A 72,089-nucleotide genomic window follows, 5' to 3' on the forward strand; every position below is an offset into this window, starting at 1 on the left:
GAATACCGTCGGAGTTACTAAAAAAATTCGTCATTAACCTATTTACTATCGAATTTAGCAGCGGAATAAATCTAACGGTATAAACCTCACCAGTAACTGTTTACCAACAGATTTTTTCGTCTGCTGCTAATTATCGGCAGATTTAACAGCGGATATAAACTTTTAAATGGCAAAATTCTGGAGCTTGTTACGGTCGGATTTTTTTCGATAAATATGACGATAATATATTATTTATTATTAATAATTAAATTAATAGTTACCGGCGGATTTAACTGATGGTAAATCCGACAATAAACTTAAATTTTAATTTTTTAAAAAAATTTATTTAAAAATTTAATATATAATTTTAAATATTTAAATTTAATAATATCTAAACTAACAAAATTCAAAATTTTATATTTCTTATAATAATTTGTCTATAATTTTTAGTTGAAAGTTCACAAACAAATTTAAATATCAAAGTTTATCAATAAAAAAAAAGAAAATTCAATTAAGCAGAAAAATCAAATTTAAAATGCACCAAACCCTCATTACAAAAATTGAACAAAATGGTATAAAACTATAGTCAACAACTTATCATGAATCTACAAAAAAAAGATATCAATTGTTATGAAAAATGATACTAACCGATCAGATTCCACTATCAAATTGGACAAATAGACAATGACAAAAAAGTTACTACGATTATTTGACATGAGAAATATTACCTTGTCATCATAGGATAGAGTGTGGTCCAGACTTAAAATGGGTCATATTCAATCTTAAGTGATGACGCGATAAGACTAAGCGAGTATACAAAAAATTAGTCATCAAATCTCTTTCTTTTACCTATTTCTACTATTCAATACTCAAGAAAATTAAGGCTTGCAAAATTGTCAGCATATTAAAGAAATGACTGTGCATTATCAATAGTATATGACTTACCTAGAGCGCATATATGAGTGCTATAACCACACATTTAATGTATATGCTGTTGTAAAAACACAAGCAGTATCAAACATCATTTCAAGTTGTTGTGTAGCTCCAAGAAGAAAGGCTGTGCTGTCACATATACAAAACAAAAAATAGGAAGTGCATTGAATTGAATCCAATCTAAGAAAAAAAATTAACTCTAAAACAACCAGAAGTTTGAAAAAAAAATCGAATCTATCTTTCCACTGCTAATACATTTCCAAAGGTAAATAATAATGCAAATTTGATGAGTTTGGAAAAAATAATTATTTACTGCAAAATAGAAAGAAAAAATAAAAGATAAATAAAAAATGAAATATCATGTGTTTAGTTTTCAACATTTGACTTGAGGTTTATATTGTACAGAAATTAAAGAAAAAAAAAGCTAAAAATAATTGACAATACAGAAATAGAAAAATTTATCACTTAAAAAATATCATTATTTTTTACATTATGTACAAGCTTTAATGAAAAGTAAATATTTCATTGATTCTTGGCTTTGGTTCGTGATGTTTCTAAATCAATTAATGTATCTTCATTGCTATAAAGTCCTGAGTTAGAGTAACACAAAAATAAGAAGAAAAACATTACTTGAGGGTGGTCAAAAGATCCTTATTTTTAGATACATGTGCTATCTGATCGATAAACGAAAAATACCACAAAAATAATTAGAATAGTAATAAAATAACAAAATATAATATCAAAAGCCGTTTTGCTTCCAATAGTTTGAAAAGGCTTTGTACTTTAACTATTTTGTTTTTAATATCCTAAATTAGATAAATGTTATTTATATACTTTCTTTCTCAGTAAATGTATACTTACTGAAATAAAAGCATATAAACAAGGCAAGTAAAATACATAAATACCGCAAACACAAATATAAAAGTAGCACACAGTTTCTCTTATGGTCTTACCAGTAATATGCAAGCAAGACCAGCAGTTAAACAAGATGCAAATTTATAAATTCTTTGCTTTGTCAAGACATAAAAATAGAAAATACGTTAGAGCCAAAAGATCAAAATAAGTTTAGCCAGTAACTAAAGTAGCCGTGGGCAGAGAAACCAGAGGCAGAGGTGGAACTGAATGGTAGTTCAAAGAAAGGGTTAGGACAAAAGTGGGTTAGGATTTTTTTATTTAAAAAAATGAAAATAAGATGGAATAGAAAGATGGATGAGGACAACCTACCTGGACGATGGAGGAGAGACACAACTCTGGAGACAGAGGGAGTGGCAGCGGCAGCTCTTCCAACAGTGGCGGAGACAGAGGGAGCAACTCCGTTTGAGGCAACGAAACATGATACAGGCGACTTAACACAGACTTTGGAGGAGAATGGAGGTGGACAGCACTGGCGGAGGGGCTGTCAGAGGTAGTTGCAGGGGAGAGAGAAAAGAGAGGAGATTGGGGAGAGAGAAGAGTGTTCTCGAAAGTGAGGGGAGAGGGCTGTGCATTTTGAATTTAGATCAGGTTTACCGTCGGATTTATCGGTGGATAAATTCGACGGTAATGCATTGCATATAACCAAAATACAGCATTCCATTAATTGAACTTTACAGACGGATTTATTCGCCGGTAATTCTGACAGTAATGCTCGCGCTAATTTTTCTTTTTTTTTCTCCAAATATTACCAGCGGATTTATCGTCGGAAAATCTAATCCGACGGTAACTTTTTTATCCTTCGAATTTATTGCCATATCCGCCGGTAAATCCTCCGATAAATTCACCACTAATGTCTAATGCTAATTCCGATGGTATTCAGCGTTTTTCTTGTAGTGGACGGTGTTACTACCTATCGGTCGGCAACACATTCTGAATCCCAAGACACATAAAAAGCTTAATCTTTTTTGGAACTCGCAGACGCCAAAGCCAGAGGTAATTGTCATTCTGATTCTAGTGAGTAAGCTTTTGCAAAAGCCAATCATAACGACTTTTAGCTGAGTAAATCTTTGTGCTTTGTTAAGAGAAGAGATTAGTGATGTGTGTAATAAGTTAACTAGAATTAGTTAGCATCAGTTTGAATTAGTTATAACTCTGTTAAAAAGAATTTAGAATCAATTAGTTATGCTAATGCATTCTTGGAATATGTATATATAAAAGTATGCTATATTGTAATAGGTGTGAATTACATATCAAATATAGAAGTATATTCAGTTTCTAAATCTCTCTGCGTGTTTTCTGCATAAAGTGCAGTTCTTTATTCTTGGGTATACCACAAAAATAACTAGAATGGTAATGAAATAACAAAATATAATATCAAAAGCCGTTATGCTTCCAATAGTTTGAAAAAGCTCTGCACTTTAACTATTTTGTTTCTAATATCCTAAATTGGACAAACGTTATTTATATACTTTCTTTCTCAATAAATTTATACTTGGTGAAATAAAAACATACAAACAAGGCAAGTAAAATATATAAATACTGCAAAACAAATATAAAAGTAGCACATAGTTTCTCTTATAGTCTTACTAGTAATATGCAAGCAAGACCAGCAATCAAACAAGCTGCAAATCTGTAAATTCTTTGCTTTCTCAAGACATAAAAACATAAAAAATATTACAGCCAAAAGATCAAAATAAGTTTAGCCAGTAACTGAAGTAGCCGCAGACAGAAGAACTAGAAGTAGAGGTGGAACTGAATGGTGGTTCAAAAAAGAGGTTAGAACAAAAATGGGTTAGGATTTTTTATTTTAAAAAAATGAAAACAAGATGGAATAAGAAGATGGATGAGGGCAACCTACCTGGACGACGGAGGAGAGACACAACTCCGGTGACAGAGGGAGTGGCAACGGCAGCTCTTCCAACGGTGGCGGAGACAGAGGGAGCAACTCCGTTTGAGGCAACGAAACACGATACAGGCGACTTTACACAGACTTTGGAGGAGAATGAAGGTAGACAACGCTGGCGGAGGGTGGCCGGAGGGGTTACCAGAGGTAGTTGTAGGGGAGAGAGAAGAGAGAAGAGAATGGGGAGAGAAAAGAGTGTTCTCGAAAGTAAGGGGAGAGGGCTGCGCATTTTGAATTTATATCATGTTTACCGTCAGATTTATCGGTGGATAAATCCGACGGTAATGCATTGCATATGACCAAAATGCAGTATTCCATTAATTGAACTTTACTGGCGGATTTATTCGCCGGTAATTCTGACAGTAATGCTCGCGCTAATTTTTCTTTTTTTCCTCCAAATATTACCAGCGAATTTATCGTCCAAAAATCTAATCCAACGATAACTTTTTCATCCTTCGAATTTATTGCCATATCCACTGGTAAATCTTCTGGTAAATCCACCACTAATATCTGATGCTAATTTCGATGGTATTCAACGTTTTTCTTGTAGTGGACGGTGTTGCTACCAATGGGTCGGCAATACATTCTGAATCCCAAGACACAGAAAAAGTTTAATCTTTTCTGGAACTCGTAGAAGCCAAAGCCAAAGGTAATTGTCATTAGGATTCTAGTGAGTAAGCTTTTGCAAAAGCCAATCATAACCACTTTTAGCCGAGTAAACCTTTGTGCTTGAGTTTTTCCACACCCATCTAGGACCGAAATCACCATGCAAGGCTGGTTGGATGAAAGACAACCTAGCTTTAAATTCATTGTCGATAAGAATGCATAAAACATTCCAATCCCAATGGTTTCGAGACTATACATCCTCCATCTTCAGGTTGTATCAGAGATGTGAACAAAAGAATAAGCTCAGCTAGACAGCCATTCGGGTGCCATAAACCGACCATAAGGATTGAGAAAGAGACCCGGTGCTCTAAGATAATCCCTCTTGCATCTTTTCTTCACGATGTTGCGTCAAATACCCGAAGCATTACTAGTAGCCACAGTATCCACCATCAAAGCATTGGGAATATATTTAGCTTACTCACCCAAAGTTTATGGAGATTATACAGAAACTACCACAAAAGTTTTTCCATCAAAGTCAAGTTCACACACTTCGTGTCTTTAACACCTAAGCCATTAAACTTACGGAGATTAATTAATAACTTTCTTCCACTTAACTAAGTGAAGACACCACTCATCAATTTTTTCTTTCCAAAAAAAATTCTCATAATAACATCAATTTTGTTGCAGAAAGAAGTAGGAAAGAGAAAAATTTGCATATGATATAAATAGGTAAAGTAGATGCAACTGATTTAATTAAACAAAGTCTGTCTGTTCTATTGAAGAGTTTTTCCTTCCAATTTGTCAATCTAGACTTGATTCGGTTCAAAATATCCGAAAAAGATGTTCTTAAAGTTCTAGGATGCCCAATGTTGACATCTAATTATTTTTCCAAGTCATTAGTCAACTTAATATGAGAAACTCTCATTAGAACCTATCTTCTACAATTAGAAATATTCTTGGAACAAACTGCTTTAGATTTTTTAAAGTTAACCTCCACATCGAATGTCTTGCAAAAAAGTTGCATAATCTTTATGACATTCTGAACTTAAATTTTGCTAGCATTACAGAACAAGAAAAGATCATCCACAAACAGAAGGTAAGACACGCGACTCTTTTCAAAAAATCACCACACTCTCCCATCTACCATAGTCAACTTGAGCTTCAATAAAAGTGACTAACCACTTCATACAAAAAATAAAAAAATAAGGTGACATAGAATCCCCAGTCTCACCCCTTCTAAAGCTGAAACCTCTTCAACTTAGTCCCATTCCACGTAATGAAATTCAAACTCTAAATCTCTTAATTAAGAGATTAAATAATAAAACACCAGATTATATTCATGTAATAGAAACTTTGAAAAATAACTATCAATTAAAATCACATTTTCTTATCATTTTTACTCACATGAATTATGATTATCATTTTTGCAATCCCCTTATTTTCCTCTCATCAATAATAATAATAATAATAATAATAATAATAATAATAATAATAATAATAATAGTGAAGCCAAGGAAACGACTTTTGTGTTCGAGGCAATTATTAATGAGAGAGCTCTATCTTGTGATAAAGATTATCTATCTAGGGTCCTCCATCTATATCTATCCTAAATTCAGAGCAGAAAAATGATTGGTATTTAATTTCATGGTGTTAATGTCAGGTCAAACATATAAGACATTGTACCTCAAAAAAAAAAAAAGATAATTGAAATTAGAATTTGCATTATTTAGTTCCAAGCAAAGTAAATCAATAAATAAAATAGAAGTTGTGTTGATTGTGATGAAAGATAGGCCACAATGTTAGAGCATATTGGAGACATGCACAATTTAAAACTAATTTTATAAAAGGGCCTTTACTATTATTATTATTATTATGATAAAGTATATTTTTTATAAATATTTATAATTTCTTTTTAATTTTTATAATATTTAATTTTATTTAATTTTATCTCTAATATTTTGATTTGTGTCAAAATTATTCTTAGATATTAATTCTATAAAAAACGTTAAGAACAAAATAAAAAATATCCAAAACTAATTTTGATACAAATTAAAATTGTTAGAAATAAAATTAAATGAATAAAAAATATTTAAAAAACTGAATAAAATTAAATATTAGAAATATTTTTTATAAAAATCACAAATATTAAAGATAAAAAAACATTTTTATTTTTATTAATTATGATCGTTATTTATTATTATTAGAAAGGGGTTAGTAGTAGTAGTAGTGGAGTAAGGTTTGGCAACTAAATTAAGTGTGCCCCCAGTTTGACAAACTCATAGATTCTCTAGGTTGAGACAGTGCATATTGTTCTGATTGACAATCTCACCCTGTCCACATGAAAAAATCATATAAATATATAAAAGTTTAAAATATCTTAGCTTTAAAGCCTTTGGTGGGACATTAGGCAGAATCTAAAACATAATGTCATATTGTGCTGGTAATTAAACAATTCTAAAGAAGAAACAAACAGGAAAGTTATGTTAATCATTCACAAATTTATCATTTTTTTTTGGTTAGGCTCAACAAACATGGTAATCAAGTTATATTAGTTATTTTGATTTTGAGCAAGATTCCTTTATTGTAGCTATTAGGTTAAAAGTTAAAAGTTAAAACAACAAACATTGGCATCATGTCAATAATTAACTTAAAAGCCTATGAATTGTTCTTATTCATATATTTGAAGACAATTTTATGTCTTGGTGATTTTCCAGTATTATCCATTTTATTTATCTTTTTTACATCAACTTATTAGGTTAAGCAAAAAAAAAAAAAAAAAAAAATTTGACATGTACTATTGAACATGATGATCATTTAGTCATCAGTGATTCATATATTTTCTTTGTTCATGTCACTATTTATTTATTTTTCATGTTATTAATTTGATCATCTAAAGTATTATTGTTTATTATATGTGTTAGAATTTATGATAATAACTCAAGAATAATAAATATTAAATATCATTGTGTTGTATCTATGTGTACAATGAAGAGTGTTTGGATACAATTATTTAATCATAACAACAAAATCAATCTAATACCAAATTAAATAAACATAAAATTAATCAGAAATATATATTAATGTATAATACCTTAAATATATTTAAATAATATGAATCAAGAAATTCCTTCAAATGTACTACAATATATATATATATATATATATATAGACATATATAGTACAAATCCAGATAAAGAAAAACAGAAAAAAGAGAATAAGGTGCAACAAAACAAAGTGTATATTTCAGTTTCTGATCATAAAAACCAGGGGAGGGGCAGGAAAAGAGAGAGATTAATCATTTCAACCATAATTTTACAAAAATGATTAGATACCGACATTGCATTAAGTACCCTTTTTTCCCCTCTTTCTTAGAAAGGAAGTGATATGAACCTAAATCATTGAATATTATAAAAAAGATGCTAAAGGGTTTTTATAGAAATTTGCAAGCCAGAAAGCCCAATATTCTGGGTTTGTGGTTGCTTGAAAATTGAAACATGAAATGAATCAATAGATTGATGCAAGATCTCTATAAGATTACTGGGTCCAAAAATTATACATATTTGGAATCTTATAACAGTAATGAGACCCCCCCAAAAGAAGGGGTAGTACACAATGAGATTAATTAGGACCATTTTTTTTCTCTAATCATATTAATAAAGGTTACCATACCTTATATCAAATTAATTGATGGCCCAAAAACGAATCCAAACACTTTCCTTTCTTGTGTAAATGAGAATCATTTTGACATGAACAATTAAGAATTTGGAAAATAATCAACCAAAGTCTAGCTTTTGGATAGCAATGAACTTGAACTACTTCTCTATTATGAAGGAAGACCAAAAAAAGTACCCTTTATGGGACATGGTTGATGCTCCCATAACTAATATTGTCACATCAAATTGAAACACTTTTTCTACGTAAAGGCCAAGATAGTTGAGATTCCAAATGCAATGTTCTTGCTAAAAATAATCAAAATTTTATATTCATATGGGTTTATTCGTGATGTAATAATAGTGTAAAAAATTTTATACAATCATTTAATTAGATTTTTTCGCGTGACAAATTCTTAACAGAATGACAATATAAAACTCTTTCATAGAGTAAAAATTTGTTTGCAATCTCTGTACTCTAATTAAACCCATTTGAATTAGTTAAGTGGTTAGCACACTTGTCTACTTAAATTAGTGTCAAAAGTTTGAAGTTAGCGTTATATATGTAACAACTCATTGATTAAGAACAAACCCTAATTGAATTTAAATCCGTAACAGATTAATCATTAACCTGTCGAGTTAAAGATATTGTGAGAAGTCATATTCACATAAGAATGATGAGACCGTAACAATTTATATGGTTGTGTGACAAATATGGCATAATTTGGTAGGGTACGTAAATCAAATCATGATAAAAAAATAAATAATATTCATGATAATTAGAGCTCTAGCAACAAATGGTTAATTAGCGGTCTATCCTTTTCCCTTTTTTTTTTTTTTTTTGTTAAATATAAAGCATTTTGCTGATTAACCACTGTTCTCTTATTCCAAGCTGTGCATTGAGATAAGAACAAATTTTCAGATCATATGCATGAATCATGGAATGTCATAGAATTTTGCATAGAAGTAAAGGTAACTGCTATACACAATAAGCACTTTATGGTTGATCATATGATAGACACAGATGCCTTAATTATTTTTTACCATTTCACTGTTTTTGAAAACAAGCAACTTTTGTTAAAAGGGAATGATAATTATTGATTGCCAATAGTTCTTGAATTATCTTTTTTTCTTTCTTGCTTTCTCTCATCACAAACATTCTGGTGTCTTCTATAGTCTCCTCATCAATGTCTTAGGAACCAAACCTAATCAAACCAGTTTTTATCATTAACTGAGGTCAACCATTAAGAAAGACAAAGTTGAACCAGAAACAATGATTAATAGTTCTATCATTATTGGGTATAACAAATAACTTGCATTCAGATACTTAAATTTGTTAAACTTTTAAAATAGTTAAATATTTCTGCTATTGGAATAATGTGTACAACTTATATATAGTAGATTGGTATTAGTACATGTTGTTAGAGAACAAAATTAATTAGGATCTGATTTAGCATTAGCTTAATTTTAGGGTTAGTTTTAGTTTATGCTCTGCAGTAAATCAATTACTATGATAAACACTTTCAGTTACAATTATAGTTTTTATCTGTCTTTTATAATAAATTTTGGTGTAATTCAGACTTAGATTCAACTAATACAATATATTCCGGACTTTACCATGTGTCAACTCTCTCGGCTCATTTGCTTCACATTTTGCAAAATATGTTAGTTAGAATAAAGTATCATTGAAAACCAATTTGGGTAATTACTCCAACTTTTTTAATATCAATCTTAGTAGATCCTCAGTTATCAATGGTTTCTGCTTCTTCCTGCCAGCATTGGTTTTCATTGCTCAACCAAAACTTAATGCTCTTAATTGAGCATATGTAACAAGAATGAAGTACAGATCATGATGCCTAAATTACAAAGATGGAATTCTTTGATCTTTCACATAATCATGTATAACCTCTTCATTCTGTGTTCTTGTGCTTTACCCTATGAATATCAATGGAAGTAAATACGAGAATCCATGGTCATATTTTCAAGGACAAAACAAGATGGACCTTACTTGCCTTTTAGCTCATAACCACCATTGCTATGTCACCTCATAAAGACAAACAAGGGCCCTTAATTTGCTTTCTGGCCTGCTGTTCAAAATTATTAAAGTTCTAAGCAAACTATGATCAGTAAAGTGGTAGTACAACATTGGATAAGATGACCCTTGATGCTTCTGCTCACCCTTATGGCAAAGGGATCGGCGGGCAGTGGCGGCGATAAAATTATCTGCTGCTGTACCATATCCAACTAACTTCTCAACAGAGAAACTATTCTCCCAAAAAAAATCAAACTTCAAAATATACAAGTTGTATACACTTCCTTGTCACCATATTAAACAAGGTAGCTAGACAGAGGAATCTGGAACAGCTGCCAAGCGATGTAGGACCAAGCGCTGATTCAAACAGTAAATTACTGTCATTCGCCAGAGTAAATTGCCAGAATTGTTGGTTATACATTAATATGCAACTCAAGGTTGGAGCAGTCTCAACTTTTAGTGCACAACTCAGATACATAATTGCCAGAAAGAACTAAAAGAAAATGAAGATCTTCAACTATAAAAAGTTCTTACTGATCAAATTATTATAAGAGGCCCAAAAATACAGTTATTATTTACTGAGACATGGTCCTAAAGATCATAAAAAACAAAAGACATAACCCTTTTTCCATATGAATGCTGACGGGGATTGTCCTATAGTTTGGTCCATGCACTCAAATAGGTCCTTGTCCTAGTTTGGACTAGATTCTAATTCATTATAAAACATGTTAGACACCAAGGTAACCACTTTTTACAAAGCCTCAAAGCCTTTTTTAGGCTTTTGCATGCCAACTTGTATAACTAAATAATGCATATTATAGGAAGAGTTTCAAGTGTACCAGAAACATTGGTGTTCCAGTTGTTTTGACCGTTGATCTGAATTATAAAAAATATATAAAATATATATTAATTGAAATCAACGGTTAAAACAACTGGAACATCGGTATTCCTGGTACACTTAAAATTTTTCCCATATTATATTAGTATTCTTATACTCATATATAATGCATTATTTATTTGATTTAGAAAGTTAAATGTTGAAATTGTAAATTTGTTTGAAGGTCTTAGATCTTTTAATAGACTTTTAGGTCAATACCTGATCTTAAAAATGATCACTCTAGGCTTTAAAAAAGGCCCTATATTAAGCATATAGGCAAGGCCTAAGCCATCTATTTGAAATCAAGAGGCCTGTTTAACACAACCTAGCTTATTTTCACCCCTTGGATAGAATTCCCTTTTTTTTTGGGTTCGGTAATAAAAAGTGAGGTGTAAACAAAAAAAAGAGAGAAAACTATAAGAAAGATTGAAGATAAAAGGATGCAACCTTTTAAAAACACATTTACTTTTGCAGGAGAGACCTTGATTTCATAAACACTGAAAAGAAAAAGCCATATGAAAGATGGAGAGAGACAATGCATCTCTTTAACCATACATAATACATTACTTTTGGAGGAAGGACCAAATTTTGATATCCCCATATCAGAGACTCAGAGTATACTTGAAAAAAAAACGAAAGTGATTAAGGGTGATTTTTCCCCCTACCCCCCAGCCCCCCAGCCCCTACCGAAGAAGGAAAAAAACACAAATGATGTTTGGTTCTAATCACCAAGCAACAAGCGAAAAAAAAAATCATGTGAACTAACCCGACAGATGTTGACGGAGTTGTCCACAGTATTGCATAAAAGTCATGCAGATTCATTGTAGGCAACCCAAACCTGTTATCCTACAAATAAATGAAAGAATTAGGATCCTCGAATAAAAAATACACTTTAACATGCTTATTCACTAATTAAGTAATTAAGAGTTTTTTTTTTTTTGGTTGAGTTTTTTTTTCCTTGAACATTTTGACTTTAATCATCTTAAGATCACTTAATGGCATGAATCCAAACAGATCATTTTCAAAACTTCTGACACTAACAATGCTACAGTTCCTGACATGGTGAAAACCTAGGAAGTCTATTAGCCAGAGATTCAAAATGTAATTGTGAAGGCAAATTTATCTTATATTTTTATATTGACAGTAATCTAATCCATTTAGAAGCTTCGCATTTTAATTTGGAGAGGAGGAAAAGGGGGAGAAGGGGGGGGGGGATATAATCTTATTGTATTGACAATCAGTGAGAAAGTCTCCAATAAGACACCCTTTTTCCTCCTAAATCTAAATCCACTATCACATTTCTCTCCAAAACTCTGAACTATCTTCCAATAAACAGTTCAGGGTATTAATACATTTGAACAAATCTCTCTCTTTTCTGTTCTGTTACAAATTCATATGCAATCTGCCGATTAGAGTGCCACCATTAGTCCACAAAGAAGGAAGTTGGCCCTAATTTAGACATCTGGTAAATCCAGTGGTACTGGTGCAACCACAACATCGATGTAGGAATCAAGTAGTGTATTTTTTTCGGAGCTCATGACAATCACAGAGAAGACGAATAGGATGATATTCTAAGAATGAGAAAGTTCACGGTAAAATAATTACTTTCGCTCAAATTAGAGGCACCCTAAATCCTACCACAAGGAGAAGCAAGATTTAATGAAAAAACAAAAAGTAAAACTTTGACAGACGCGATGTTAAAAATAGAAAAATTAAGTCAACCATATAGAAGACAGCTAAAATAAAATGATCCAGTCGAACATGAAAAGCAGAATACAGTATTTTTGTGGCTACACAAAATAAAATCAGACGGACTGACGATTGTATTTATGAACAAACAAGGTGAAATTCAGTACACGGACCATGCTGGGTAGGCAACAGATTGGATAAGAACCAAGGACCTTCTGATCCTTCAAGAAATCCTGCTAAAACAGAACGCACCTTATTCCAAATGGTAGTTTGCTCTTATTATCATTTAAAACAATAAAAAACAAGTGGACTCTGTTCAGATCCCCTAACATGTCTTTTCCATAATGGATTGCAGTGTGAGAATAGATCTATAATTTTTATTAAAGCAACACTCTAGTTACTTTAACTACAAGATTTGATATCTCATGAAAAAATAAACATGAAATTAGAAAGTTATTTTGAGCAATGGTTGAGTCATCTCCCTGTGATCTTAATATGGTCATGAATTCAACTTGTGAAAAAAACAACTTATGCACTTATCAGGTTATGCTGCTTACATAACTAGTCTTTTCTCGGACCCTGCATAAAGTATGATACTTTTGAGTATCCATGATTCAGATTTCATCACTAACCTCTAAATTTGTGAAACATATTGTTCCGGTCGCCGGCCAGTTGCTCGGCAGCCTGCTGTCCTAAATGACAAGTGATGCCTCACTTGCTATATTTCTGTATTGCAGAATTCTTTCAACTGAGATCATCTTGTTTTCAGCATTGCATATGTTCCATATAACTTGAGCTTGCAACACATTCAAATTGATCCCATATGTTACTGCCAACCCTGCAATACCTGTAATAGATCCAATGCAGAAAAGAAAAGGAAAATATTAGTGTGTGATTTAATAAATATCTGAGAAAAATTACTTGATAACATGATATAGAACATGAATTACATTATTAGAGTTGTACTCACTTGGATTGATTATTCCTTCAGGGAGGCTCACAAGCATAACAAGTGAGAAGGCAAAAACAAAATTTGAAAGTATGTTCAATCTGAAAGAAAGCCATTCCATTGCAGACACATTATGAAACCATGGCCTTGCATGGCCATCCACAAGATCAAGATTTGTATGTATGAATCTGCCTTCTTGATCGAAAGCTCGTATCGACGCCGCTCCGGCTAAAGATTCTGCAAAATGGTGGAGGATTGGTGCAATTTGTATCTGTGCTAAGCGAGCCAGTTCTCTTGCTGTTGGTGTGTAATATCTCTGAGATAAACAAGATTCAACTTCAATTAGTATATCAAAGATAATTGGTAACTTACATTCATAACTATAGCCTATTTGATTATTGGTTTAATTATTCTTGAAATTATAATAGTTTTACTAAATTTTCATTGTAATCAAGTCCTTTTATTGTATAAAAATTTCAATTAGGTTCTTATATTGTAAATTAAGGTATAGAGAATCTAATTGCAAATTAAGCAATAGAGACTGAATTGAAAATTGAGTGAACTATAGACTTTCATAATAACTAAACCTTGATAATGTGCTTCACAAAAATTGCAACAATCAATGTTGTTTTAACTAGTAATGATGATGACATAGGAACATGAAGAAGGAGAGAAAGGATGACATACTTGATACCATATGCAGACTGCAGTTACCGGAATGAAAATGGCGAAAACTTGCCATGCCACCTGAGACATCACTGCAATAGTTCCCAGAATTTGTATTACAGAGAAAGCACGCCATCCTAATTTGGTTGCCATCTCCAAATCTAGAATACTTTGATCTGTAGAGACCTGAAAATGGAAAAGAAAATAGTTGTTATTAACCTTCCATTTCACTTAACTCTAATTAGTCCTTAGATACTTCTTCAAATAGTTTGGTGTATCTATATTTCTATCCTGAGACAGTTAAAGAAATGTGATTGTGCTAAAATAAAAACACAAATAGATTGCTATGAATGTTTACCCTGTCCAAGATTCTTCCAGTTGGTGTTGAATCAAAGAATGACATTGGAGCTCTAAGCACACTATGCAGCATGCTTGTGAAAAATGTCTGTGCTGTCCAAAGGCCGGTGTATGCAACCAACAAGGCTCGCACCAGAACACATAGCACGCCAGAAACAGAAAGAACCGTGTAAATAAGAAGTATGAAATTCATGTCAAATATAGGCTTAGCATCACTACTTGTAGGACAAACCCAAGCCATCCAATAGTTACTTGCAATCTGAAGTATCTGGAATGAAGATTGTGCTAAGATTATAACCGGAACCAATGCTCCTCCTTCGCAGTTGTCAAATAAGTCCAGTATACTTCTTTTGATATGCTTCCTGTTTCTCTTTCTTCATCTTGAACCAATTTTCCTTCATTTCCTTTTCTCTCTGGTGGATTATCTTCCACTGTGTCATGCTGTTCTTTGTGCATGAGTTTCGCATTTGAGTTGGATTCTGCTTCAGCTATGGGATTTTGAGCTGTTCTGCTTGAGTTTTCGACAGTGAGAATCGACTCGAGAGCTTTACTATGAGCACCAACTAAGACTTCAAATCCTATGTTTTGCTTTAGAAGCTCTTCAAATTTTCCAGCTTGTGTAATTTTTCCATTTTGCATCACCTACATTGGATTGTGATCAGTTACTAATATATAAGATTAGTTTCCATCTTACAAAACAAAAATACTGAAAGAATATTCGCACTGAATCTGAATTTACCAGGATGAGATCTGCTGCTGGAAGAAATTCAACTCTGTTCGTGCAGATAATAAAGCATATAAAACATCTCGAGGACATGAATAACTTTCTCTAACCTTTAACTATGGATACCATCCATAATAATTACCAGGGAAAAAAATATTGATTACACAGTCACAGTTTACAAATGCCACAAAATCTAATATAATCTTGGAAAATTGGATACTTACATGAAATAATGGATCGTCATCACAGCAAAACCACCAATAAAATGGGTTCAACATGATGAACATCAGGAATCTAAATGCCAATTTGAATTTATTGTGTCAATCTGATAAGGAGGCCTTCGATATGCTTTTTCGCCTCTTCAATAGCCCATCCATTAATTTGAAATACGCAGATTTATGCAAACTAACTCCTTTCTGCTCTGATTCTTGAAATAGTTTCATTGCCTCTTTGTACTTCCCTTGAGTACAAAAATTAGTTATCTGTTCTGAGTAATCCATGTCGCCTGAACCAAGCATTTGTGAAGTGTCTTCACTTATCATATTTGGACTTGTCTCTAGGAGTTTTGACATGAATTTCTTTGCTTCCTCAGTTCTCCCAGCATGAGTAAGTGCACCAATGATGGCAGTATAAGTATATCGGTCCGGCCCCAATTTTTTCATCACCATCTCAGTCATGAGGTCAAATGCTTCATCAAGTTTCCCTTCTTTGCAAAGGACGGAAATCAACGTGTTGTACGTAACTGCATCAACGGGCTTACCTTTAATGATCCATGTGTTAAATAAATTAAAGGCCTTCTCGAACATACCATGTTTGCAAAGCCCTCGAAGAAGAATGTTACATGTAATAACATCTGGCTTGAATGAGTTCTCAACCATTCTGTTATAGAACAAGAATGCTTTCTCCACTGCTCCCTCCCAGCAGTAACCATGAATAATTATGTTACACGTAGCTTCATCGGGGGCCAAACCTTTATCTAAAAGCTCATTCAATTTATCTACAGCCTGATCAGTTTTTAAAGAATGGCACAACCCCCTAATTATAGTGTTATAAGTGACAACACTAGGAATGATCCCCTTCTCCTTCATCTCATCCCAAAGCTTCAGAGCTTTGTTTGTTTGTTCATTTTTAAAGTATCCCATGATTAGAGTTCCATAGGTTACCTCATCGAGAATATAACCTCGCTTTGCAGCCTTCACAGTCAACTCGTATGCCTCTTTGAGCAGCTTCTCCACGCACAATCTGTGCACTATAGTGTTCAGAGTAAAAGTATCCATCTTTAAACCTTTCCTCCCCATTTCATCCATCATCTTAAAAGCTTCTCCCAGATTTCCTGCTTTACAATAACCATTGATGATAGTATTATAAGTAAAACAGTCCGGTGAAAACCCACTCTCCACCATCTTTGCCACGACACAGCCGGCTTCATCCATCTTACCTTCCTTACAATACCACTTCACCATTATATTGTGAGTCACCGTGTTCGGCTTGACTCCCTTTCCCTTCATTTCCTCAACCAACTTGAATGCCTCCACACTCCCCCGCCATTGAAAACACCCGTCAATCAGAGTATTGTAGGTAACCTCATCCGGCATCACCCTCAGGCTCTCCATCTCATCCCTTAGGCTAATTGCCTCCTTGACCTTCCCCTCGTCGCACAAACCCCTCATGATTGTATTATAAGTCCAAATATCCGGTACCATGTTGTTCGCTCTCATCAACTCGACAACCTCGGCAGCCTCCTTCAACCACCTCAACTTACAATAGCCATGAACCAAGATATTATATGTGTTCCTATTTGGGGAAACCCCGCTACCTTTCATCTCTAGCAAAACCTCCCTAACCTTACTCAATTGGCCCTTCCTACACAATGCATCAAGAATAGTATTGTAAGTGATGTTATCAGGAGAACAAGCAAAATCAGTCATTTGGTTCATGAAGCTAAGAGCATCATTAAAATTATTATCAAGACAAGAACCATGGATCAAGATGTTGAAGGTGGTGGTGTTTGGGGTTATACCGAGCTTAAGGGAATCGTTAAAGACTTGTTTGGAGAGGTGAATGGAGTGGGAGGAATGAGGGTTGCGGCGGACGAGGGAGGAGAGGAGGGAGTGGCAGGTGAGGAGGTTGGGTTTAATGCGGAGGCGCTTCATCTTGTTGAAGAGCTGGAAGGCGAGGTCGGGGTGGTCGGAGAGGGCATAGGCGGAGAGGGAGGTGTCGAGGAGTGGCTGCGGGAGACGGGGGCGGCGGAGGAGGAGCTGGTGGAGGGAGTGGCGGGGGTGGTCGGAGGAGATGAAGTTGAGGAGGAGGGAACGGGCGGAGGAGTAGCGGCGATGGACGAGGAGGCCGGGGAGGAGGGCGAGGAGGGGCTCAGGGGAGGAGGAGAGAGAAGGGTGGGGAGAGTGGCGGAGGATGTGGAAGAAGGAGAGGAGGGTAGCGGAGTGGGAGCGGTGGAGTTGGGTGGAGGAGAGGACGGAAAGCACCGAGGGGAGGGTGAGATTTTGGATTAAGGGTTTGAGCGCGGTGTGGGGGTCACGGTGGCTGGTGAGGATGGTGGTCAGCAGCTGAGCTTCCGATGAGGCTGCGGCGGCTGCGGCGGTGGTGGTCGTCATTTTTATCGCTTAGGGTTTAGGGTGGTAATCAGCTAAACGAGGAAAGAGCTGCTTCTCTTATTTTATTTATTCAATTTAATTTTTTTTATTACTTTATCCCTTAAATAAAAACAGTGCAATTTAACAATCTACATTTTATCAAGTTTTAATTATTAGATCAATGGTTAACCCAAAAAAATTATTAAATTAATTTATAATTTCTATTTAATTAGACATTAATTTTTTAGCTTAATTTTAATATAAAATTGTCTCGTCATATTCGTTCTTGTCTCTTAACTATTCATGTGACTAATATAAAATATAATTATTTTTGTTAATATGGTATTACATAATTAAATATACATATAAAACTATTTTATACTAACAATTTATTAAAATGACTTTATTTTTATGTTAAATTTTATTAAAAGATTAGCAATAATATTCCAACTCAATTTTCAAATATTTTTTAGTTAGACAACTTAATATTCAACAAATTTTAATTGTCAAATTAATTTTTAATAGTTTATTTTGTTATATATATCGATTTTTTAGTCAAATTTTGATAAAATGATAAATAAATTCTTATTATTATTATTATTATTATTATTATTATTATTATTATTATTATTTAATAAATACATAAAAATTCTAAAATTTTAAAAATTTAAAGTTTATTTTTAGAGTAAATTTTTATAATCATCTCCGAAATTCAAGTTATTACTCAATGTCATATTTGATATCTCAATTTTACCATTATAATCTCTAAGATATAACTTTAAATACTATAGTGGTCTCTACACATCTTTTTGTTAATATCTCAGACATTGTTTAGGTTTATTTAGGAAGATATAATAGAATTTATATTTCTAAATTTTAAGACATATATTTCTATTTCAATTTGTGTATATCAGGTATAATATTTTTATTCATTGTCCGGAATTTCTCTGATTATGATAGAAGATAATGATTCTAATCATATTATGAAAAATTATATAATTTTAACAAAATTAATATATGATGGTAATCACCGTATATGATAAAAAATTACCTTAATAATAAATAATTTACATATTTATTTTTGTTTTACTAAAGTCTATATATAGTGTTTTTCTGTGGTACATGAATCTAAATTTGAGACTCAACTCATAAAATATATTTATTTTTATTTTTTTATCATACTTTTACTTTTTTTTTAATTATTCTAAATGAATATTTTATCAAATACTAATTAAAGTCATCCTTCCATTTGCTTTTACTAATTTATTATCTAACAATTATATAAAATTAAAATCGTATTAATGAATTTAATATTAAAATTAATTTGGCTTTTTATTTAGAGTGTTTTTCGATTTTTTTAGTCTAATCAACCAAAACTATTCAATTATAAATAGTCACTTCTATCTTATTTTATATTATTAACTAATTAAAATTACTAAAATTTAATAATACAATTCTATTTTATATGTTTATATTTAGTTCAATCCATCTAAGCTATATAATAATTATTTTAATTTTTATATTTTATAATGTAATACTACATACATTAATAGTAAAATAACATAGTAAATTTTTATGTTTTAATATTAAATATAAAATTAATACGTACAAAAGCTTTTAAGCTTTTAAATCAATATGAATCATTGTAAATAATACTTATTTATGGCATAAACAAAAAAAATACAAAATCTTAAGTTTTGCATATAAAAATTTAGGAACATGTTATATGTACAAATGTAATTGCATAGTATTATTTTTTTTAATGGTGTAGACCAACAACTCTAATTTTAATTTTATTTCACAGTCTAATTTAAAAAAATTGTAATTTTAAAGGTAGTCAGAAAAAAACAACAAAATTAATCAAAAAATAGTTAACTTATATTATTCTATTAATTTATTTAATATATTAAATTATTTTTATTTATATTAAGATTAATTTTAAATATTTTAAAATAAAAAGTATAATTAATTATAATTTACATTTTAAATTATGTTGAGTATATGATATTCTATTATGCTGCTAAAAGTAAAAATGTGATAACAAATATAATTTTATCTTTTAATTCAGTATATTTATTTATATTTTATACTTTTTTTACGATTAATTTTGTATGGTATTAGTATATTAAATAAAAATTTCTGTTATAATAACAAAAAATAAAATAAAATTTCAATCAATAATTTTATATTCTTTACTTTTTTTTCAGTTTTATTTTGGATTTTAATTTATTACTAAAAGGTAGTGAAATTTTATTGATACTAAAATAAAGTTGCAAAAAGATCCATGGGATAAAATAAGTAAAATAATGTGATAGCCACATTATAACATACAAATGAAACAACACAGGATCTAAAATGTTTATCGTTCTCTTTCTCGCCGTCTATTATATTATCGATTCTATTATATAAAAATCAATTTTTTACATTTAATGATAGAGTCAACGTAGCATGTTTCTCAGAGTGTTTCTTAATTTATTTTGTTTAACTCATTAAATACAATTCATTATGATGCATTAATTATATCAACTAATTGATTTGATTAGATATTTAAGTATCACACAATTTAAAATTATGTATATTGATTTGATTTTTATGATATATAAATTTAAGGAATAAATTAAAATAATATAATTTATTACTTATTTAATTTGAATACAACAAATACAAAATTAATTTAGTCAAAAGTTTATTATTTTCTAATCTTCTATACATAAAAATGACAAAATAAAATTGTAAAAATAATCTTTTTATCGTTTTTGCTATTTTAATTTTATTTTCTATTTTTCTTTGCTTTTTTATGTGTAATTTTATTTTACATTAACTTTGTGTATTTAATAACAAAATATACTCATATTAATTCTATCATATAATAATATATTTTTCTCCTATATGTTAATCAAAGAATTTCAATAGTTATCAACTACATCTAATAGAATGACTGGGAAGTAAGAACTACGATAAGTTAAACCCAAGTTCAAAATGGTGAAACGAAGGAAAAAAAACAATGGATATATGATTATAGAAAAATATATAATAACGAGAAATATATTAAAACTGGATTTTTCCTCCAACTAATAAAGTGAGGTGTCAATTCCTCATTAATTCATTTTTCTCTAAAATAAAATCACCATTTTCTCTTCTAAATTTATTTTAGAAAAATATCTTTGTTATAATTATATTACAATTGACATTTAACGAATAATGCATGATTATACTAATTTAGGAAAATATCTTTATTATAATTATATAAAATTAATATTTAATACATTATCAACTAATAAAAGTGAAGTGTCAATTTCTCATGAATTCATTTTTCCTCCAAAATGAAAGCACTGTTCTCTCTTCTAAATTTATTTTAGGAAAATATCTTTATTATAATTATATTACAATATTACAATTATATTACAAGTAGTATTTAATGAATAATACATAATTATAGTAATTTAGAAAAATAAAATAAAGTCTAGTAATTTATCTTTCGATTGCACACGTATGTAGAATAACTTTTAAGAGTCACGTATAGTAAATACGGTCGATGATTGTAAAATTGTATACTAACATTAATATAATATTATTTCAGATATATGTTTTGCAGATATCAAAGAAAAGTGTTGAGTTATTTTTAGTGGGTTTAAATTATTTATTATTGATTAAAAAATTTTGTGCATTAAAATTCTCTAATAATTTATTATTTATTTTGAGCTGATTTTGATATGTTTTTACTCGACAGTAAAACAATATATAAAAATTTATTGATGAGTCTAAGTATTACTAGATTATTTATGGTCACATTGAGTATATATGTTTAATTTATTGAAAAAAATAAATTACTACAACTAATTAATAACTATTTTAGAGTTAATACATTTAATACTAAATTAAAAAAAACAAATAATATATAATATATTATATTTTTATTAATCAAATTATTATAATTTAAATTAATCTTAACAAAAAAAATTTTAAAATTATAATTTCAATCTTATCACGTGCACGGCTTGTAAGTTACAAGAAATTCCAGTCTTTGACATTTCATTTGTGACGAGGGTGTATGCATTTAGAAAATAATAAATTATTCCCAATTTAGCACAATAAAATTCCTCCAAACTTTCAACTTATTACAGCACCCTTCCCTAACTTTTTATCCTATTTACGTGCAAGTTGCAGCCAGGGGCAGATGGAGGTGGTCCAAAAGCTAAAGATTTGTATCATCACATGTCACATCATACGTATGCTAAGCTAGAATATGACAAATCTTTTATTTTACTTAAAAAAAATGTTGAAAAATAATACCCTATCAATGTAAAAGTTTTATTCTGTCAAAAAAATGTAAAAAGTTTTATTGAAAAGACATATATATATATATATATATATATATATATATATATATAGCATTCATTATATAAAAGACTATAAAACATTCTAACATTCTTAAATTTAAGAATACTAATATCCCCAGTTTGGTTGTTTTCTTATCATAAAAAGCTATCCGTTTCTCCTTTCTTATTATAAAAATATATAAATAATATATAAATATAATAATTATGTTATACACATTTAAAATATATATATATATATACTTGTGGCTAAAATAATTAGAATGCATTCAATTTAACAAATATATTACAGTAAATATATGACCATTTAATAAGTTATTGTTTAAAATATATGTTATGGTTTTAGGGAAAACAAAACGAAAACAGAGAAGGAACCAAAAAAAAAACTTTGAATTATGTGTTAGCACACAGAAGTATATGATAACAAGTAGGCTGAACAAGTGAAGAAATGTTAAATGGTAGAGGGTAACCACATGCTACGGATTGACACTATTGTCTAGTTTGTGTTGCCGTGTTGATTTTTATACATTCAAAAAAATTTTAAATGAATGCAAAGGGAATCCGAAATAATAAGTGACTCTTCCTCTTCTTCTAACAAGCCAACATGTGATCCAACCAAATACATGCCATCTCATGCAATATTAGTTCATTCAATAATGGTAATTAAAAAATTAAAGCAGCAAAGCAAGGTACCTGGGTCTGAACCATTCCAATTCGTTGGGACCTGAATATAGCTATTGTACTTGAGATATCTAAAGCGGACATATCACCAGCAAGTATTCTCTGAATTGTGTTGTGAATTGTGCAGTATGTTCCAGTTCTACCAATGCCTGCACTGGACGATTGAGTTTGTCTCAGACATATATGCATATGATTTATTGCCATTGTCGTCAAAATTACAAATAATTAAAGAAGCAAAGAATGGGATGAACCTGCAGTGCACCACTATTGGGCCAAGGTTTGCCGGTAAATGGTGCAATCTTCTAAAAATCTCACGAACAGCAGATGTATCTCTTGGAACTCCATGGTCTGGCCATTCAGGATACTGAATGTGCAAAACAGATAACGGTGTATCTTCGGCCTGAAACAATATCATCCAAAGTTTAATATGAACCACAATGCTATGCAACTTCATGGTGGAGAGACACTGAGAGACTTCCAAAATTGAGACATTAACTTATGATTTTCTTCTTGAAAATATATTAAGTACAAATATATTATAAGGAAAAAATAGTCTATGTTCCACAAACAAGATTTCATATATCGAGCTTGAGTTGAACGGTATAAGCTGATATTTGTTGATGCAATATGCTTTGCCAGCCTAAAACAAACCAGCCTTTGGTGTTTAGTTTCCTTCAAAGATAGTATATAATCAAAACAATTTACAAAAGTAACAACTAGTTTGAATAGAAAGTAAACATTTGGCCACTATTTTGTTTATGATCTTTTAAAAGGGCATTCCCTCTCAAACATGTTATGAGATTGGAAATTTACAATTCATTGATGGCTTTTTTCTTGAATCATTCTTCACAGAAGAAGAAGAAGATCAACTCACCTCTTTATGGTTTACTTCCAAATGGCGCAACACCAGTGAAGTTTCAGTAGATTTTATCCATTTACTGATAATAGAGATATTACCACATTCTCTAGGTCCATCCTCAGCTTGAAAGTAATCTCCACACTTTATCGTCTATAATAAGAAAATTATACACATCAATTTTCTTTTTTCTTAAAACAAATGTATATAGACAATAGCAAAAAAGTGATCATGACCATTACGGAATCAAGAACCTTGTAATTGTCGACCAACTTAGTAAGCATCACAATTGCAGGGCAATGATATTGGATTACCATTTCCCAGAAATCCTCATATGTGTGAGGCAACGGCCCTTGTGTGGCTATAAATTGCGACACATTTCCGGGCAAAGAGGCCTGCATTTAAGATGAAAACGAAATGCAATTGTCAGCATCATGAATTTCATCTCCAAAGCTCCTTCCACAGCTTTAATTTTCAGACCATATAATCACAATAAAAGAAATTCAAAATAATAATAATAAGGAAATGCCTACAGATATGCAGCTTGCATTGATATATCCCTGTGCTTCAGGCCTATAATCCGTGCTAGACTTGAGAACAACCATGTTATTGTCAACTGAACCAAACACAAAAAATTAAACAAATAAATTGCAAAACTCCACAAGATCAAGGTTGTAATTTTAAATAGCAAGTTGCAACTTCAATTTTACTCAAATGATGAATTTCAAGCACAAGATTTAATCTAAGTATGCCATGGAAAGAGAAGATTAATATTTTACATGGCAACACATCAGTATATCGATTTTTGTTCAAATTGACAGCATCGAGAGCCACAGTGCATCTTCTCCTCATCTCACTTGCGTTATCCTATTTGCCTGAGAAAGATTCAACATCACAGAATACAAGAATAGCGCCAAAAAAAAGGAAAGAAAACAACGTATGAACAATAATCATAAATTAGAAACAAAAAAAAGTGAAAACAAAAATTGAAAAGAAAAAGTTGTAACCTAACCTGCAAGCGAGCAAACTCTTGAGCTATCCTCTGAGGAGTGTGGAGCTTCTCCTTGAAGAACGAGAGCGCTTCCGTACAGTGTTTCAGCTGATCGGAGGAGAGTACGATTCGCGCGGGAAAATCCGCCGAGAAATTCAATTTCTCGCGAGATAATGCTGCGGATGAGGAAAGGGAGGAGGTCGGCGGATTTCCGGCGGAAGAGGCTGCCATGGCAGACGTCCGACGGGGACGAGAGCGGGCGGAGGCGCGGTTCCCCAGTTGAGTAGAGAGAGCAGCGTGGATTCGATGTTATTGGGAGTCGAATCTTGCGTGCACTCACTATCGCAATGGAGTAATAATAAAACATCATTTGTTTCCGGAATTTATTTTTATTTTTTATTTTTATTTTTAATCCTTATTTGGCGGGCTTGACCTTTCAAATTTAGTTAGTACTTAGCACTTACTAATCACTGGTTTATTATGGAAATGAATATTTATGTAATCACTATAATGAGACACGCTATCGCGCGGGAGTAAATTAATGATAGTATATAATAAATATTAAAAATTGTTATATTTATAGAAATAAATTAAATATGTGTAAATTAAAGTTAAATTTAAAAAGTTTTTTTTTAAATAATTTGTAGTACAAAAGATTTGGATATTGGAATTGTACAAAGTGACATCTTTATTTGGTAGTTTTATTTTTGCATTTGTTTTAGTTGATGGACTTAGTCATCTTATGTGGCGTTCGTCCTCTTTTTTTTGTTAGTTGTTAGAGTTGCTGATTTCTTCTTTTTATCGTAGGTTCTTGCGAAGACATGTTCTTTATGAATTGTTGAGTTTGATACACTTTCTATTGTGTTATTTGGTTCCATCTTTGTATGTATGTTCTTTTTCTGAAGATGTGTCTTGAATTTGTAGGGTTTTCTTTCTTCTTAATCTCTTGATGGGGTGGTGCTTCAATGTCATTATTTTTCTGAAATGTCATTAGATTTGAAGGAGTTGTGCCCAATAAGTTTTTTGCGTCGCCATCAAATAGTACAAAGTTGTTGTAACACTTTGATCTGAAACCTTTAATTGAATTCTGAACCTAAAATAAGTATTGGGTTAGCAACTAATAATTTGATAGATGAGATTATGAAAAGTATATAGAGTTACCTTATTGTTAAATATTGTGGTGTTTGATTACATGTGCCACAAATGTAGTTGTTTCTTTTTTTTATATGCTTTCTTCTGATACTTTTTACATTTAACATAGTTCCATCCTAATTTGTTATCAATTTCGTTTATAGTTGCTAAAATTGTATTCCAATATTCAATTTATGTTATCATTAGGTATATGGTATTTGAGTAAGTATGAATGTATGATGCATGTTGTATTTTTTTTGTCATACCTAATCATCAGATTCTCATTGCATGGCTATTAGATCTTGGATAGTTATTCGATTTCTAATCGTTCTGCTCTGAAAGAATGATACTCTATTGAGTAAGTTTAAGATGTACAGTTTAAAAATAAATTTTTTGTGCTAAATTTGATGTTATGTGAAGGAATAGTGATAAAAAACTTATATATGTAGTTTAAATAATATGGAATTTGAATACTTATAACGTAAAATTTATTATGATTAATAATATTATTATGACATTTGTAATATGTATGTTTGTTATCCTTAGTGAGTTATTTATAAAAATTAATAAATTAATTGTTGCAGTTATAAATTTATTGTATTATTTATAACGATAAGATATAATAAATATAGGAATATGAATTCAATGTATTTGTAGGTTACAAATTTATTGGATTCTATTTTTTAGTTTTTATTTGTGTATTTTATTTTTTTTGTGGATTTGGAAATAATAGTTGATTTGGCAAAAATTGAGTGGTTGATTCTAAAATTGTGTCAAGTAAGCAATATTACTGACATAGCATTAGTAGAAAGAAAGAAATCAAAATAATGTGGTGCATGCTTATATATCTACTTTTATATATTAAAAATAGATCCTAACTTCTCAAATCTTCGAAAAAATTAATTTCATCTTCTTCTCCTTCAATATTTATACTATAACAACTCTATATCACTATCCAAACTTGTTTGTACCAAAATCAATTCACCTTACTCTTCAATACTTCAATTATCCATTTAGAATCTCAGATTTTTATAATACAACACTCCCAAATCCTTTGTCATCATGACACCGCTGCAACCTCCCCATATTCAAGCTACTATAATCTATCCCCAACTCCATCGCTTGCAGATTCGAATTTGGAGTGGCGGCCACGACTACAAGAGCCTCTCCTACGTCTCTCAAGTTTCATTTGTTATCATTGATTTCATAAACTCTAGAAAGATCTAAGTGGACGTAGAGTACAGAGTATCATGGATTCAAGTTAGTGCAACTGTTGGTGAACTTTACTATAGCATTGGCACCAAAACCAAAATTTTTGCTGTTAAAATTTGGAGGACAATTCAGCGACAATGATTATAGATTCTTGATTCGAAAATGTGGACTCTCTGTTGATAACATAATCGATGCTCATATAATTGATGTGAATGGCAGGTTTTTTGATAGAGAAGCCATGGATGAAGATCTTTTATGGGCCATCAAAGGTGGTGGTGGAGCAAGCTTTGGAGTGATCTTAGCATGGAAGATCAAGCTCATTCCAGTTCCATCAACCGTGACACCGTTCAGAATTCTCAGAATGTTGAAATAGAATGCAACGAAGCTTGTTCATAAATGGCAGAGTGTGGCAAGTATACTTGACAATAATTTAGTCCTTGGTCTGTTGGTGTAGACGGTAAATTTAAGCATTAACAAAGAAAATTTGACTGTGCAAATTTTGTTTAACTGTTTATTTCTTGGAGGTATTAATATGCAATTTTTCTAAAGTTTCAGTGTTCCTACCACTCATGTATATCACGAACAAGGAGAAGAAGAAGAAGAAACCAATAAAAAAGAAATATAAAAGAAGCGACTAAATTGAGTATAAATTAGAATCGTGCCAACTAAGCTAGCAGTTGGACCCTCCAATGTGGCAAGATGATGTTACGTCAGTGTTGCGGTAGTTGAGTTATCACCAAAAAGATGCCTAGAAAAAACCACTATAATGTCCAAAATTGTATTTGGAGGTGAAATTGGAATATTGACCATATCAGATAATGGCCTGAATCTTAAAGACTATTATAGGAATTTACTTTTTATTTTCAATATATAGTCAAACAATACCATGTGGGACTAATTTGCCAAGTATAATAAAAATTTAAAAACGAATTCAAAAAATTAAAATTTGTAAAAAACTAAAATGGTCGATTAAAAATTGATTGAAAATATTCTAAAAAATTAGTGTTTATTATTATGAACTTAATTTCGATACACTATACGTAAATCTAATCACATAACATTAAGTTAATAAAAATAATTATTTTTTATATTAATTTTGTAAATATTTTATAATATCGTCCGTGTATCAAAATTAAACTCTATTATTATTTAATAAAGTTACAATAATCTCCAAAACATTTAAAATTTTTATATCATAAATAGAGTTAATCTCAAAATGGCCCCTAAAATTTAGGGACAGACTCAATTTGGTCCTTGAAATTCTAATTGACTTAATTTGAACCCCCAATTTTTAATAAGTGACTCACGTTAGCCCTTCTATTAATCTCCATTAATAGCACCCTTACCTGGAACGTTAAGTGACATGTAGGCTTGACACTCAGCCTTATTAAACGATGTCGTTTCTTCCTTAGCGCGTAATCTCTCTTCAAACGACATCCTTTTAGGTATTTTGGGGTTAAAATTCAACAACATTTCATTACCAATGATCAAACCACTCAAACAAGGAAACTCTTATTTTTCTTCTTCATTCTCTCGCATGCACCATACTGTAGAAGATCAATGTCGCTGCTAGTGTAGGTTGCCGGCAAAACTCGTCGCACGCGTTCCCATTTGCTAGGACGAGGAAGAAGAACCTGCGCACCACTGTTTCTCCCAAAAAGGTTAGTAACGCAAACATTCTACGTTTGGGTTCAATGTTATGTTTTGTGTCTTCTCTTGGTTGGGGTTTACAGACTATTGATTTGTGCTCTATTTGATGCTCAAATGGATTGGATGCATTGTAAAAGTAGATAGTTTTAGTTATTGATCCTCTTCTGTTAGGATTCTTTTTTTTTAAAAGACTGGTTATGATTAATATTAACTGTACAGAGAAAAAAACACATCCAAGTTAGTGAAGTCTACCACTTCTTTATGTACCAATTTTTCCTTATAGATGATTTCAATAGCTGAGCTTTTAGTGTGATTAGTGTTAACTGTGTTTTTTTGACAAATAATTTGGTTAAGTTTTCTGTAATGATATTTTTTTTCTGAAAATATAAAATGAGATAAATTCATAAATGAGTAAATAGATTATGTTTTTCAATGTGATAATGCGTAGCTGTTAATTATAGATAGCCAAAAATTGTATAGCTATTGTTACAGGGAACACTTTTGTATATAAATTTTTACATTTTCTGTTCTGAAAAAAGATTGCTTGGCATGTTAATGTAGAGTCAGCTGATGCATGATATAAAAAGCCTTGGATATTGAAGTTAAGTTGTTAATTGTTTGAATTATATTTGTAGATGGGTGATTTGTTAACCATTGTCTATCATTACAGAGGCAACTTTGTTACAAAGAATGATGGCAGTGTAGTTTACGAAAGGGACAACACGGATGAATTAACTGGATTGGATGAAGATAGATTGGATGTATTTTTACTGAGGGATCACTACAAAGAGTTCGGTTATGCTGATATTGTTGAATGTTGGTGGCTTATTCCTAGTAGACCTTTAAAGAGTGGACTGAGAGCACTTTCACGTGACAAGGAATTGTTAGAGATGTACTATCTTGCAAAAATAAATCAAGAAAGAGTCCACTTATATTTTGAGCATGGAGTTTTTCAACCTCATAATGATGAAGTATATGAGTTAACAGAGTTTACTCCCATTGCTCCTGAAGAAGACAAGGGTGCACCTATCACCACACCAAATCCAATAGGAAGCCCAAATGATGTCTCAGCTACGAAGTCCAATGAAGAACCAGCAATCCAGGCCCAATCCGAAGCACTAGTCCAGGCCCAAGGAGATCCACCAACCCAGGTCCAACTTGAATCACTAACCCAAGCCCAACCTAATCTACCAGTCAAGCACAACTTATCTAAACTCAAGCCCACCTCAATTCCACCACCGCTAACATCAAACCCAAACCCAAAGGAGAAAAAGAGAAAGGACGTTGACGAGGAGCCTTCGAGCAGTAAGAAGTCTAAAATTACAACAAAGTTAAAAAGGGTCTACAAAGAATTCACTTGTACCTATTGTGGTGTTAAAGGACACACAAAAAGAAGTGTTCATAGAAAAGTTGATGATATTGCTTGTGCTCTTGCTGCTGCAGCAGCAACTGTTGTAGCTAAATCCAAATCCTAGGGGTGTACATGGCCCAGCCCGGCCTCGAACACTTTAGGGGCTAATTTAGTGTGATTTCATCGGGTCTAGGGCCAGGTAAGAGTCTCAAAAATAGACCCGGTCATTATTTCGGGTCGGGTCCGGGCCATAGCTCGGGTCACCCGAACTCGACCCGATGGCCCGGTCATCATACACAATTAATATGTTGTGTTATTAGTGATTGATGATGGCTATTCTTATGTGGAATTTAAATATTGTAAACCTTAATATTTTGTGTTATTAGTCATTATAAGATTATAACTTAATGTTTTATGTTTAAAATGCATAAGACTTTAGACTAATGTATAATATTGTGTCATTTGTATTGATTTAAATATTTGGTGTTATTAGACAATATTAGTATTTAGTATTGATTATGGTTATGCTTTAATTTTAGAGAATGGTTAGTTCTTGTTATATTTTTCTAAGTAAATTTTACTATGTGAATTGTGAAATAATGGTTGGAGATTAGGTAATTTTTACATGCTAAAGACCAGGTTTTCACCTGGCCCAAAGGTGCGTAGGTTTCATCGGGTCTAGGATCGGGTTAGGGTCTAAAAATTAGACCCGGTCTATATTTCAGGTCGGGTCTGGGTTAAGTCAAACCCGGTGTGACCCGGCCCATGTACACCCCTACCAAATCCCAATATGGAGCTAACACAAATGCACCAAATGATGCTGCGACAACTGCTGGTATACAAACTGTGGATGCTTCACAGGCTTTAGGGATTGACATCACCTAACCCACTGTTTCACAGCTAGAAATTATAGAGCAAGTAACATTATATAATACATTAATTAATTACATTTGTGAAAATATCATGTGTTTATTCTTAAACTATCAAATACTTCCAATTACATGTAGGTGCCTCCACCTCTCCCTCCACTCACAAGGCTGGATAAGCTGCCGCATAAAGGAAGAGCAACTCCGGGTGTAGACTCAACGCAAGGAGTTAGTTATGGGACAGCGTTAAAGTTGACAAAATTTATGAAATTTGTCCCCACTCCGAACTTCAAAGCACCAAGGAAGAAATAGAGATTAAATTATATTGTCTTTTGTAAATGAATTGATAAATGTAATCTGAAGTTGTGTTTTGAGGTTATTTTGTGGCTATTTTGTGGCTGAAGTTTGTGTCAATGGTTGTTTATATCTTTTGTCATGTCTTGTAGAAGACTTTGTTTTGGAACCTTTTAAATAGTCCTTTTATTTTTGTTTGTAATGATGATACTTTAGACATCATTCTTGGTTTATCATGTGTTACAATGGTCATTGTCATGACTATGATTGACCTATAAAATCATATTCAAAGGTTTATTATTATATATTTTGCAATTCAGAGATTTGGTATATATATGACAAGTTAGTTCATTAATATTATTTGCAGATTTATAATATACTTGATCAGTCTCTTATTTATCCTTACCATTCTATTTTTATAGGTTTAGTCACAACTTCCAATTTATAGAATCGTACATGTTTGTAATATCCTCACTGAATTTGCAGGTTTAGTCACAACTTATAATTTATAAAATAAATTTATATTGAAAAAAATATAATTGTAGTGACATTAATTCAATTTCATCCATTACTTTCCTATACTCAAGTCATAGCCAATGACTACAACTACAAACAAAATAAGAGAAAAACTCAAAATACTATTCCATACTTTTAAAATTCTATTTCAGCTTCTGTTGCACTAATCCTCCAACCCACATTCATCTTCCAATGCTTAATGCTATTTTCATTTTCATGTCTCCCAATCATATCTTCTTCTTCCTCGCCATTTGTCCACACAAAAAGTCCATACCATCTATTTCCAAAAGCCTGTCACAACAAGAACCACAAAATAAATTATGCATATATTATAAAAAGAAGATGTAAATTAAAGAAGGAAGCTATTCAAGAACTTATATTATAGTTTGAGTATCCAAAAAATGGTCTTTCTGGATTTGCTTCTGTTCCAAATCAGTGAAGAACAGGACGCATCCTACAGCTACACCAGTGTGGAACCTTTCCAACTCTAACTCAATTTGAATTCTTTCCCAAATTTTCCCCAAATTTTCATGTGAATGAGGCCTGTTGCAGCTTCCGGAACTTTGGTGAGTACTCTTCATCATCTTCTCCAACATCCAAAAAACGATATCAATTTAAACATTTGGCACTGGTTAAAGTTTTATGTTCATCAAAAGGGACTAAGTTAAGTCTAAAAAAATTCTTTCCATGTCAGCAAAGCTTTATCGGACCACGTAATAGATCCACGTGTCACTTAACATTTCAAGTACCGTGCCGTTAATGGAGATTAACAGAAGGGCTAACGGGAGTCATTTGTTAAAAATTAAAGTTCAAATTGAATCAATTAAAATTTCAAAGGCCAAATTGAATCTATCCTCAAATTTCAAGGGCCATTTTGAGCATAGTTATAAAAATCGGACCGAACCGATCAGTTGGACCGAAAAACTGATGAACCGATCACTTAACCGGTCCGATTGATCATTCTAACCGGATAAAGAATAAAACCAGAGAAAACCGATTTGAACCGTCCGGTTTTGACAAAAACCGGAGAACCGGCGGTTTTGTATAACCGGCCGGTTCGGGAATTTTTTTCCCCTTTTCCAAAAACCACGTCGTTTTGGATTTTTTTTTTTTTTTTTAAAAAAAGAAAACACTCGAACTAACCCCCTTCCCCCTAACCCTAATCCCCTAAATGGGCAAACGGCAGTAACCCTCCTTCAAGTCTTTCTCACCTTATCTGCTCTTCACACCGTAGTTGAAGAAAACCTCACCTCACATCAACTCACCGCCGGCCTGTCGTCTTCTTCATCTCGCCGGAGATGGTGCGCCTCCAATGACATCTCAACCTCACCTCACCGTCGCGTTTTGGGTCGCAAGCCGTCCCCTTCGTCGCGGCTCCTTGCTCCGCGGCTCCACGTCGTCGTCTTCGTCGCCGTCATCGCGTCCTCTCCGTCCTCTGCGTCCTCTCTCGGACTATCGGACAGGTTGGTGGTCTCCTCATTGCTCATTCTTCACTTCTCTGCGTTCTGCATTATCTCTGATTTTTTAATTATTCTATTTATGATATATTTGTTAATTCTTGATTATGAAATTCTGTTTATTGGTGTATTGGTGTTATATTTATGTTATATTTTTAGTTGCTTCATTGTCATGTTTCCCTGATATTCGTTTATGGTAATATTTTAAATATTTCTGAATCTTCTGCCATTGCAGTTTGTGCTTGTTTCGTTGGCTGGGTGGGACAAGTTCTTCACTAGAGGCAAGGGCAACAAAGAAGAGGTGCATAATTTTACCTTCATTGGAAGTCCGAATTCAATTTTGTGACTACTTCTTACACTCTGAATTTGCGGGGCAATTTATCTTCTTCTCATGATTTTACTTGATAAAGGTTCTATGGTTGCTTGTTACATTTAAATCTACAAAAACTTAATGAGAAATTATTTATCCTTCTAATTTATAAACAAAGAAACTAACGAGTGCTTTTTATGTTCTCAATATTTAGAAATCAGGAGAATATTTAGGAAGATGTTCAGGAAGATATATTATTAATGAATTGTAATTGGCATGGTTTCTAAGTTTGGGTTCTCTTTCTTCAATTCATGAAATTACCAACCTAGTTTATGAGGTTCCGAATTTCAGTTAGATATGCTAAATGTGACTGGCATGATTAGGCTAAATGCATATTCTAGCATTCATATATCATTCACAAATTTTGTTTTCGGATTTCCTGTGCATCATATCAACTTGCTTAGGACTCATCTTGTCATGTCTTGCTGCAGAAAGTTGGAGAAGCACCAAACAAGGCTTGAGGTTGTTACTCCATAGAAGCGATATACCAGTTGTTTAATAAGTTGCCCTACTTAGAGTTAGTTATAGGTATTGTATTATTTACCGTTATGGTATTTCTATTACCATGCAAATTATCATCAAAGGTTTTAGCATTTTGTAGATTAGAAGCTTGGCGGCTGGGTTTGAATTTTAACTTTGATTAAACTCTTTCGTAACATGATATTCGTCAACCATATTCTATGCCCTTTGGTACATCATATGAGACGGATTCTTGTAAGTTGAAATTGATCTACCTTTGATATTATTTGTGATACACAACTAAACATATGCATTAACACTAGAATATGTTTAAATAAACATTTTATTATAATAAAAAAAGGGAAGTTACTTTTATATTTTTTTATTTACGTAGAACCGGTTTTACCGGTTTAACCAGTGATTTATCGGTTGAACCAGTAAAGCGATGAACCAGTAACATGACCGGTTTGATCACCGGTTCGGTTCTTACAACTATGATTTTGAGTCTCATAAATAAAAGTTTAAAATTTGTTTAGAACTAATATTCTATCAAAAAACTGTGGTATATAGGAATTTCCCATTTTATCCTCCAAAATATTAAAAGAACCAGACAAAGCAAAAGAAAGCCAGAAGTTCCTATGGAGGAGACGAAGGTGGTGACGCTGAAGCCAATCGAAGCAACTCCGTCGACCTTCAAAGACTACGGTCAGGTCATCGAGGCTTCGCCGGACGGCGACGAGTTCGGCCCCCATGATGCTCAGTTGGACCTTTCCAAAGGGATTCCCAGGTTCCCTTTACCATCACCAATTTTTTACTCTCTAATCAAGCTTCAATTTTTATCAGTTCACAAGTATTCTAATTCCCTTTTCATACACCCTTTTGCTCCTTGTTTATTCTGGTTGGATCTTTTTCTGTCTGCCTAATTAGCTATATATAAAGTGCAAATCTTGGATAATGAGTATTATTAGAGGTTTTATTCAACTATAGATTAGTTAACTTGTATTTGGTTAATCAATGAGAGGTGTTCTGTACTAATCTCTGTTCCTAATTTGTGTTATATTGCCAATATGTGAATACATAAGCATGAATTCGTACTTCTGATTCTGCATTGCTATGCATAGTGTTTGTCCACTAGTTTAGTTTAGTTTAGTTTAGTTTAGTTGAGATAGTGATTAGATTCCTTAATTTTAGGGTGATTTTGAGCTCCAACCTATGCTCCAACTTCTTGAAATGACTTTGTATATAACAGGTTTTACATCATGCATATCGAAAATCGTCCGCTGAAGTTTTCGAATATTACACATCATGCAAGTGTGACACAATGCCTTGGTTCTATTGGTGGCCATGCTTGGTATCTTGGAGTTGCTAAGCCATCCATTGTTGAATCGGACGAACTCAAGGATAACACCGGAAAGAAGATTGTGCAATCACGATGTGGCCATTCGTACGTGCCTCCTGCCATTGATGATGTCCAAATCTTCAAGGTTTCTGGCTCCAAATTTCTTAAGCTTAATCGCGGGACATGGCATGCTGGCCCTATATTTAAAGAAGATGCAATGGACTTCTACAATCTGGAATTGAGCAATACAAATGTAAGTTTTTGGATTTCCACTAAAACTGAGACTTCACTTCTGCTTGAGATTAGCCACCAGATTTAGAGGGAAATGGAGCCCAGTTTGATTGTTTTATTTTATCTTTTTGTTCATGCATAAGGTAGATTTTTCATGTGACTTAATTCTATGTACAGGTGATTGATCATACCACACACAGCTTCAAGAAAGATAATGGAGTGGTCTTTTTGATCGATGATTAATAGCATAGCTTCCTCAAAGCATTTCAACTGATTATGTATAATGTGTATAATGTAACAAGAGTATAATACCACTCATGATACTGTAGTACAATTTATGAAATTTTAGTATTGTGCTTCAATTGGTGTTTCCATTTTACATGAGCAAATGCTTTCCTATGAGGTTGTTGACTATTTAAATAAGAGTATATTCTGATTTGCCATCAATAAACACTGAGCTTGTCTATGGTGAAAAAGAATCCCTGATTATGATAGAATTTAGAAACGGGTCATTCATAAAATTCATAATAGTCATCAGATATATAATATATTGAAGGATACAATTTTGTTTTAGTATCAAGATAAACTTTCTCAAAATATGTGGATAACAGTAGTTTTGAAAGAGTGATCAAATCAAAGCCTTAGTTTATTGCAAGATGAATATTGGAAAGAGTTGTTCTACTTTGATTTATTTCCAAAGCACATAATCTGAAGTAGAATGCCATAATACGTTGCTATGAGAAGAAAATTGTTGCTGTGACATGGAAATGAAAGACTAATAAAAAGCAATCAATCTCCACTGTAGAAGTTTTTACAGCAAATAACTCTTGAAATGAGTACTAAGCAAATTTGTGAATCTAGCATTTATAAATCACAATAAATTCACCAAAAATAAACTATATCAAGAGATCACACAGCTTTTGTTTACTGAGATAGATTGCTCTATCCTAAAAAAGAATGAAAATAAAGGTGCTATAATTATCAGAATTTTCAATAGAAGTTGCTGTCCTATCTGGCAGTGTTTCAACAATGAGTAACTCATTCAGCAGACCCCATCAACTGCAAAACAAGAAATTAAGATGGAACTTTATAATTCATTTCAGAGGATATTTATACTAAAATATATGGTGAGTAGTGTCTCTCACCTTGAATATATCTCCAAACATCCCCATGGGATTCCTTCTCTGTACTCCAAAAAACTTCTCTGCAATGTCATCTAGCATCTAAATCATAATTTTTGCATGTCAATTGCAGCATTTTAGCATCGTGCCAGGACAAAAACGATCAATAAGTATCGAGTTCGAGTGTATTGGATATGTGATCCAAAATCATTCGCAACCACTCACTTTTATTTACAATATCAACATTATATTAAAAAAAAAGTAAGAATCACTGGTTGCACATACTCATAGAACACATTAAATGTGTTTGAGGATCATGCAAGTTAGCCAACAACAGAAGATGATAAAACTAAAAATGGCTTGGTATTGTGAGTTAGCTGACCTCATGGAATGCAGGTTCCCTGTCAATACTTGACTTATAATTTACTCTCAACATATTAAAAAGAGGCAAAGCATCTCTCTCCATCCTACACCAAATTAGAAAGTTACGAAAATTCAAAAAAGTTTGCATGTAGCATGACCAATGAAACACTACAATAGAAAGTATGCTTCATTATTTCTAAACATACAACACAAATTGCTCAATGAATCAATGAAGGATCACAGGCAGCTTACGTTTGCAAAAGATAAGTGATGAACTGCATTAACTCTGACTTTGGGAACTCAATCTCGGTGGATTCGATTTGTGTCTTTACCTCTTCAACTAGTAGGTTGGCATCTCTCAAATTACCTTGAGACAAATACCTGTCATGCATTAGGAAACCACAGAAAAAATAAATAAATAAAGAATCATAAAAAGAAAAGGGAAAAAATATCTACGGACTAGAATTGCAATACAAAAAGCAAACGTTGTATAAGTATCATAAGGGAAAGAGAAAAATGATCATGTAGGCAAGGAATCCTAAGTGAGAATTAATTTCTTAGTGCCTTTACCTTAAAACCGCTCGAGCAATCGCCAGATCATCTTCACCAGGATAGCACTATAATATTATGGAAAGCATATCAGTTTAACCTTCCTCCTAAGCTTATGCCAAGAATGTTTAATTTTTTCAGAAAGGATAAGTTCAAAATTGCTTGCAAGTTTGCATGTCTCAACAGAATTTGTGAAGCTCCTAACAAGGAGAAAAATAAAAAAGGCATGGAGGTGTGTACCTTGCCCAGAAAGTTCACCAGAGTAGAAGCAAACTTCTTTGGATCATTTCCTCTCGTAAAATGATATGTTACTTTACCTATATCCTGCATTTAAAAAGTGAATTGATATTCATTCAAGTGTAAGTGAAGCTTTCCACAGCGGAATGCAAATTCATAGATCTATCAGCTCCAAAGAAGAATAAAAATGGAGCTGCTTCCCTCTTCCAGAAAAGGAATTCTATCTAAACCCCAGAACCGTCAATTATATTTTATTTCAAAACCCAATTAAAAACGAGCCACCATTTCTTACTTTTCAGACATTAGCCACCGCTTTATCTGCTATGCAATGAGCATTTACATTATTATCTAAACTGTGTTCCAAAAATACTTCCTTCAAACAAACTGAGAGTACATTGGTGAAGTTTATATTTCTTCCTCTCATCTTATACCTAATTTCTTTTTTAATTATAACATCTGCCAAATTTCTATGACGGACAGTAAACCAAATCATCCCAAATCATCAATGTTTATTTGTGTTACGTTAATTTTTTAAATATTCAAACTAAAAGAACTTTTACATATCTCCACTGACATGGGCTTCCCCCCACCAAAAATCATGCACAAGACAAAATTCAAACAGATGTTGGCAAAGCAAAAGGGGCTTTAAACAAACTCTAGAGACACAGGTATGGTCATTAGATTTAAGAGGAATGACAATGAACAAGCACTTGAAGCACCATTTTGAAACATACCGCTTCAGGACTTTCCGAATATATGTATTCGGCTAGCATAATGTGCAGTTCAGGAGATCCATTACTATCTGCTCCATATTCGGCTGACCATCTGAATAGTGAATACAATACCAACCAAGCCAGAAATATTATTCAGAAGGAACATGTGACTTTATATATGGGATAAACTTAAACAGCACATATGCTGGATATTTGTATTTTGTGAAGTCTCACCTGATAGCAGCTTTTAAGAATGAGGAACAGCCTTCAACACGTGCCTTTGCCGTTCCGATGTCTTCAGAAAGCTGCTGCACATCATCAACATCCCACAAGTGTTGTGGCAGTGGAACCCGAGGAAATGCCTGATAGATTTTCTTGACAAGATCTATCATTGAGATTCATCAGTAATAAGTAGCAGATTTCATGGTTAAATATTGAGAGAGAGGTATGCATATTTCTTTTCTACACTGACAAAGGGAGACCTTAAAATTATTTAAATTTCGACATATGTAAACACAAGAGTAATAAAACACTGATAAAAGACAAGATTAGAGCGCACCAAGTGTTTTTTCATCATAAGGAATTTTCCCTTTCACCAAGGTCTCCACATACATTGAAGCAAGCTCTGCTCCGCATGTAACCTTAAATATAGAGAAATGAAGCATTAGGCTTTGTTGTTTGTCAAATGTAAAAATCATTGAAGAACAATTCATCATAAAAATTAGAATTTGATTCCTGATTTTTAAATATGTGAAAATTAAATAGAGCAATCAATCTAAATAAAAGGACTCATGATCCTCCATCAACCATTTTCCCTTTCCCACACCAAAAATGAAAAAACAAAAAAATGAGCTCATAGAGTCTCTCAAAAACATCACAATAAAGGAAACAGTCATGCACAATCAACATCTACTTGTCTGATACACTTGCAAGGAAACTAGATAATAGTTATCCTATATGCCTAAATAAAGGTCATAAAAGTATATCTAGAAAGGCAATCATATAGAAGATGTACAACCTGCCCATGAGTCAATTGAAGGCAAGCTCCTGAATGTAGGATATCTAATGCTTCAGAATACCTCTCAGCAGATACATATCTGCAGCAAAACATTTTTTCTTCATCAATGTTAACAACTTAAAATTGATGCACATGTATTAGTTAGTGGAGAGTTGGAGACCAGAGTAATGAAACTTCTCAAAATTATCCTCTTATGACTTAAACAAGCACATATCTATTTGGACGATATAAGAAAAGTACACTGCACAAATTAGAAGAACAGGTTTTATTGGAGAATAAAAATACATAAGCATAGGGGAAGTTATATCCTAAAAGAAACAATAACAATACAAAAAAGAAAAAAAGAAAGAAGAACATCAAGTAAAAGACTAGCAAAGCACCACAGAGAGTTAAAAGATTAAAGACTATGTTACACAAGGGACATAACAGGGAAAAAACTATAGATCCATGAAAATTCCAGCAACTCAATCCACCTATTGGCACCAAAAAACATCATAGGTTGTATACTGCCAAAGAAATTACCTTCTTTTCTCCTCCCTAAAGTCTAAAGTGGCATATAAGAATATATTCCAAACTCTAATATCAAATTCATGATTCACCAAAAATAGCAAAATCGTTCACCACATGAAACTACATTATCCAGTTCTTGAAAGGAGAGTAATTTATGGTTCTATCTCTGCTGAATTGCCTCCTACTGATGTTAAAATCTTCCTTCCATTAAGCTGCAAAGGATTAGCTATTCTAGGCTATTGGCTACACCAATGAGCAACTGGCTATCTGATTGCTTTATGAGCTACTGTTATAAAGTATACACTTGAAAACGAAAGAGAATAACAACTGCAAAACTAATTACTTGTGGTATAAAAGAGAGTCGAATACAATTAGTGGTAATAACTAATAAGTAAAAGTTAGAAACTGTATGAACCTGGCACTAATCGATTTGTACATTTGTTGAGCCCCATAACAGTTGCCCTCATTTATAACTTTCTCCAATTTTTCAATATTCTGCATTTCAGCATAAGAAATAGGAAAATCCTTAAAGAAAAATGACAATAAAAGAAGAGCATAGGCAACACAATGCTTATAAGAAGACCTAGCCCTTAAAAAAACACAGACATCTGCAGAAACTGTGTGAGGTAATATGAACAACCAAAGATGCAAATAAGAAGTCGCAATGGGACCGCAGTATTATTTATCCAATTGTTTGCATGAAAATACTTCAAGAGTGTGCAATTGTCACTACTGTAAATACTGCTACTGCTCCATGGTGCAAACAAGGATAATGGGAAGGAAATGGGGAATACCAAACACAGGATTCAACAGTAACTAAGAAGATAAAAGGGCTTAAGAAAATCAGAGAACGATTCAAAGGTGAAGTAAATGAGTAAAACGTAACTCATCCTATGCAGAATCTATTTCCCTTTTAATCTAAACCTTTTATATAGTAGCAACAAAACCATACCCGCTAGAAATAAAAAAATAACATAATAATACTAATAATAAATCAAAACAATGTCTTTGTGATTCAAGCAAATCAAAATCATCCAAAAACATGATTTTTCAGCCAAATGCAACATCGGGTACTACAACAGAAAAAGCATTACAACAAAAGTTTCCTTTTTGTTGTTAAAGAAACAAAACCAATATAAAATCAATAAGCATTAGAATTATAAAAAACAACACTTTTCGTTTCACTTAGACTACACAAGATGAAACCATGAAAAGGGCTAAATTACTATGATGAGATTTTCACTTTTATTCAGTTTGAACCCAAAAATGAAAAGAGAAGATTGATGGGTATCGTACCTCTTGAGCCGGAGGTAGTTCTAATCTTCTGGATCTATGCCGCGACATGGCAACGATGATGCTCTTTCCTGCAATCCCCTTTTTGATGGAGCTCAAGAAAAATTAGAGCTTTTTCGGTTTTTCCAAATGGAAACCAAACAAAAATTGAGAAAAATAAAAAAAGTTGCCCTTTTGAAAATAAAAGAGATTTTCTATTTATATAAGGACCAAAGGGGTAATTTTGGCTTTTACCCGAGGGACTAAAATGAAAATTTTGGAAAAGTTTGATAACCATGTTGTTTCGAAGCTTTTGAGGATAGAGCGAGGGGGTTAGAGAATTTTGGAGGAAGATGGGTGGCGTTGGTGCTATGGTGAAGGGAGCTTCATATTCATATGCTGTGTTTTGTGGTAGCTTTTTGAGGTCTCCGAGGTTAAGCTTTAGCATTCATAACAAGAAGAAGAAGTTGTTGAAGTTCAGGAGCTTCTCATCAAAGAGCACATGTTCCTCTCTCCAACCACCAGATGTGTCTCGTTTGGCAAAAACAGCTCAAATTTCTCTCACCCCAGATGAGGTTTGTTTTCTTTCTTTGTGGTATCATGTGTTTTATGTTTCACTATTTTGGGGTTTGGCATTTTTTTTTATTAGTTTGTTATTTGCAGATTGAAGAATTTGCTCCAAAGATTCAACAGGTGATTGACTGGTAAGTATGTTCCCGGAATCTTACTATTGTTGATAAAGCAATGATAACATCAGTTAGAATTTAGGTTTTAGTATGTTGGGATTTGAATTTAGTTTGATTGATATCTTAATCTTTATTCTATATAACTCATTTGAATTCAAATTATGAGGGTTTGTAAATTTGGTTGTTCAACCAAAGAGTTAGAGAATCATTAGAATCAATTTAGACCAATTATAACTCAGTAGCCACCATTCCCCCCCCCCCCCCCCCGGCAGAATCAGATCCTAGGTCGCCGCAGGTGAAGGCCACGCTGTGCCTTGGCTCAGAATCGTACTCCGTTCAGGCGAATAAAGGTTGTTTATCAGAGCAACTAGTTTCACTGAAAGAGGAAAGTATGAGCATATTGAAGGAGTTCATAACAAAGCATAACATCCCTCAAGATGTCCCTGATGAGCCATTAGAAGCTTCTTCAGAAGATGATGATGATACACCTGAGAAACCTCTAGTGAAGTCTAAGAAGACTAAGTTTACTTAGCTTTTGAAATTATTATGTTAGAATCTGTATTGAGTACTTTGACATTTGAATTTTGATTCTAATGATTCTCTAACACAAAGAATTTGCTACTTTTCTTTAAACTATGTTTCTTATGTGTTAAATTCTTTGAAAACATCAAAGTGCGGAACAGAACATTCAACTATGGTATAGCTAAAACCCAAGGAGGAATTGAGCAACTGTTGCAACTGTTGGAAGCTTTACATTTTTGTATCTTAGAGGGATTTTGCTTGGTTTGATTATATGGATTGGTTTGTGTTGCAGGTTTGGGCAGCTTCAAGATGTTGATCTCCAAAGTGTTGAGCCCTCCATTAGAGCAGGTTCTCAATATCCTTCATCATTACTTTTCAGCTACTAGTGTTCACATGCTTATCTTCGATAGCATTCACTTTGATGAGTTGCAATATTTGCACACCAAAAAATATGGTGTTTTTGAACACCAAATCTAATCCAATGGTGAAAAATAGAAGTTTTCAGTGTTAAATGGATGCCGGATTAAAATCCGATAGTGATAAAGTAGGTGTTGCCACCGAGTACAAGAATTTGGCATTCAAAGATCATTTTTCCACCCAGATTGCAAAACATAATGCAGCTTAAGAAATGGTTTATCCTAATTGATTCTCTTAAACATCCTAGTAATTACTAAATGAAATAAAATTTATTGCCTTTTAATAATTCAAGACATTGAGAGTAAATACGACTTAATTAGAATGTAAAAAGCATGTTTACAGTTTATGATGAAAAGGATATCTTATAGTTCTCCGGTTCCATCATAAATTGTTACTGCTTAATATTAAACGACAATAGCAGCAAAACTTTATCCCACTAACTAGATAAGGTCGGCTACATATATCGAATAATGCTATTGCGTCCTATTATTTATCATGTGTGCAGTTACTACTTTACATTCATTTGTTGGAAATGCAAGTTTGATGCTATTGATGTCAGTTAGCCAATTTTTCAAATAGTTTTACATGGTGGAGTGATTGATGCTGTTCATATAATACATCCTTTTCTTTTCAATAATTTAAGAGTGTTTTCCTGTTCTCAATAAATTTTTCATTCCATGGTATATGTTCTTTTACACGAGAGCAAACTAGGAATGGAAATAGGATTGATCATTGGCTTGCCTTCATAATTGGTAGTTCCTAAACTTGTTTTTTCTAACGATATCTGCAGAGACCGAAAACAATTTGCGCGACAATGTTCCGGAAACATTTGATCACAGGTGAAAATGAAGTTATCCATTAATCATTATGTTTCAATTGGACATAGTTGAAAAACTGTTGATTCAAATGTGTTGGTTTTCGGTCTGTGCTTCACAGGGATGCGATGATTGGTGCTGTTCCAAGCTATGAGGACCCGTATATTAAAGTTCCAAGGGTCTTAAGTATGGACTAAAAACTTTGTAAAGGTACTTGATTTGATAGAAGGAAACAAGACTATGGTTTTGTACTCTGCATTTCTTGGTTCTTTTTATTGGAAAATGATCTACCTCTTAATCTATATAACATTCATTTTTGTCATCATGAGTTTGTGTCCTGCCATTAGTCTCATTCTCATAAAACAATCATCTGTGTCCTTAGTTCTCAGAAGGCAAGAGTTATAGCAATTGATGCTAAAACTACCAGCAGACACTAAACTATGTTTTTTTTGGAGCATTTGATTGTTTTCATAAGTTCAAGGTTTTGTTTGCAATTTTCTAATCTCCAAAAAGAAAGAAACATTCTAGATATGTCCTATGTGCCAATATATACTACTGATTATGAATATGAATAGTTGATACTACGTCCAATGCATTAATCCATTAATCCATGCCTCGGCTCAGAATTATTCAGAGGCCGTGGGAATCTTAATAGGGACCTTAGCAAACCATTTATTGATAAGTGAGTATTTGCTCCTCCCTATTTATATGTTATGTATTATTGTGAATAATTTAGAATTATTTTTCTATTTAATTATGTTTGAAATTTTATTGATGAGTTCAATTTAATTTGTCTTCATATTATAAATTTATGTTAGGAGAAAAATTATAAATTAATTAAGTTCCGAAAGGAACCGTGATTGAATACGGGACCGTACATACTCATGGGTCACGTTAGATATGGAAAAAGAATTAAAATATTCATAGATAACAAAAAATAAGACAATGCATAAATATTCAAGACGAATATAAATATTTAAATAGTTGGGCATCCTCAGTCTAAAGAGAATCGACCTTTTCGATTTGTTGTTGTTTGGGCTATTTATCCCGAATATAAGAATATTGTGAACCTATCATAGTGATCTGATAATAGAGAGATTCATGGCAAGCTTTTAAAAGTGCAGAAGAATTTCTTAGAGTTTAACTCGAAGGTGTTTGGTAATATTTTTGTTAAAAAATGTGAATTAGAGCACCAGATTAATTATTTGTAGAAGCATTCGAAAGTGGTGGATAACATTTATTTGCATCAGAAAGAGCAACAATTGCTTGTTGATTATAATAATACTTTAGTGCAAGAAGAGCTCTTATGGTTTCAAAAAGTCCAGATAGTAGTGGGTAAGGTTCGGAGATAGGAATACAAGTTTTTTCATGTTCAAACTCTTGCGCAAATGAAGCATAATAAGATTTATGGCCTTTTTCTCAAGGATGAAGTGTGGAAAACTGATCCAAAGATTTTGAGTCGGAGAGCAGAGTCTTTCCACAAAAGCTTATTCTGTCATTTGGATGATATTGATTTGGGTTGCCTTGGTGATGTGTTTCTTCCTTCTTTGAATGAGGAAGCTTGCAATGATCTTACTGCTCCCGTTACTATGGAGGAAGTCAAAACAACTATTTTTCACATGAATTCTTTTAAAGTTCCTTTTAAAGTTCCAGGTCTGATGGGTTTCAAACTTTCTTCTTCACTTTTGCTTTATCATTGCCACAGAACCATTGTTGCTGAAAACAGTGGGAGCTCGCCATCGGAACCGTTTTTTGCTACCCAACAATTACACTAAAACGATCACAAAAACAGAGGTATTCTTGTTTACTTATACATTTCTAAATGCATGCAAGATGGGATTGATAAAAACAATCAATTGAGAAATCAAAGATTGAAAATAGAACACCAGTACGAGAAGATCTCTAAAATGTTAAACAGAAGGTTGCTTCCATGTTACGCTCACCTTCAACAATGGTGAGTTGGAGACACTACGCACTCCGGGTTTTGATCTCACGAACAATCGTAAAGAGTTAATCGGTTAAATTAATTGTAATAAAGGCTTGGAACAAGAAGTCGTTGTAGTATAGTGGTGAATACTTTCGCTTGTTACCCGGCTGACCGGGTATTGATATCCGATAGTGACGATATTTATTACAATTTTTATTTTTATTTTTTGTGTCTCATCTCGTGCATCTCAACCATGCTTTTTTGTAATCTTCAACTGTGATTTCAATTGCTTAACTTTATATTTAATAGATTTTAATCTCAACCGAAGCCTGTTATTACCAAATCTTATGATTGTGTATACTGAGTTTGTCATCTATGAAATAGTCAAATGATAGTGGATTGAATGTTGAATTCGATGATAAAGAGAAAGATGAAAATACCAAGGAATGTAAATTAGCAGCACTTGAAGCTATGAATTCTTGAGTCTTGACAGCAAAAAACTATGAAACGGAAAGAGTAACAGCAAAGCGGGACTAAAGAATGAATGCTAATAGAGTGAATTTCATTGAATGAATACAAAATCAATTTTCAATTCATTTTTTAATACAGCACACTGCTCTGTATTATATATACATATCCTATAGAAAGCTAAAAGAGATAGCTCTCTTTTAACAGCAACTAGTGTGAATCCCGCGCGTTGCGCGAATTGTGTACATAATCTATTTTATTGTATTTATGTATATTTTATTTATAAAAAAAATTAATACATATTTATGAGGAGTTAATTTATTTAGTATATAAATAGATTGATTGATTATTTTTTTTATAATATTGATGTTCAATCTCGTTAAAAAAATAAACATAAAATTTGATTCTATAGTATTCTTAAAACTAAGTGTGCACTTATAAATATTCCTCAAACTTGGCCCACAACTATTTTGAATTTCTTTTTTCACATATATGACATGCTAGAAGTAGTAATCCTTGATATATTACCCAATTGGATTTGTCTAAATAGAGCCTGGATGCTTCAAAATTGAGAATACTAATTTGGATACCCCCTAAACAAACTAAAAGATCGATCTAATTGAACTTCATTTAAAACATATTAAATCGACATTCTAATTTCAAAACAGACACAAAATCACTAAATAGCAAAACTATATATATAGACCTAGTTCTATATTATCACTATTACTTTCAAATAATGGTATAGCAAATATACGTAGTCAACCACAACACACAACAAATAACCATTTTTTATTTGATTAAAAGTCTTACTTCTTTCTTATCAATCAAACAAAACCAACAAAAGTAAACTCATGAATCAATAGAAGTAAACTTACAAAGACAAAAGTATTTTTATTTTAAACTTTGATATATATTTAAACCAAAGGCACCCTTAACCCTTGATTTAAAGATCATTAGCAATTGAACATGAACCTATTTTTATTTTAAACTTTGATATATATTTAAACCAAAGGCACCCTTTAACCCTTGATTCAAAGATCATTGGCAATTGAACATGAACCTCATGTCTCAATCTCTAACCTATTCTTATTTCATTCTTTCAATTCCTTTATTATTTGCTCCAAATGTCACATCTTTTCAAACAACAAATAGAACCATATGTTAAAAAGACATGAAAATATTTTTTTATTGCCACATGTCTCAGTTCCAAATTGAATGTAAGCACTTATTCCCTGAATATTACTATCTCAACACATTAAGCATTGATAATAGTTAAAAAGACAAATCTCAACAATAAATGAAACTTTTCAAGTCCTTGCCCCTTGCTGCGGCTGCAATCAATCTTGCATCAATTTGCAAGCGCAGCCCATTCCTCCTGTCATCTAGCATAAAATGCATGGAGTACAAACACAAATAAAAATGCAGCCATTTTAACTTAGAAAGCCAAAGGAATCAAGTAGTGATACACTCTACTTGCACCAACCCCTCTCATTAACAGTTTGATCAAGTGTTGTACCATGAACTTGTCAATTTGAGCCTGCTTTGTTGGGTCGTATAAACTCAAACGAATACAAAAACACAATTGATGTAGTATAGTAGAATAGCATTTAAAATAGTATGTTATAACCAAATTTATTGACCGCTAAAATATCTTACCAAGCATTGCAAGTGCTATTATTTTATTCACATTTTTTTCATAGTAAGCAAGAAAAATTGAAATAAAAAAAATAAAAAATACCACCTGCCCCGATTTTTGTTTTTCAAGAGTGATAAAATAAAATAATTCAGAAATTGATATATATTAAATAAATAAAATTAGGAATCCAAAAAAATTTAAACATACACAGCACAAATTTTTTAAGGGTAAAAATAACACTAAAAACAACAAATGAAAAGAGACAAATACTTATAATGATTGTCTCCTCCTACATTCCATGTTCCGAACATGATGGATTCCTTCACTCTAGCATACTCTGCACACATGATGCAAATAAAGAAGGCATTTTTTATGTCCTAAAATTTGATGTTTTATTCTTTCTTTTACTTTTGTCCTATATTTGATCTTCCTAAAGATATAATCTAAAGTTTCTCCATCTTTACCTTAGCATCCATTCTCTCAACCTCCCCTTGTAAGTCTGCCTTCCTCAGAGACACTGACTATGTGCCCTTCATCTCAGTTCAATTTGCTGCCTTTAATCACTCCGCTCAATTTGCCCGTTCTGAATTTGCCGACATTAATATGTGAAACTCTAAGAATCGCACCTTAATTTGAGTTTGTAGAATCAAACTTCAAAATCATCAAAAACTATTTAATTCGCATATGCAGTTTAAACCTTACAATAGAAAAATTTAAAGTTCTTAAAATAATAAATAGATATCTTTTTATTCCACAAAGCATGTTTAGAAATTTAAACATATACACAATGAAAGTAAAAAAAGTAACACCTCATTTAAATTCCTAAAGAAGCCACCTTAAATTATTTAACTTACATTGTGAGTAATTCTTTTTATCAAACTAAGCATTTTTTTAACTACCAACTAATTCATTTTTCTTACACCTGATTTAAAGGATATTGTTTGTTACATTGAAACTGTCTAGCCAAAATTTATTTCCGGAGAGAATGACAGTCCACTTTCATCATTGGCAGTACTACTAAAGGATAAAAAGAATATTTATTATTTACTCTCAACAGTGCCTATTAATCAAGAACTAATGCAAAATAAAACTGAACCCAAACTTACTATACAGAATGTTGTGGAGGAGAAGTCTATATAAGCCAAATCAATCAGGACTGTGACTGAAAGAAGATAGGGAAGTACGTTGTTGCTTTCAAAATCAGCTATATTTCATATTCATATACTCAGTTATAAAAATAAAACTACACAATTTGAGGGTGTTCTTCCCTTTTGAAATTAGGATTTGAACAAAATTTGACGGCAATTTTTCATTTGAAAATCAGAGCTTGAGTCTACAAATTTAAGATATTAATATATTAAGATACATAGTTAGCTACAACATGCACTTCTTGCTAAAATTAATATGATTCAACATAGACACTTGTTTGGAGAGAAGTCCCAACTTTGAGTTTTAAATAAATTAGAAATCATGTTGGTGATTGGGTTTCCTTTATTATATTTTAAAATTACCGAGACATGTTCAAACACACATATTGACAGACTCCCATAATTTTTTTCCACCTAAAATTGTATATTTATCATCTGACATCCTATAATTATCCTATCATGCTTAATTTACTTCATTCCATTCCTTATCATACATTTTATCAATTGGTACAACCTTAAGAAGATCATAGGTATTCAAAAATATAAGTGAACAATTTGCAGTAAATAAAGGATACATACCTAGATATTAACATCTATGATGACAGGATACTGATATTGAAAGGCAGGCACTTGTGCCAGAAAATCCTATAAATAGAGCATAAAACAAACAAAATTGAATTAGTTGACAGAAAAACCATTTTTGTTTGGCCAAATAAAATGAACACCTTAAAAATAATGAAAAAAGAAAATGAAAAAAATACAACATTTCATTTTTTTTTTGTTTGATAATTAAAACAAAAAACAGCATTACCCTTGTAAAACCCTGCACAAAACTTTTACTATATTCCTATACTTCATTTTTTGAACTTACAAAAACTCTAAAATATGGTCTTGTTTTTTTCGGTTTTTTTTTTTTTAATCATCAGTTGCATTGCAGCAGTAATAAATGACACCCTGACTAAGAATCTAGATATACAGTCAAAATGGAGCCAAAAAATGTTTGGAACAGGGTACTCTTTTGTTGATGCATGGCCGCTTCACATAGCTGCAACAATGATAGACACAATTGCAACATCACTATTAAAGCAAACATAGAAAACAAAATCACTTGAAATTAAAATGCAATGAACAAAAACTTGATCTAAAAGAGTAATAATATAATACATGCATGGATGTATATATAGATATATAAATGTAGATGCGTGCCTGTTGTAGACTCTTGAAACTTGCATTCTCTTAGAGCAGGTGATCCACTTTACCCAACATACCACAACATGGAACAAACGAAAATTTTAAGGACCAAATTATCATAAATTCATAATGGAATTGAGTAACTAAAAGGGGGAGAATTATCATCATACTGAAGAAGGAGGGGGACTCAACACATAAAAGAACTAAGAAAAGTGAAAATTAGAAAAATATCTTTAAGTTCAAAAAAATGAACGAAAAAAATAAAGTTCCTAAATTTCTGATATGACGTATAAAGCTAAAACATTGAAAACAAATTATTAATCAGAATAAGAAAAGAATTAAGAAAAAGTGAAATTAATCCAAAGCAAGATTTTAAACTCACGTCACACCACCAAATACTTTGATCATTTTGAAAAGTTGAAATTAGAACTTACCGAAGAAAGAATGTTGCCTAAGATCCCAGTGTAAAGGGTATAGTGCCTTGCATCCCCCCTTCTGAACCCTATGTCTCCTTCGTTATCTGAACACTCACAAATTAAAACACTTAATTGAAAACAACACCTATGGAGGAACAATTTAAGTAATGAAAGCTGTGAACCACACCTTTAGAAGTCCACTTGTCTTGTGCAGCTCACACCTAACCTTGATACCTTTGCCAATTTCAACCACCTGCCATGAAAATTCATTTATTTTCCTTACAAAACAAAGTATCATTGAGAATTTGGTAGAGTAATCCGTGCTCATAAATTGTAACAATAGTGCTAGGAGATCGCCATATATAGAAAACCCATAAAAATAAGATAAAATAGTCAATTGATTCAAGAGAGAACCTCAATAGCTTTGCCAATTTAAGTTATAAGTGAGTTAAAAACTCACACAGTTGAAAACTGCCTGAGCTCCTGGTCCTGGACATAAAAGAAAACATTTTGTGAACCCTAACCCAGTTGATACAAATGATACAGCTACTGTTTAAATCCCAACTCCAACTCCATATCATCCTACCTAAACCATGAATGCAAAAAGAAGAAAGCCTTTCATATGTGAACGCTGATGGATTAGGGAGAGTGAACGGCACTAAGAATTAATTTCAAAAGCCTTTCAAAATCGTTTTAGAGGAGTCACTATTTAATTTCAAAAGCAAAATTCTAGATTCACTGCCATATTTTTTCAAAGAATTAAAAGCCCTTTGACAATAACATTAACTCTATAAATTAAAAACATAACCCATAACGTATATCGAAAAATTAGAATATATTACATCTTCATCATAAAAACTAAAATGGCTTGACATGATCCTTTAAAATTGTCGTCATTGTTCCTAATAGTATGAAAATGAATGTGTTTAGATCTCTGGTGTCAATCAGCAGAGGCATTAATAGAATTCAAGTCTACCTTGAAAGGAATATCTGCTTGGAACTTTAGCATCATTTAGAATGGCAATGGTCAAAAACATGAAGGCTAGAAGTTGAATTTCCATATTAGTTCAATGAGCATGAGGCCAAACTGCAATCAGAAATTAAGAAAACCAACTTGATTAATATTCATTCAATGGTTTTCATAATGAATTACACATTATAATAACATCACTATCCAATTACCACTATTCGGATGGTGATAGATACTGTATAGATCTGAACGCAAACAAAACAAAACAAACTAAATTAATTTATATACAAAGCAAGATCAAATGAGATTATGTTAATGAAGAAATAGGAGAGCAACAAACCGTATAGATCTTCATTCTTTGGAAAATAGCTTTGCTGGTTAAGACTGTACTAACAATAATACTCAATCCTGCTTCAGTCGAGACAATTTCAGAAGCACTTCTTGATTCTTTATTAATTCTCTTTTGAGTTTAAATTCGCGTACCAATTTCAAATGGTAAAATTACGCTCAAATTTAAAAATTCAAAAGAAAAAAACCGCTCAAATTGGAGTGGGTTTCACTGAAACTACATGCTTAAACCAATGGATAATAAACTCTCAAACCAACCTAAGGTTACCCGGTTTAAAAGACACTACACAAAGCTAACGATGGTAAAAGCCAGATCTGTGAATAAGGGTGAATCACATCGTGTTAAGAAAATATTAAATAAATTTCTACTTAAAAATAATTACCTCTGCAACACCGTCGATGGTAGGATCTCAGAGCTCTCGTTCTCTTCGCCGTGTCATCAACTTGCTTCTAGCTACTCCTTCTTCACTGTTGGCAGGAACACCACTCGCCGCTGCCGCTGTTCTAACGGCGGTTCCTCTGTTTGCATTGCAAGCAAAGTTTTTGTGTTTACTCCGGTGAGGGTGCTGAGCTTCCGTACCAGCAGGCAAAGAGAACGATGGAGAGAGATTTGAGTTTTTGAATTTTGAAATACAGTAGCTTATGAAAAAGGTTGCCGCTAAATGTTCAAGTTTTATCATTCTAGATATATATTTACTTTGATACCCTTACTCTTTAGCGTGCTATGTGTCGTTCAGACAGGTTAGACACTTGTCGAATAAAGAACCATTTACTGCTCTCTTTTTATATATACTAACGTCCATGTTCAGTCGCTTTTCTATTAGTTTTAAGAAATTAATTTTATCTTTTTAATATATTATTCGTTCTTCAAATTTATTAGATCACTATTTTTTTATTTTAATATTAACGTGATTTTATTTATATCATATTTTAGTATTGGTGTTAATATATTATTCACCCTTTAAATTTGTCAAATAAATATTTTTTTCATCATCTCAAAATTAATTTAGCCTTAGTTATATGATATTTTGTTAAAATTAAAATTACTATAAAAAATTTTTAAAATGTTAAATTATAAAAGCACACATTAAAGATATGTATATGTTATCAGAAAAAGATATAGTTAAAAAAAACGACAAAAATGTTATCCTAATTTAATATCAATAATTATAAAAAAATTACTCAATTAATGTAAGTTATTTAATATTTGTAAGAAATATAAAATAAATAAATTTAAATTAAAAAATAAGAAAAAAAATATGTTGTTATTATGTGTAATAAAATCAACATAAAAATTTACTAACATTATTTACAAATTAGTTATTTATATATTAAATTTATTTATTTTCTCAATCCTATTTAATTTGAAGCAAATTTAAAAATTTAAATTCAAAACCCACTTTATCTTTATGCATAATTCTAATAGATAAAAATATTTATTTCTTTAATCTTATATTGAACATATTTAATTATTTTTAATTTTATTATTATTTCTAAGTTATTAATTTTTATTTTGATTATATCATCTCATCATATCATACACTATTATTTATTTTATTATTCTTTTTACATGTATAACTATTATTGTTTTGTCGTCATTATTATGTTGCCTGTTTTATTCCACTTCCTTTTTTTCTTCTTTTATTAACCCCAACCACAATCAATTACCACGATACCATTATCACAACTCTTATTTTTGTTTATCACTTTGATCCATAACTATCCATTGTGTTAACTTTTAAGTTGTTAAAGAATTATTTTCTTGTTTGATTTAGATATCTAGATGCATAACTATTATATAGATACTTATTTTTCATAGTTACTTTTTAAGTCATATTTTATCATTTTAAAAAAATTAAGATATCTAGCATTAAAAAATTTTGTATTGAATAATTAAATAAAAAAATTATAAGTTATTTAATTTTTTTAATATATAGAATAATTAAATTTAAATTAATTTAGGTATAATACAAAAATCATTACGTTGTTATTATGTGTAACAATGAAAATAAAAATTTATAAAAATTTATAAATTTATTTATTTTTCAATTTTATTTAACTTGAAGCTGTTATACAAATTTATATTTAAATCACTCTTTCTCTTACATAATTTTAATGGTTAAAAAACTTTTATTTCTTATAATTTTATATTTAACATTTTAAATTATTTTTAGTTATTATTATTTTTTTAAAGTTTTTAATTTTTATTTTTATTATTCTTTTTTCTTACCATTATCTATCCACATGTCCATCGTTGCCTCACCACCATTCTTATGTTGTCTTGTTCTCTTTTCCTTCCTCAATTTTTATTCTCCTTCTACGTTCTCTTCAATCGCAATTAGTTACCACTGTATATTAGTTCGTAATTATTTGAGTTAAAAGTGAATACTACTTTAAAAATAAAGTTAAAAAAAATCTCATAACTCTTATGTGAATTATCTACAATCCTATCAATATAACGAATAAGTAAATTTAATTTTTTTTATTATGAGTATTTTTTATTATTTAATACATACAAAGTCACATATTTTCATTTATGATTAAAAGTTAAAAATTAAAATTAAATTATATTAGTACGTTAAAAGAGTATGACAATAATTTGAAAAGAAAAAATATCCTGGGTAAATTTATTTTTTTAAAAATTACCCCTTTCAACTATTTTAATCTGCACCAATAATTTACCTCCAATAAAAAGATCTTAATGAGGTTACTGTGAAAAAATTGGTAAAAAAATTTTTATTTAACGTGACTTATGAAAAAAATTAATAATAAATTTCTCATATTTGAACTTAAATTTGAACACCAATTATCATTATATATTTTCTAGGTACTAAGAGTACATTAAAATAATATGATATAATAATTTAAAAAAAAATTATTCTTTTTATATTTATTTAAAAAAAATTATCATGATTAAACTATTTTATTTTTATTCTTTAAAAATACGCAATAATGATTTACATAAACTTTTAATGAAATTGCTGTTTAAAATGGGTGGAAGTTTTTTTATGTAAAGTAACTGACGGCTGTACAGAAAAATTTCTTTTAATAATAAACCTTTCTTCTTAATAAAGATAATATTAAAATTTAAATTTGGACACAAAAATTCCTGATATTTCAATAGATATTGTTATAGATTAAAAAATAATGTCTAGAATTAAGGATAAAACTATAAAAATAAATGCATATAGAAAAGCATAACGTTAAATTCTATGTCATTGTGTATTTGAACAATGATTTATTTTTATATCAAGTAACAAAAAAGTTAAATTTTATGTCCGTTTTTTATTACTTATTTTATTTAATTATAGTTATTTAAATTAGACTTTACATTAATTGAGTTATGTTTCTTTCCAACAAAAAATATAGTTATGAAGTTATTTTTTTTAGTAGGAGTACATTCATTATATCATTATTTTAATAATTAATATAAATTTTAAAAAATGGAATAAATATATATTTATGTTGATTTTATTTAAGAGTAAATTATATGTACTCTTATAGTAAAAAAATAGACTTAACTTTTTTTTATAAAAAGTAGTTTTTTAAACATCTAATTTATAAAAAAGTCCCATTTTTTATTTATCCTAAAAATTAAAATTTAAAACTAATATTAATACTTTTTGATTAACAAAACTAAAATAAAATATAAAAATAAACCTTGAATAAAAATAAAAATACAAAATTTTGAATTCCAAAATATAAAATAGTTATAAGATAAAAAAATTATTGAAATATAATTTTTATAAAGTACTCTATGACTTAACTTAGATGGATGAATATTATATGTAAAATAAATTAGGATATATATTGATACAAAATTACTGTGTAATTAATAAAAAAAAATATTGCCCTGTTAAGTTATTTTACTTTTATTCTTTCAAAAGCATATCCATCGTAAAAATTCCGCATGAATAATTTACATCCAATAAAAAATTTTTAATGAAGCAACGATAAAAGATGCATAGAAATTTTTTTATTCAACATAACTGACGAATGTACGAATTTTTTTTTAATAATAAACATATTTAAATTATTTTACTTTTATTCTTTAAAAATTCGCAACAATGATTTACATCCAATAGAAAACTTTTAATGAAGTTGCTGTTTGAAATGAATGGAAGTTTTTTTTATATTAACTGACGATTATACAGGAGAATTTCTTTTAATAACAAACATCTCCCATCAAGAGCAATATTAAAACTTATCATTATACATGTCATGTTATATGTTACCTGTAACAAATTGAGGATGGTTAGTGGCTCTGGTCATTTGTCTAATTGTAGTTAATTGGACTATACCTATATTTATAGTTAATCAGTAACTTTACCTGTGCTTGACAATGGAGTTGGGATAGGAGTTGTAGATATGGCAACTTATTTTCTTTGTCGAATCATCTCTCGATAAGTTGCACGTCTTCTATTCAGGTGTTGTTGTTGCTCATGTTTTGTCTTCTTCGCCTAGCATATTCTGTCCAAGTGGATCGACGTTGCCATGATTGTTAATTTATTGAATTTTTTATTTCTATTTGTCTATCAGAACATAAGGTAAGAAACGAAAAGAAAAACAAACAATTGCAAGTGGAGCAGTTTTTATAATCTTACTTTACAATTGAAAGCGAGCAATTTTTTTAAATTTCTCTCACGATTGAAAATGAAGTAGTTACATAATTCTCTTGTGGGTTAATGCAGAATTTACAGAACGTGGTTACCTAACTGAATACATAATTTTAGATTCTAAAAATAAGGGTAAAATAGGAAAAAAAGAATTGGATACCAAACTTCTCTATTGGCTTTATATATTGTTATAGCTAAAGGAGATACGAAGATGATACGTGTTTTATTTGAAAAGTAACGCGTGGTTCTTCTTTTATTGTTTCTGTCACAATTTTTTTAATTGATTTTCTTTTCTTATTCCTCTTCTCCTATGTGAGAATTTTTTTTTGTTTTATCAGGATCTATGTGAGATTAAACAAGAATAATTGTAAGGTTAATTAACTTGGCTATTTACCTTGAATGCTTGAAGAATTTAGTTTTTTTTTAATGTATTATTAATTCATTATACCTTTGTATGAGTTTTTGTAAGTTTTTATTTAATTAAAATTCTTAGTAATGTATTCACAAATTTTATTTATTTTTAATATTTTAATTTATCATAACAACATTTATTTAGTTTTTTATTTCAAGAAAATAAAATGTATTACACTAACATTATTGAAAAACTTCCTCTTTTTAATAGTTTTTTTTTCATTTTTTTCATCCATGCACAAAATACTAATAGATTTTCTTTGTAGTTAATTGGATATCAAGTTATAATTTTTATTTGAAACTTTTATTCACTTGGTAAATATATTATATTATTTTTATACCTTTTAATTTTCACAAACTAACAAAATTTTGGAGATTACCCAACTATAACCACGATTATTAATCTATTCTTATTTCAATATTTATATTTTCAAACTATCAATATAGTCATAAAAAAAATATATTGTTTTCTTCTATTAGCCATAAATGATAATCATAAAAAATAGTATTTTATTTTTTTCTCTTTAAAAACAATTTTTCTTTTAAGATAAGCAATAATTTTCTCTAATAATTCTTAACAAATTTTTGTTTCGAATATTTTAATATGCGTAAAATAAATATTCTCTGTTAAGCTATTATTTTAAAAATCATAATTTGATGTAATGTATTTGTGTCCAAAGTGTTCCTAGATATATAATGTGAAGAAAAAAGTATTACAATTATTCTTATAAAGGTATAATAAATTAATAATACATTAAAAAAGATCAAATTCTTCAAGCGGTGCAAATAGCCAAGTTAATTAACCTTACAATTATCCTCGTTTAATCTCACATAGGTCCTGTCGTCCTGATAAAAAAACTCACATAGGAGAAGGGGAACAGAAACAGAAAATCAATTAAAAAGTTGTGACAGAAACAGTAAAAGAAGAACTACGCGTCACTTTTCAAACAAAATACGTATGATTCTCATAGCATGCTTTTATCTTGTGTCAGCACCATAAAATTTTCCTAACAAATTCTGGTGTCATATCAGTTACACTGGCTAGTATACTAACTAACTAGCTGTCAGTACTAATTAATTCAGTGTTATCATTAATAATATATATTAAAATTAGTTACAAAAATCAATCATCAAAATATAAAATTTGTATTAAGAATGAATTAAATCACATATATAATATATAAATATATGATATCACTGATTTTAGTATGAGAATAGATGTTTGTATTTAATAATATAATAATTAGATTAATATATTTGAAAGAAGATGTGCATGTGTAACACAAATCTAGCTAGACCTAAGCATATGATGGATCTATATATATTTTGTTTGGCCAAATATGTAATATAATGCATGTAAAATATAATGGGTCTCGCTGCTAGCTAGTATACAACCTAACTCCATAACAAATAAATAATACATGCAACAAATTAAAGTTGACTCATATATATAGCTACTAGCTAAACCCCTCCCCCTACACCATACAAGTAAATATGTTCATGAGCACAATGACACAAAAAAGATGATGAATGTGAAAGATTGACAAAATTAAACTCACATTATTAGAAATAAAGTTCTTGATACTATGAATCTAAAACCAACTATTTATACATATAAATATACATACATGAGACATGCATAATGCATATGATAAATGAAAGAGAGAGTTGCAATGATGGAAAGCAATGATGTAGAGACTCAAAAAAAATAGTATACCGGTCATGATTGGTGCGAGTGTTCTTATATACTGGAGGCAAATTCTTGAAGAAGATTTATGAAATGTTTTGCCCTGAATCCACGTGTTCTGATACTGGAGACAAGTCCTTGAAGAAGGCTCATGAAATGTTTTGCCGACTTCAACGACTATTGCCTCCAGTAATCATGTACACAGGTGCTGACTTTAATCAGCAAAATGCGAAATGGTGGTACTCCGCTTTCCACAACTTAATCGTCATAGTTAACGCAGGTGTTCTGATACTGAAGACAAATTCTTGAAGAAGGTTCATGAAATGGTTGGTGCACGTGTTCTGATATTGGAGGCAAGTCCTTAAAGAAGGTTCATGAAATATTTTGTCCTGAATGCATGTGTTCTGATACTGAATGCAAGTTTTTGAAAAAATGAAATGTTTTACCCCAAATGTTACTGGAGACAAGTCCTTGAAAAAGATTCATGAAATGTTTTTTCAACTAGTAAATATAATAAGAACGACAATAAGTAGCATTTAGTTTAATTTGTTAGGTTGTTCACTATGTCTATTAATCATTGGCAGCAATGTCTTAATTAGACCTCAGTATTTTAATTAACCTTTTGAAAAAAAAAAAAGGACAAATTGGTTAAAGTAGGAATGGAATTATGAAAATGGAGTTAATTATTAAAAAATGAGTGTGAGAGACATATTAGGGGTAAATCTGTCTGTATGTCTCCAACTTTATTTAATTTTTAATCTTGTCAACCACTTTGATAATATATCTATTTTATAGCTGTGAATGAATGATATGTATGAATCATTGGGTCACAATTTTATACACAATAAATATTGAGAACGTGTGAAAAAGAAGATATTGAGTCATTTCATGAAGATATGAAGCACACACGTAGTATGATGTGTTTCTTTATTTTTATTTTTTAGAATTATATGTATTTTTTTGTGCGAAAAGTACTAACATTTTGAACCTTTTCTGTGTATCCTTTTGACTAAGGGCCATGCAAATTATAGATAATGCATCTAAAGTTAGCATATTTGTAACTTCCCATTATCAACAGTGGGTAGCACATTTGCTTTCTTCCATATTCACTCACTCATTTTATTTTTTTGTACGCGAGTACATATAAATTTTATTTGTTGCATGGGAGTACATACAAATTTAAAATATAATTTAAGTAAAAAAGATTTCATATTATATACCAATAGAGTAGTGACATGCATTAACTAGGTCATTAAATAATCACGTGTATTTAAATTATATTTTAAATTTTTAAACCGTGGGTAGTTAAAAAAGAGGTACCCGTAATAGATTTCAAGTAAACGTGTTAATCCCTATCATTTAAAATAGACTAAAATTGATCAAACATATTCATTTTAATCTCTTTTACTAATTTTTTTATGTACTAATTGCATACCAAAAGTTTAGATTACTGATATTATTAAGGGTAAAGTATATTTTTTGTCCCTGAAGTTTACTAAAAGTTTCAAAATTACCCCTAAGTTTCAATTTGTTTCAATTTTATCCCAGAAGTTGTCGAATTGCATCAATTTTACCCCTGAACGTTAACAGCGTTAAAATCACTAACAGACGTTAATGACGTGGCAACAAGGAGTTCCATGTGGCAACTATGTGTGTGACTCATTTGTAAAACGTTTTTTTAAATAATTTTTAATTTTTGTTTAAAAATTTATATTAAAAAAATAAAATAGGTAAAAATCCCATCATGAAACCCTAAAACTAACTTCTTCATTTACGTCTGCGTGTTCGTCTTCTTCATTCTCTGTAAGAATCAGAAACCCTAAGGAATGGCTTCCCAAGGCTCTGTATCATCACAAAAAAGTAGTCGGCGACGAAGAACGCTGACGTGCAACTGTGGTGAACCCCCTGTACTGAGATGGTCGAAGACACCAGACAATCCCGGCCGGAGATTTTGGGGCTGTGTATACTTTGATGTAAGTTTGAGTGCTTTCTCATTTTGATGTCTTCTTGAGTATCTTCAATTTCTTTTTTTTTTTTGTGTTTATGTTGCAGATTGGGAAGGAGTGCACATTTTTTTCCTGGGCGGATGGAGTTGCAGAGATAGAAGAGGCTGAGGTTGCAAGGTTGAAGATGAAGATTTCCACCTTGAAGGCTAAATTAGTTTATGCCAAATGCAAACTGTTGGTGGCTGTAATTTTTGGTGTGTTGGGTTGGTTTATGGTGATTCTAATGGTTTATCTGTGGGTGAAGAATGGAACCCATTTGAGGTTAGGGTACTAATGCGTTTGTGACAGATGAAAATAGCAGAGTAAGAATAGGATGGCTGTTTGTAAACAGTTTCAAAACTGTACTAAAGTCGAAAACTTGTTAATGTTGTTGTCCTTGAAGTTTAATTTATGTTTCAAAAGTATCCCTAAAAGGATTAAAATAGTTTGGCACTAAAATTGGCATTAAGAACCTGTTGTGACAAAGACAAACTCTAATTAAAATTTGCATGACATAAGTTGTTAATCATAAGCAAAATAACATAAGTTGTTAATCAACATAATCTCCAATTAACATAAGTCATAACCGAAGTAAAAACTGAATTACATAATCTCCAATTAACATAAGTCATAACCAAAGAAAGAGTTGGAGTCATAGGTCATAAGTCATAATACAAAATGCTAACATTGTTCAAGCTTTCAAAAGAAACACCAATTACAAGATTTGACACAACTAAGACCCTGTGAGAATACTCTGAGTTTGACTCCCTTGTGATGAGGGTTGTCCATGTGCAGTTGAAGTGGAGTTGCTCCTAAGGATTCTAGTTAGTCTTGGTGGCTGGAATTTTTTTTGTGCAGTTGGTTGGGTATTAGGCCTTGCTGCAACATTGGCCAACCTGGTCCTCTTATGCGCTGAGCCAGTAGATCCAGCTTTCTTAGCAGTGTTGTGCTGGGATGGTGATGATGTAGCAGTTCCAGCATTATTGTTTTGGGCCGACGATGTAGTAGCAGTAGTTTCCTATGATGGACATGAACAAAAAACAGCCAGTTACAGTTTAAAAAAGGTAAATAGCATTAGAAACAGTCTTATGTATGGAAAAGGGAACAATAGACAAGTACTTACGGTTGGTCTTCTAAGAGGGCAGCCTCGCTTGTTGTGACCCAATTTTAGACAATGAGAGCATTTTTGTTGTAACCCCAGCCTAGAAGTGCTTGGGCCGTGTGGTTCTTCACCCTCCCCTCTTGCTCTTTTCTTCTTAGGCCTCCCAATTGGCACTCTGTGTGGTGGAGGAACCACATCTGGATGAATAGTTCTCTCCCACATTGTATGTCCATTGCAAGGGTTAATCATGGGGGCATAACAAGCCACATAAGCAGCTTTAGTGTAACAGGTGGCAACATATTTTCTAATATCATCTTTAGCACAATTAATTGCACTAACTGCATGTGGACAAGGTAAACCTGTCATTTGAAACTTTCTACAAGTACATTCTTTTTTCAGAAGATCTACTACAAATTTGTCCCTACCTCTTATGACCTCAAATTTTGAAATTCCGGCAGCAACCGGGAACCACCGCCTAGAAGCATCTATTTCCTTTTGTAACTTAAGCTTAATCCTAGGAAGAATATCATCCTTATACTTCTTAATAAGTACCCTATTTTCAGCCCATCTCTTCATCAAATAAACTCTAATATCCTCTAGCATTGTCAATATAGGTTTTTCCCTTGATTCAACAATTGCAGAGTTGAAGCTTTCACACATATTATTGACAAGTGCATCACATTTAGGATAGAATTCAAACCTTGATTTAGTCCAATACTTTGGACGAATTCCTATCAAGTGTCGATAGGCACCCTCACTAATCGCTCGGATTTCCATCAACTCCTTTTCCCATGCTGCTAGATATGTACATTTTGCAGCTCTCCACATCCTTTTTTTAAGATTGAGCCCTGGAAATTTTTTTTTGAAGTTGGCATAGAGGTGTCTCACACAGAATCTGTGATCAACACCTGGAAGTAGTTCATCAAAAGTTGGCACCAAGCCCTGTTCGTGCAAAATATAGTGTTTTAATATAATGCTCAAATAATGTTTAATAAACCAGCAAAAACCATCATACAATCTTAATATAATGATACAGCAACTTCATACAATGCTCAACTAATTAAAATTTTCTATTAATACAGTTTGATACAGCAACAACTACCCTCACATTTTCAAGTAACTTGAAGCATGATATAACACATGAGAAATAGTATTTTAATTCTCCCATACATACATATGTATTAAAGTGGTATATCAGCAAAATAAACCATATCTACTCAGACATACAGTAGTGTCCCATTTGCCATTACCACTAGGGCCTAGGCCAACTCCTCCTTTTATAAAGTTATAGAAGGAAAATCTGAAGTAATTATTGGAATAGGACCCAAAAGAATAAAAAAATAAATAATAATTGGAATGTGTGTTTGCAGTAAAAGAATCTTCTTTTTCTATGCTGACTATGCACACTCAATAATTCAAATTTAATTATAAATAGCAGCTACATACTATTACTATCCCTACATCTAAGAAGCCATAGACTAAATTGGCTTAGACACAGAGAGTTAGAGTGAGAGAGTTCTGTGACATGATGAATTCACTAATTTTCAAGTGTGTTTTGCTTATGCTTCTATCCTGCAGATACACCATAGCAGAAACCAAAACAGAGTAGACCAAAAAGAACACATATATAATTCACATGGACAAATTCAATATGCCATCAAGTTTCAATGACCATCTTCAGTGGTATGATGATTATAGTGATTATAGTTATCATACAATCTTAATATAATGATTATAGTTATCAAGACTAATTCACAGCAAACTCGTAATATACTAAAATACAGAGCAAAATCTTAATTACACTAAAATACAGGTCAGTAGATTACCTTTTGTTGGTCAGACATGAATGTGCTACGAAGTAATTTCTCTGCTCCTATATCATCAATTAGGTTTGAGAGGAACCATGTCCATGAATCTTTTGTCTCAGCCTCCACGACTGCATATGCGATCGATAGCATCTGGTCATTCGGATCCCACCCCATAGCAACCAAAAGCCATCCTCCATATGGTGTCTTCAAGAAGCAACCATCAAGTCCTATCATAGGCCTACACTTCATGAAACTCTCCTTGCAAGCCTTCAAACAAATGTAAATCCTATGAAATTGTGGACTTAAGTCGAGTGATGTATCGGGGTGCTCAGTTTGGGCTGCTGGAGGTAATTGGACTTTCAGCTTCACAGATGAACCAGGATTCGTGCGCAGCAACTCATGGCAATAGTCATAAAGTCTTCTATACTGCTCCCTAAACGTTCCATTAATATCAACCAGTGCAATCTGCTTGGCCCGAAATGCCTTTGCTCTTGAAATCTGCACATTCCACTTCCTAAGGGTCCTACTTTGTATGGTGCCCAGCTTCAACTTCGGATTCTCTTCTACTTTCCTCCTGAAGACCTTCGCCAGCCACTTCGACTTCATCACTTTTATGTCAAATACAGTGTTACAAGAATGATGATCATTAACAGTTCTTAGCTGCCAACTATCTTCATTGGCCATCTTCACCGCATATGCAAACCATTCACACCCATCTCCACACTTAGCCCTCACCCGGACATTGTCCACCACTGGAAATTTTATGTTTCTCCCAGTATGAACAGCATATGATGTCACAGCTTCCTTGAACTCCTCTCTTGTTGCATAGAGAGTTCCAGACTCCCACTTATACATGCTCATATCCTTCAACTCCTTGTGAACGGGAAATTTCTTCTTGCTGGCTTCGTCATCCTCACTTGATACCTCCTCCAACTCATCACTGTTCAAACCTTCATCATCGCTTAAACGAGAGCTCTTTCTCTTTCCAACAGCCACCTTTTGAGTCTTCTTTAACTTCTCTACAACACTCTTACTTTTCTTAGACTTTCTTATATCTTGATGCATCTCCCCAAGAGTTATATCAACATCAAACAGCCCATCATCACCACAATAATCATCTTCACTATCACTAAAATGAAGATCAGAATCAGCCTCATAATCTGGGTCATCAGAGTCATCCTCTTCTTCACTATTGTCCCCATCACCAACATTCTGTAGCACTTCTTCAGCATTTAAATGGACATTAACTAATCCCTGCATTTGGGCCTCCATATCCACCCCTTCACATTGGGCTTCTACTTCAATATTTTGGGCCTGTCTATTATCACTTGGCCCACTATCAGCATCCACACACTCTTCCTCAACAACCTTGCTGCCACCCCCAACATCTAAATACCCAATGTCGTAACAAAAATCATCAGGGATTGAAGCCTTATGCACCACATACAAATCAACCACCTTTTTTTCAACTCCTATATTTGCCATTTCCATTGCTTCTTCATCACCTTTCAACAACTTCAACCCTTCTAATCCTAATTCAGTATCTTTATACCACAGTTTTCCAATGTTCTCAGCAATGTACCCAAGTTTTCCAACCACATCATAAGCCTCTATAACACTCCATCTATCTCTGTCACACCAGTCAACCGTTGTCACCTCACCATCAACATACTCAGTTTTACCCTTATCACTACAAAACCTACCCCTGTGATGAACTCTAACACTGAAATCATCCATCCTGCCGTTATAAAAACATTTTCAGACCAAAGAACAGAGTAACTAATAGTTCGAAAATATAGACCACGTAAAAGTTATATTTTTCACAAAAACTCAACAGAAATCCCTCAATCCCTGAATGTAATAGAACCCTAACAGCAATCAAGACTGATAAAGAAAAACCCTAAATCCTAACTGTTCAAACATGCAGTAGCAAGATTGATCAGAATCGTGGCCTACCTCGTCGGAAACGATGATCAGAATGGCGCTACCCCAGACTGAATTGTTGATGACTGAATGCTATCCGAGACTCCTCCCTCAGTCTCGACGGCGTCGCAACATGCGCCGTCCTGCCCCTCCTCGCGGCGGACTCAAGAAAACGGTGCGTCGTCTGACCACCCAGCAAGCTTCCTCGACTGATTCTGTTTTTCTGGCTGTGTTCCTTCGTGCCACAGGGAAGATAAAAGGCTTATGTTTGAACAAGGAAGCCAATTCGTTTACTGGGGTTACTCAGCCATGGGTATTTTGGGGGTTTCACCTTTCTTGCCACATCACACGCTTCACTTTGCCATATCACTAACGTCTGTTACTAATTTAAACAGCGTCAACTTAAAGGATAAAATTGATGCAATTCGACAACTTCTGGGATAAAATTGAAACAAATTGAAACTTAGGGGTAATTTTGAAACTTTTAGTAAACTTCAGGGACAAAAAGTATACTTTACCCTATTATTAATATTTTTTATTATTTTCAAATTTTTAAAAAAAAAATACATATATCTCGTTTACAGTGTAAACAAGATAAGACAGATGTATACAACACATATTTATCTCGTTTACATTTATTTCGATAATATTTTTTAAATTATTTATTTTAATAATTATTACATTTATTTAATTTAGAAAAATAAAAAATCCCATTATTCCGTATGGCCAACAAACATGCATTCATTTCCTTCTACCAAATTTACATTGACCCATGCTAGTACATCAATACACTATATTTAATTAATTTAATAGTTTAACTTTTTAATGGACATGTATATTTTTCAAATTTATCGAGGAATTAAATTGATTCTTTAGCTAGTTATTAAGTAATAATAACAATTAATTACACATAGAAATATTTTATTAATAGATAAACTATGATATATATATTAGTTATCAGTTACTATATATAATAATATATATTAAAATATAAAATATATATTAAAAATAAATTAAATAATATAATTCATACATAAGTATATACTAATCGAAGATTTAATTATGTTGTAATTTGTTCAAATAATAAAAGAACATAATAATTAAATTTAAAGTACTAGTAACTTGTTACTATAAAAAGAAACACAATGTAATCATCTTTGAAATTGGAGTAGTATAGGAACTTAAATTTATTGTTATATTCATTAATAAAAAAATTTGAAAAAGGAATTTAGTCAAAGCAGAAAAGCTATAGTTGGTGCGGGTGTTTTGATACCTGGAGGTAAGTCCTTGAAAAAGAATTATCAATATTTTGTCTTAAATGCATGAGTTCTGATACTCGAGGTAAGTTCTTGAAGAAAGTTCATGAAATGTTTTGCCGATTTCAACAACTATTGCCTCCAGTGATCATGTATACAATGCAGGTGCCGGCTTCAACCAGCAAAATGTGAAATAGTAATACTCCACTTTCTACAACCTAACATTGGTGCGGGTGTTCTGATACCAGAGACAAGTTCTTGAAGAAGGTTCATGAAATGTTTTGTGTAAACCCCGGTTAAATTAGTAGATAATTAGTCAATAAATTAGTTTTTAATAAGGAGAATTAGAAATGTGAATATTATATTAAATTAGGATAGAGCTCATTGAAACGAGAATTTTGACACCAATTTCGAAGAAAACGGTCCAAGATTGGACCGAACGGGCTGAACTGGTTGAACCGGACCTAAACTGGGCCGTGGGCCCAACCGGACCAGTTTATTAAAAGGACCCACGTCCTCCTCTTCCCCGTTTCAGCAACGTTGAAGTTGCAGGGGAAAGGAGAGAAAGGAATCCCGTAACCCTACGGTGAAATTCCAACTGACGTAACTCCTCTGTCCGAGTTCCGATCGCCGCACCGTTTGCGGCCACGCGTTCACTGCGTTGAGCTCTACGTTTCTACTGGAACAATTTCATAGGTAACTCATTATTTTTCACTCAGCCTTATTTTCCACCAATTTTCGAGTTTTGAGAAGGGGTGTTGAATTTCTTTGATTTCTGATGTTTTAGGATCCAATTAGCTTGAGAAAAACGTTCACTCTTGCTTATGTAAAGCTTGGGTAAGGTGAGGGTACGATAATTCTATTTTAATTTCATTGAATTTGAGCTTTGAGTATTAAATTGGATGTATATGTATTATGAATGTGTATTAGGTTGAAAATAAATAATTGGAGCTCAAAATTGTGAATACTGGAACTTGGAGGAAGCGAATTAGTTGAGATTTTGAGGGCTGTGTTCTTTTAGGAAAATTGTCTTGGAATAATACTTGGGAATCGGCTAAGGTATGGTTTAGGTTTCTTGCATTTAATATATAATGTTCTGTGAAAACTTAGGCTAGATGACCATAGGATAAGTTGGAATGCAGGTGTACGTTTAACGTTTAGTAATTTGTCGATGAATATAATTGGTTGAAGTTTATTGGATGATTAGTTATTAATTTTGGATGGTGAATGTTGTTATGTTAATTTGGAGAGAATTATAGTTGAATGTTATTGTTGATGAACGTAGTTGGTTTAGTGCTTGTTGATTAACTAATGATTTGGTGAATTATTAATTTGAGGTATAACTATTGTGGAGGTTGTTGTGATAATGAGGTATTTTGTGTTAAAAGCCTAGGATTTGTGAACTATGATTCTTAGTTGAATTTTGGTTGTTGGATTTGAATATTGTATGAGTTTAATTGTTGATCTGAGATATATTTATTGTGGTGATTGTTATGATAATGAGGAAGGGTATGTTGAATTGAAAAAAATGCAGGTTTGGACCCGAACAGGGTGGTAAAGTCCGAGTTTTAAAGGAGATGCTGTCGAAATTTTATAAAAATTAGAGATTTTGTTTATATGATTATTTAAAAAGATTTATATTCAAAGGTTATATGGTTTGATTTAGAATTGTTAAGAAAATGAGCATGTTTTAAGTTTGATTCATTTAGAAAGGAATGAATTATGTTTTGAATTGGGACTATTGATGGACGGAATGGGAGGTGTGATAATGAAGGATAAGGATTGAGTATGATTGACGTATAATGATGAATGAGAAGCGATTGAGAATGATGTGGATGTTGATGAATTATAATTGAATTATTTAAATGGCTTATGAATTTGAATAATCTGAGATACGAGATTCCCTGGATTAAGTGCCGTGGCTTGCCACCACGTGTACCAGGTTGAAAACTCGATACTCTGTTGACCCTACGACGTAAGTGTGACCGAGCACTATATAAATTCCGGGGAATGTTACCCCCATTGAGCAATATTGACTATATGAGAAAAAGTTATGCATAGACTCTTGGGGATGCACGTCGGGGGACAGTCTAAGGACAATTCAAACTTGTCGGGTTGGCTAGATGACCGACAGATGAGCCTCATCAGCCATAGGACAGGCATGCATCATATGCATAATACTTGAATTACTTGCTTGTGCTTTAATTGGGTGTGCCTATGTGTACTTGCCATGTTAAATGTGTATTTGTTACCTGCGGTAACTGTAACCGTCTTGTGCTTGCCTTTATCTGTTTATTTGTCTGTGAAAATGCATGATAGAGTTGGAGGTATGGAGGAATGGCAGTATGGGACTTAGATTTTAAGGTTAAGTTAAGTTAGGATTAAATATTCTTAGAAAACCACCTTTTATGGCTTCTGTTTAATACTTTAAGCTCTATAATCTGAGTGTCGGCGTTCTAGGATTGCCTCTGGCATTCCCAGGACCTTATATATTATGTGTGTGGCACCTCTACCATACTGAGAACCTCCAGTTCTCATTCCATACTATGTTGTTGTTTTTCAGATGCAGGTCGAGAGGCATCTCATTAGGCGTCTGGACTCTTGAAGCGGAGTGGTTACAGGGTTATTTTGTTATGCTATGATGTATATATATGTACTTAGCTTTCTCTCCGCATAACTTGTTCTTTTTTATCCTCTTAGAGGTTTATGGAGAGGCAGGAATGTGTATATGTACTTTTGGGTTTTGGATATGTATGTATATATCTGTAAATATTCTCCGACCAGTCTTGACTTCGCAGGCTGAGTTAGGAGCTTGTTATTTTGTATCTTTGGCACTCTATTCCTACTTTTGTTATCTTATATTTAATAGTTATGGTTTTCTTAGCACGCAAGTTAACTCGTTCCTTGAGCGTTGCGCTTTTATTTCGTGACTTTTATTTCCCCTATTCTTCAAAGCTCCTAGCATATTATAATTCTTCTACTATTATATGTACTCATTTTATTTTAGAGGTCGTAATACCACACCACCTTCGTTTTACGACTTAAGCATAAAGTTTAGTGTGGTAGGGTGTTACATTTTGTCTTAACACATGACAATTCTGCTAACACATGTTCATACTAAATATCAGCTCAAACATTTAATATTGGTTACGTGCCAAATGGACAATGATTTAGCTTCAATGATTTTATTCTATTTGCTCTAATCCAATCCCTCACACTAATGTATGTTTCACAGAAAATCTTCCTTCAAATACTTTTTTTTCTTGCCTTTATTGCCTGCAATATCACACAACCAAAGATTTTATGATTTTAGATGCAACTCTGTAAATATAATCAGATTTGTTTGCTTGACATCATTTCTTAAAACCAGGAAACATTACTTAATGAAAGAAATTAAAGTGGTGTGTTGGACTATATCAATGCAATGAAACAAAAGAACATAAAGCATGAAGTAACAATTAAAAAATATTTTTATCAATAACTAATGGAATCAAACATGAGTTTTTGAATGACCTGATCTTAATATCAGTGACCTCTACTGTTTTATTTTGAAAAATGCTCACATTTCTTTCTGTTATGATACCATTCATTCCAAAAATTTAAGCTAATAGAAGAAGACAACATGAATGGTTATATCTCTAACACTTCCCTCAAGTAAGAGCCTCTTTTGGATTTGCTTGATTTTTGCATAGGCTTTCTTTTTTTCTTTTATTTTTTTGTCTTATGCTATTTTTCACTGGTGGAGTTTACCAAAGATCAAATTCTAGATATTTCGGACATAGAGCTCTGGTATTATGTTATGAAACCACTCAACCAAATATTCTAAATAATAGAAAAGAAGCCAATTAACTAAACAGACCCTAAGAACTAGGAGAATGAGGACAAACCTGTTTTTTTCGATTTGTACTTCTTCTAATGAGAGAAAGCAGAATTGTTTGGCAGAATTTACCACTTATTATTCTAATCCACAAGTCTTTTTTTCTCAATTATACCTAAAAACCTAATATAGCAGCAAGTGGAATTCCTAAAACATAATAAGCTCCAAAGTTTGCATATGTTCCTAACTTCTGGTAACCACATTCTCTAGTAATACCTATATATTAACATGACCAAGTGTTACACTTCATAGAAAGATAAGAATTATGCATTGAATAATAATGCCAAGACAAAAAAGAAAAGTGCCAACGTGAAATGGTACCATGTAAGGTGTCTAATATAATAGAGACACATATTAAGGGAGTCATATCTGTGACATAATTCAACACATCCTACTCATAACTAAAAACATAATTTAAAATATTTTGGCATCCAAAAATGATTGAGCTCACCAAAAGATCCTGTGAGCCTGCAAGAGTCATGGTAGCTACAACCGCCACTCGTGCTTTTTCTGGACTTCCAGCTCCCAATGCATTTGAAACTCTAGTGCTGAAAGAATCACCCAAAAAGAACAACAAAGTTCAATGACAAAAAGAAAGAAAATTTGTAACTGGTATGAAACAATATGTACATGATGATAAAAGTAAAACCGTGTTGTTGAGACAATTGCTTCTGGCATTGTGTAGATTGTCTCCAGTGATCATGTACCCAATGCAGGTGTCGACTTCAACTAGCAAAATGTGAAATGGTGGTACTTCACTTTTCACAACCTGACCGCCATGGTTGGTGTAGGTATTCTGATACTAGAGGCAAGTCTTTGCAGAAGGTTCATAAAATATTTTGTCATGAATGCACGTATTCTGATACTGGAGGTAAGTCCTTGAAAAGGTTCATGAAATATTTTGCACTGAATGCACATATTCTGATACTTGAGGCAAGTCCTTGAAGAAATGAAATGTTTTACGCTGAATGGATGTTTTCTGATACTGGAGGCAAGTCCTTGAAGAAGGTTCATGAAATGTTTTACCTTGAATGCACATGTCCTGATACTGGAGGTAAGTCCTTGAAGAAATGAAATGTTTTACGCTGAATGAACTTGTTCTGATACTGGAGGCAAGTCTTTGAAGAAGGTTCATGAAATATTTTTCCGACTTCAACAAATATTGCCTCCAGTGATCATGTACACAATGCAGGTGCCGAATTCAACCAGGAAAATGCAAAATGGTGGTACTCCAAATTTTACAACCTGACCGCCATGGTTGGTGCAAGTGTTCTGATACTAGAGGCAGGTCCTTGAAGAAGGTTCATGAAATATTTTGTCCTAACACATGACAATTCTGCTAACACATGTTCATACTAAATATCGGCTAAAACATTTAATATTTATTAAGTGCCAAATGGACAATGATTTAGCTTCAAGGATTTTACTCTATTTGCTCCAATCCAACCCCTCACGCTAATGCATGTTCAACAGAAAATCTTC

General features: G+C 32.0%; 3 protein-coding genes, 1 long non-coding RNA gene and 1 pseudogene across 15 annotated transcripts; 2 read left to right on the forward strand and 3 right to left on the reverse strand.

Moving 5' to 3' along the window:
* Nucleotides 1-9,682: 9,682 nt before the first annotated feature.
* LOC112775061 (protein-tyrosine-phosphatase PTP1-like) lies at nucleotides 9,683-25,082 on the reverse strand (annotated as a pseudogene).
* A 7,809-nt stretch (nucleotides 25,083-32,891) lies between these two features.
* On the forward strand, nucleotides 32,892-35,974 carry LOC112775177 (uncharacterized). 3 transcript variants are annotated; one of them, XM_025818667.2, is made up of 6 exons: nucleotides 32,892-33,219; nucleotides 33,449-33,514; nucleotides 34,015-34,111; nucleotides 34,613-34,829; nucleotides 35,292-35,634; nucleotides 35,790-35,974. In XM_025818667.2, exons 4-6 carry the CDS (start codon nucleotides 34,681-34,683, stop codon nucleotides 35,853-35,855), a joined length of 558 nt encoding a protein of 185 aa, XP_025674452.1. In that variant the 5' UTR covers nucleotides 32,892-33,219; nucleotides 33,449-33,514; nucleotides 34,015-34,111; nucleotides 34,613-34,680; the 3' UTR covers nucleotides 35,856-35,974. The 3 variants fall into 3 exon arrangements, with proteins under 3 accessions (XP_025674452.1, XP_025674453.1, XP_025674454.1); XM_025818668.2 differs by having other exon boundaries at nucleotides 32,900-33,219; nucleotides 34,015-34,045; XM_025818669.2 differs by lacking the exon at nucleotides 34,015-34,111 and having other exon boundaries at nucleotides 32,900-33,219.
* Nucleotides 35,975-36,275: 301 nt separating this feature from the next.
* On the reverse strand, nucleotides 36,276-41,566 carry LOC112775176 (protein GET4). The gene is made up of 12 exons (XM_025818665.3): nucleotides 41,420-41,566; nucleotides 40,539-40,618; nucleotides 39,614-39,692; nucleotides 39,155-39,236; nucleotides 38,830-38,980; nucleotides 38,617-38,707; nucleotides 37,886-37,969; nucleotides 37,667-37,713; nucleotides 37,349-37,477; nucleotides 37,116-37,200; nucleotides 36,758-36,835; nucleotides 36,276-36,671 (listed from the first exon to the last, which is right to left on the reverse strand). The coding sequence occupies exons 1-12, from the start codon at nucleotides 41,465-41,467 to the stop codon at nucleotides 36,651-36,653; spliced, it is 975 nt and encodes a 324-aa protein (XP_025674450.1). The 5' UTR covers nucleotides 41,468-41,566; the 3' UTR covers nucleotides 36,276-36,650.
* A 75-nt stretch (nucleotides 41,567-41,641) lies between these two features.
* Nucleotides 41,642-44,160, forward strand: LOC112775179 (glutamyl-tRNA(Gln) amidotransferase subunit C, chloroplastic/mitochondrial). The gene is made up of 5 exons (XM_025818670.3): nucleotides 41,642-41,970; nucleotides 42,059-42,099; nucleotides 42,896-42,951; nucleotides 43,811-43,859; nucleotides 43,957-44,160. Exons 1-5 carry the CDS (start codon nucleotides 41,749-41,751, stop codon nucleotides 44,030-44,032), a joined length of 444 nt encoding a protein of 147 aa, XP_025674455.1. The 5' UTR covers nucleotides 41,642-41,748; the 3' UTR covers nucleotides 44,033-44,160.
* A 3,843-nt stretch (nucleotides 44,161-48,003) lies between these two features.
* On the reverse strand, nucleotides 48,004-52,587 carry LOC112779537 (uncharacterized). Of its 10 annotated transcripts, none has more exons than XR_011877797.1 (11): nucleotides 52,326-52,587; nucleotides 51,935-52,002; nucleotides 51,807-51,839; nucleotides 51,601-51,711; nucleotides 50,812-50,877; nucleotides 50,643-50,728; nucleotides 50,224-50,270; nucleotides 49,597-50,062; nucleotides 48,976-49,031; nucleotides 48,334-48,452; nucleotides 48,004-48,206 (listed from the first exon to the last, which is right to left on the reverse strand). It is a non-coding gene; the product is annotated as an uncharacterized lncRNA (long non-coding RNA). The 10 variants fall into 10 exon arrangements; XR_011877795.1 differs by lacking the exon at nucleotides 48,976-49,031 and adding an exon at nucleotides 51,039-51,113 and having other exon boundaries at nucleotides 48,004-48,452; nucleotides 49,597-49,662; nucleotides 50,032-50,062; XR_011877793.1 differs by lacking the exon at nucleotides 48,976-49,031 and having other exon boundaries at nucleotides 48,004-48,452; nucleotides 49,597-49,662; nucleotides 50,032-50,062.
* Between the last annotated feature and the right edge of the window lie 19,502 nt (nucleotides 52,588-72,089).

This window comes from Arachis hypogaea, chromosome 19 (assembly GCF_003086295.3).
Source record: "Arachis hypogaea cultivar Tifrunner chromosome 19, arahy.Tifrunner.gnm2.J5K5, whole genome shotgun sequence".
NCBI lineage: Eukaryota > Viridiplantae > Streptophyta > Magnoliopsida > Fabales > Fabaceae > Arachis > Arachis hypogaea.

Bases quoted from the DNA above. Each gene is read 5' to 3' on its own strand.
- LOC112775177 (XM_025818667.2), top strand. From the start codon at position 34,681: ATGGAGGAGACGAAGGTGGTGACGCTGAAGCCAATCGAAGCAACTCCG. The intron at 34,830-35,291 runs GTTCCCTTTACC...TGTATATAACAG, and splicing joins CTTTCCAAAGGGATTCCCAG to GTTTTACATCATGCATATCG. The intron at 35,635-35,789 runs GTAAGTTTTTGG...TTCTATGTACAG, and splicing joins TGGAATTGAGCAATACAAAT to GTGATTGATCATACCACACA.
- LOC112775176 (XM_025818665.3), bottom strand. From the start codon at position 41,467: ATGTCGCGGCATAGATCCAGAAGATTAGAACTACCTCCGGCTCAAGAG. The intron at 39,693-40,538 runs GTTCATACAGTT...GTTTTGCTGCAG, and splicing joins TACAAATCGATTAGTGCCAG to ATATGTATCTGCTGAGAGGT. The intron at 38,708-38,829 runs GTGAGACTTCAC...TTCACTATTCAG, and splicing joins TTCTTAAAAGCTGCTATCAG to ATGGTCAGCCGAATATGGAG.
- LOC112775179 (XM_025818670.3), top strand. From the start codon at position 41,749: ATGGGTGGCGTTGGTGCTATGGTGAAGGGAGCTTCATATTCATATGCT. The intron at 42,100-42,895 runs GTAAGTATGTTC...TTTGTGTTGCAG, and splicing joins ATTCAACAGGTGATTGACTG to GTTTGGGCAGCTTCAAGATG. The intron at 42,952-43,810 runs GTTCTCAATATC...CGATATCTGCAG, and splicing joins TGAGCCCTCCATTAGAGCAG to AGACCGAAAACAATTTGCGC.